The sequence below is a fragment of the Stenella coeruleoalba genome (genome assembly GCF_951394435.1).
Source record: "Stenella coeruleoalba genome assembly, chromosome: 11".
NCBI lineage: Eukaryota > Metazoa > Chordata > Mammalia > Artiodactyla > Delphinidae > Stenella > Stenella coeruleoalba.
Window position 1 is genome coordinate 59,747,356 of NC_137157.1, and position 68,238 is coordinate 59,815,593.

General features: G+C 54.4%; 6 protein-coding genes across 9 annotated transcripts in view; all 6 read right to left on the reverse strand.

The window, feature by feature from the left end:
- Positions 1 to 3,463: 3,463 nt before the first annotated feature.
- Positions 3,464 to 4,823, reverse strand: HOXC4 (homeobox C4). The gene is made up of 2 exons (XM_079937475.1): positions 4,379 to 4,823; positions 3,464 to 3,886 (listed from the first exon to the last, which is right to left on the reverse strand). Exons 1-2 carry the CDS (start codon positions 4,815 to 4,817, stop codon positions 3,531 to 3,533), a joined length of 795 nt encoding a protein of 264 aa, XP_079793601.1. The 5' UTR covers positions 4,818 to 4,823; the 3' UTR covers positions 3,464 to 3,530.
- An 18,636-nt stretch (positions 4,824 to 23,459) lies between these two features.
- Positions 23,460 to 24,829, reverse strand: HOXC5 (homeobox C5; the record flags this gene model as incomplete). Its single annotated transcript, XM_079938084.1, has 2 exons — positions 23,460 to 23,674; positions 24,376 to 24,829. 2 exons carry the CDS (start codon positions 24,827 to 24,829, stop codon positions 23,460 to 23,462), a joined length of 669 nt encoding a protein of 222 aa, XP_079794210.1.
- Positions 24,830 to 28,068: 3,239 nt separating this feature from the next.
- On the reverse strand, positions 28,069 to 40,919 carry HOXC6 (homeobox C6; the record flags this gene model as incomplete). 4 transcript variants are annotated; one of them, XM_079937886.1, is made up of 4 exons in its annotated part: positions 28,069 to 28,388; positions 29,110 to 29,455; positions 40,379 to 40,773; positions 40,894 to 40,919. In XM_079937886.1, the coding sequence occupies 2 exons, from the start codon at positions 29,261 to 29,263 to the stop codon at positions 28,081 to 28,083; spliced, it is 462 nt and encodes a 153-aa protein (XP_079794012.1). In that variant the 3' UTR covers positions 28,069 to 28,080. The 4 variants fall into 4 exon arrangements, with proteins under 4 accessions (XP_079794012.1, XP_079794011.1, XP_079794010.1 ...); XM_079937885.1 differs by adding an exon at positions 35,405 to 35,478 and having other exon boundaries at positions 40,379 to 40,896; XM_079937884.1 differs by lacking the exons at positions 40,379 to 40,773; positions 40,894 to 40,919 and having other exon boundaries at positions 29,110 to 29,509.
- Positions 40,920 to 46,273: 5,354 nt separating this feature from the next.
- On the reverse strand, positions 46,274 to 48,508 carry HOXC8 (homeobox C8; the record flags this gene model as incomplete). Its single annotated transcript, XM_079936577.1, has 2 exons — positions 47,936 to 48,508; positions 46,274 to 46,566 (listed from the first exon to the last, which is right to left on the reverse strand). Exons 1-2 carry the CDS (start codon positions 48,369 to 48,371, stop codon positions 46,274 to 46,276), a joined length of 729 nt encoding a protein of 242 aa, XP_079792703.1. The 5' UTR covers positions 48,372 to 48,508.
- A 5,927-nt stretch (positions 48,509 to 54,435) lies between these two features.
- Positions 54,436 to 57,762, reverse strand: HOXC9 (homeobox C9). The gene is made up of 2 exons (XM_079937753.1): positions 57,123 to 57,762; positions 54,436 to 55,383 (listed from the first exon to the last, which is right to left on the reverse strand). Exons 1-2 carry the CDS (start codon positions 57,658 to 57,660, stop codon positions 55,139 to 55,141), a joined length of 783 nt encoding a protein of 260 aa, XP_079793879.1. The 5' UTR covers positions 57,661 to 57,762; the 3' UTR covers positions 54,436 to 55,138.
- Positions 57,763 to 67,612: 9,850 nt separating this feature from the next.
- Positions 67,613 to 68,238, reverse strand: part of HOXC10 (homeobox C10) — a gene marked incomplete at its 5' end in the record, with an annotated part of 4,968 nt that continues 4,342 nt past the window's right edge. Inside the window, one exon of the mRNA XM_079937036.1 lies at positions 67,613 to 68,238. This exon is cut by the window's right edge and continues 438 nt beyond it.

Below are 68,238 nucleotides of genomic sequence, written 5' to 3' on the forward strand. Positions count from 1 at the left end.
TTCCCAAGCAGAAGCCCTCCGCTCCTGATTGGATTTCCCGCCTTCCCTCCCCAAGACCGGGAGTTGAGATAAAAATTGAACCGCAAACAGAGATAGAGTTGAAACTGCTGTGCTCCTCACCCCCAGAGCCGATCAGTGCTAACTACTTACATGTCAAGGGGATTTTTGACCTGTGGGGAATCTCCTGGTGCTTGGAGAGAAGGACCTTGGAAGACTGGTGTCGCCGTTTTCACCCCATCTTCTTTTTACTTAGCCATTGGAGAGACACACAATACGCTAGCAGGCATTCATGCGTCTTGCCTCTCCCATTACTCGGGGCAAGAAATCCCCAGCCCTACAAAAGCAGTGGCATCCTATCTGGAGACCAGGGGCTGAGCAAGGGCTGGCTTGGGAGGGTCGGAGATGGGGGTGGGGGAGAGGTCAGAGGCGCTGCCGAATATAAAGGCAATGGGAGAGAAAATGCTGTGTCCTCCCCGTGAACCTGGGCTGCGTCCTCCCCGCTCCCCCCCCACCCCCCTCCCGCCCCCGCCCCCCCAGCCTTTTCCCACTGCTCAACCCAACTTCAATAAAAGCTCTGGCCCTCAGCTTCCCAGTGAGGCTGTAGCAGCATCCAGTGGACCAAGACAGCTGGAGCTAGGAGCCCCGGCCCAGGTCGGTCCCCACATCTGACATCCTACTCCTCCCAGCCAGCCTGATCCCATTCTAGGTGGCCAGGTCCAAGGCAAAGGAGAGTTTTAGGGAAAGAGGAGAGAATGGAGCTCACTGGAGGGAAGGCCAGAGGCCAAAATTTTCCAAAAATCAAATGTAAGAGGGTTTAGTTTTGTTTTATTTGTTACAAACTAGGGATGTCTGATGTTTCCCCTTTTCAGACAGAGAAGGACAGAGAGAGGAAGGACAGAGTGACCATGTGTGTATATGTGAGAAGAGGAATTAAAAACAGAAGCCCCTAAAGAAGGAAAAATAAAAGAACTGTCCCAATCCTTTTATGCTGCTTTTCCGGAGCTAGAGCATGTCCCTTCAGCAAGTTCAGGAAAAAGCATAAGACATAAAAGAGAGTGAATTTTCCCCTCCTTGCTTTCACCTCTTCCACTTTAGGGAGGACAGGGAATAAATTCCCCTGAAACCAAATGAGCAAAGTTAGGAAAGGACTGTGGATCTCAATTTCCATTTTCCCCTCTCTTTCCATCTTAGCTTCCTTCCAGGATGGGAAAGACACCCAGGTCCACCCCTCAGACCTTCCTTTCCTTCCCCCAAGCACAACTAGACCCCCTTTTCCTGCCCCAGAATCAACTGCCTCAAGATGATGGGAGCCACAGTCAGATTTGGCCCCTAATTCACTTGATTACATAAAATCACTCCAGATAATTGTTGGCCCTGCTTCCTCACACTGTAGGCAGCTTGTTTTGCTGTCCCCAGGGCACCATTGAGGGAGGAGAAAGTAGACCTACAGGACTGATTCCCCCCAACACACACACACACACACACACACACACACACACACACACACACACACACACGCTAAGTACCAGCAAGCAAGTCCTTCAAGAGGAAATAAATCAGATTTTCATAACTTGGTTCTTCTGTTGCCTTTCACTCCAGAATCTGGGGAGAGAGGACAGCGGTATCCATGGCTCCCCTACTTACCCCAGATATCTTCTCCCTCTCTCTTCTACCTCTGATAGCCCTCCATCCTGAAATTTGGTTAAACTGCCTGAGAAGCTCACCAACTACCTCCTCACCTTCTCCCAACAAACAAGCGAACATTTGAGCAGGCCTTGCTCAGAGCCTGGGCCCCAGGACCAGAATTCGCTGGAGGCTTTGGCCTAAATTAGTCCTTCAGGTAATCCAGCTCAGTTTTTGTTGTTGTTTGTTTGTTTGTTTTAGCCCCCAAGGAAACAATTAAAAAATTTTTTTTTACAACCAGGCAGCCTTGTTCTGCCTATCCCAAGCCCTGCGGGGACCTGGGAAGTTGTAGGAAGAGGGGTGGTCCCTACCTCTCCCTGTGTCTTTTCTCAACACCTGGCAGGTCCATGATAAAAGTTAGGGGGAAAAAATAAAAGTGCTTCATTATCTCTAGGAATCAGGCTTTGAGGCCTACCCATGCAAGGGGGCCTCCCAGGCCTCTGGCCTCCACTTCACCCTTCTTTCCAAGTCTAAACAAACAGAGAAGCCATCCTGACAGGTCACTTTGCTGCTTCAGAGTCACCAGCTCAAAATGTTTCTTCTTTTAAGGAGAACAGGCATGCTGAGTGGGCATCTTCCTTAATCCCTTATTCCCAAAGAGCTTCCCAAAGATGAAAACTCTTCTTCCTCCCAACTCCCTAAACTTGCCTTCTAGTCTGCAAATTAGGCAGGCCTACTCATCAGAGAGAAAGGAGAAGAGAGGAGAAGGAAATAGACAAAAGAAGGCACTGTGCTTAACTCTAGAAAAGTGAGACACCCCCCCGCCCCAGCTCCACTCTAAGTACCCCCAGGAGAGTCTGGCCTCTGCAGACTCAGAGAAATTGGCCCTAATCTTCCACATCCCCTCCCCTGAGATCCTCTGCCCCAAACCTTTTGCTGGTTCTTCTAAGGACCTTGGGAAACTGGAGTTGAGAGTTAAGATTTGTGTGTTTGCTTAGAGTAAACTTCGGCAACTATATAGAGAAGGTGGGATGTTATACCAGGTCAGAAGGAGGAGGGGGATAAAAAGAAACCATCAGACATTGACGTAAAACTAATTCACATCCACTGGTTTATTATTGATCACGGGGCATTTCACATCGACACTAAAATTCTTTATTGCAAGTTTTACAATAATCAAGTAAATTCAGTCCAAAAACACAATAACCACGATGGGGGGGTGAGGGGTATTCTACCTATAGACTGCCTCTCTGAACTGAAAGTTCATTTTTATTTTCTTTTGGCTCCTCAAACTGAACAGCTCTGAGAGGCTCTCCAGATGCATTTAGCTTTGTCTGCTGTCTTCCCCCCCTCTCCTCCCAGCTCCCCCCAACAATAATACAAAAGAACTTCATAGCTTTGTTCTCCTTAAAATGACTTCCCCCTCACTAACCTCCCCTGGTGCATTTTCAATGCAAAAGGCCTAAGGAAAGAGCGGGGAAGGAGGAGGAGGAGAAAGAAGAAGGAGGAGAATTGGCTTAAAAATCTCTTTCCTTTTTTCTTTTCCTCATTTCCCCTGAAACGCACCTAAACCAGACCATCGTACCTTGCAATATATAATTTTTGCAGCTTTTTTTCCTTAAAAAATAAATAACCCCCCAAAATGGCCTTAAAAAAAAACCCCAGCAGGTACCATGCTAAGACAACATCACATGCTTAAAAGGGTCCTTAACAGTGGAAAGGAGAGAAGGGCAGGGGGCTTGTTTGTTTATCTGTTTTGTCTGTTTGGAAATGACAAGGGATAAGGTGGGAGGAAGAGAGAAAAGAACCAAAAAATATATATATATATTAAATTCTATAAATAAGAGTCAATTTGTGTGTGAGGGGAGGATGGGGGCCTGGGGTGGGGGCAGGGTGTGAGTTATGTTTTATAACCTGGTAATGTCCTCTGCCCGTTGCTGCTCCGGTGGCGTGGCGCTCTGGGAGTGGTCTTCAGAAGTGCCCTGGGTGGCTGCCGAGAGGGTGCTGGGTGCAGCGCCGGCCGGGGGCGCTGACCTGACTTTGGTGTTGGGGAGTCGGTGGTCCTTCTTCCATTTCATGCGACGGTTTTGGAACCAGATTTTGATCTGCCTCTCAGAGAGGCACAGCGAGTGGGCGATCTCGATCCTTCTCCTTCGGGTCAGGTAGCGATTGTAATGAAACTCTTTCTCTAATTCCAGGACTTGCTGCCGGGTGTAGGCTGTCCTCGAGCGCTTGGGTTCCCCTCCGTTATAATTGGGGTTCACTGGGGGAGGGGGAGGGGAAAAGCAAATAGTGGGGTTCAAAGGCAGCAGGCTCCCCGCCCCCACCCTCACCCCATCCTCAGCTCTGTTGTAACAGGAGGAGGGGGTGGTGGAAATAAAGTCATCAAGCTAAACGGGTTATAAAGAAGTTGAAGGGAGCTGGAGACTTTGTAGTGTAATAAGAGGGGAATCCTCATTGCAACGACACTGAATTATTTATGCGCCCTTAGAAAGCGAGCATAGTTTTCACACATACAGAACAGATCGTAGCACATGGCTCGGACTGCCCAGAGTAGCTAAGCCATAAAATTTATGGGGGATGTAATTACCCATTCTCGCTCGTAAATCCAGTTCAATTGTGCTAACCCAGAGTCGCTCCTGGAGAGAGAGGGGGAAGGAGAGAAAGGAGGACGGGGGCCGGAGGGGGCCGAGGAGGGTGGGGAGCGCTGGGGAAGAGGGGAGGGAGGGGGAGAGCAAAAAGCAAAGTTGCCTACCCGTGCTAACGTGGATTTTTTTCATCCATGGGTAGACTATGGGTTGCTTGCTGGCGGCGCTGGAGGGATGGTCAGGGGCTGGCTGGCTGCAGGCTGGCGGGGCTGGGGACGGGGAGGCGGAGGCGCCTGAGAGAGGCGCCGGCTCGCAGAGCGGCTGTGATTTCTCGGGGTGGTGGTGGCCCGCCTGGGCCGGGCCGTGGCCTCGTGAATTGCCCGGCCCCTGGAGACTGGTGCAGCTATACTGGCGCTCAGGGTAGCTAGGGCGCGGAGGCGGTGGTGGGTACAGCTCCTGGTGGTGATGCTGGAATCCCGATTCCCTGGTCCGGCCGTAATATTCCGGACTGTGTTCAGGGATGTAGCTATTTTGCGAATATTCTTCGCATGGAGGAAATTTCGGATCGATGTAGTTAGAGTCCATCAAATACGAGCTCATGATCATTAATTTCTGGAGTGGAAAATAATTTTTCTCGCTTTGTCGTTTTTCTGCTCCATAAAGCCCTCCTACTAGCTAGCGACCCTGTAAAGTTACTTTCACCATGTGACTCCGCCGGCCAATCACACGGAGCAACCCAGTCCCCGGATAAGGAACCGAATCGCTTTATTCAAAATGTATCCAATTTTTTTTGTGTGTGTGGTGGTGGTGGTGCTGGGGGGGTGGTGGCGGTGATGCGGGGTTAGCTGGCAGGGGCCGCGGTGCCCCCAGTGCACACCCCGCCGACTGACAACCCTCCCCTGCAAAAGGAGATGGGAAGCCCCAGCTCCCTTCTAAAGCCTGGGCACTGGGGGGCTGTCGGGAGGCTGTGATTCAGCCCCCTCCCAGGGTCTCCCCTTGGGCCTCCGGTGGGCCCCTCGGGCTTCGGCTCCCGAGCTTTTCCAGAGGTCTCCATTCATGGCGGTCCTGTCTCAGTCTGTGTAGGGCACCGTGGCAGCGCCCCTCTTTCGCAGGAAGAGGAAGTTGAATGAGGACTGGAGTGGAGGTTGGATGGGGAGAGGCCCAGGCTGAGCCCAGGAAGCCGGTGAGCCTGGGATGCCCCCCATCCAAGGAGACCAGAGTCCAGCCCCCTTCCCCATGCACACTCACCCAACCCTCTGGCCATGGGGCCGGCGAGGCAGGGTCCCAGCTGGACCGGGCAGGTAGAGGCAGCGGGATGCAAATGATTCTGACGTCATTTCTGGAGGTCTGGGGGTTGAGCCCCCGCTGAAGAGAGACAGGAAGTGGTTGGCAAAAGCAGAGTTCAGAAGCCTTGCCCTCCCCGAGTACCCACTAACCCTCTCTTCCCAGCCCAGAGCAGAGGATCTCTCCTGCTGGCCGCTGTTTCCACTCTCCATTCCGTCTGGCCTGCTGCTTTCTGACAACCGCCTCCAAGGCTGGTTCCCGAGGACCTGGAGCAGGGAGGAGAGCACTCTGCCAGGGGCCAGTGCCCTGGGATGGTGCCCAGCCAAGGCCCAGGGAGCTCTTCTTTCTCCATCCCCACAGAAGGCAGACCTAGCTAAGGCGGAGGCCTTCGTCTGTAGAGCCTGCTTCCGGCCAGGGATTGTATCCATGTAACACATGTGTTTACATGTAAACACGCATCCCCAAGGGCCAGCTCCAGGCCGCCTTCCAAAAGCTGAAGGGTGAGCTCACGAAGCTGGGGATGCCGGGCGGGCCTTGGGGGTCTCCAGCCCGTTCCTGCACCCTCCCCTCTCTCTGCTACCCACCCACAGGCATACCCTGATGGTGGGGTGGCAGGGCCATGGAGGAGGGAGGGGGCAAGGAAGAGCTGCTTTCTGACACACTCCCCCTCAGCCAGGGGTGGCCACGTCTTGCACCAATTCCAATTAACTGATCCCATAACTCAGAGTTGAGGGGGGTGGCAGAAGGGAGAGCCCAGGGAGGGAGCCGGGTCCCCTTGTTGCACTTGATAACAATTATAGTTTAAAATCATAGCTTGCCGGGGCTCGGCTATATTTTACTTGATAACAATAAAAGTGACACATAAAGTTAACTGTTTATGTTTTATTTATTAGACTAAATCTGCCAGCGGTGGTAGAAGCGCTTGCCTCGTCGCTACAGCTTTTATAGGGCTGTAAAACGTCATAAATCAGTCTCGTGGAATCGCCCGCACTCTTTGTGTCGGCGGCAGCGCAGGGCTGGCGGCCGCTGGCTGCCTGCTCCCTCCTTTCCACGAAAAGTCGTAATGTGATTTTTTTCCCTCTGATTTTATTATTATGATCGCCGCTGTGATTAGTCAATCTACCTTTAATTCGCCGCCCTACGCTGCCTCCTCCCTGCCCAGCCTGGTTGACACTTGAATAAGTACCTTTTAAAACGGCATAACAACTATTTGAGGGTTTAATTAGAACATCTGCAATTAAGGGAATGAGGAGGGGAAAGGGAAAAAAATAAAACCCTTGTGAGAGGGAGGCTGAAGGCGGGAGATTTCCAATCTGTCTCTCACCACCTTTGGGATGTCAGAGAGGGTCCCCACTTCCAAATGAGGGCTCACCCTGAGGGCTGGAACGAGAGCTGGGCCACAGCCGATGCCCAAAGGGACTGATTCACCCTGCCTGGGCCCCTGGCTGCCTTCCCTTCTGCAATGCTTAAGCCCCCCACACTCACCCCAGGCTCACCAAGAGCCAGTGCTTGGGGGTCCCTGGATACCCTCTCCCCAAGAGGTCAGTGCCCGACCCCTACCACCAGATGGGTGAGAGAACCGGAATTCCCTGGAGGTTGACCATCTCTTAGAAGAGGTTCTCAGATTTCCAAAGTTGGTTGAGAACTCCTGCCCACTCCTGTCCGGGACCCTCTGCGTGTGAGGACTGGCTGGTTTGGTTGGAAGAGGAACTTGAGACTGAGAAGGGGAAGGCTGCTGCTTGGTTGACAGTGATTTGGAGTGCGTGAGGGTTTGATTATTGGTGGGAGGGGGATAGGTTAATTCTAAGTTGTTGGAAGTGGCGAGGGAAACCAATGCTGACTGCCGATCCACATAACAATTCTGAACCCAGCCCCAGACTGCTGCCTGGGGAGAGGCAAGGTCCCTGAGAGCTCAGGTAGGGTGGGCGGAAGGCTGCTGAGGGAGAAAGCCTTCCAGCCCCACCCCATCCTCCCTTCTAGGCCTGCACCTGGATCAGGTAGCCCCACTGCATCCAGGTAGGGAATAATCTCTGCTCCACCTGGCTCCCCTCCTCGCAGTCCTCACATTCACCTTCTAGCAGCCCTGCCCCCGCCTCAGCTCGCTTTTCTTCCATCTCTTCACCCTCTTGGTCTTAATTAGGGAGTCCTTCCCAAGGCATTGCACATCTCACACCACCACTCCCTAGGATTCAGAGCTCCTGCAGGTGGGTCGAGGGAACAGGAGCCCGAAACCCACTTCAGGCCAGTACGTGTAAGTAGATCCAGAGAGTTCAGATGCCTCCAACCACGTGTCCAATCCGTCTTTGGTTATTACTGCTAACAAATATATTTGCATTCATACTATTAACATTTATTAATGTATTAAATGCCTCCTTATGCAGCCATAAATCTGTGGAGTTTTCGTTCCAGGTTTTCACAGCTAATTCGATATGCACATCCAGAAAGTGAAATCTGGGAGATTCCCTCAAGTATGCCCACACTTATCTACATCACTTACCAAAACCCTCTCTTTGGGCTCCTATAATAGCAAGAAAGTTGCCTATGCGGAAAATAACAAGCCAGACTCTACCACACACACACACAAGAACATTTTCATCAGGATATTATTGCAAGCACAGAAATAAGATCCCTTCGGAGGGCTTCTGTACTTAGCACTGGCTTAACGGGTTGGGGTGGGGGGCAATAAAGCGGTTCTTGCCCGTGATGAATCCTTGTATCTCCTTTTGTGCTTCGCCCTCCTGCCTCCTCAGCCCAGGGATCTCCAACCCCTGCTCTGCCCTCCACCTCTCTCTGCCCCAATTTTATTTTTTATTTTTTCTGAGCACCTTTTGCCAGCCTCTAAGCCATCACTGTCTGAATGCCCCCCTCACCCCATATCCTTTCTAAGTCTTGATCTGGTTTCTCTTTCGGAAACACGTTTCAGTACAAAGCGCTTCCCTTCTGACACCGCTGAAGAAAAATATGTGTCCATTGTGTGTGAGGCCTTATTGTGCCCGGATTACCATACTGACCGTTGGATAACCCATATTCCTCCCCTCCCCGGTAACAAGCTGCCGGCTGAGAGACCTCAGCGGCTCCACTGATTCTGCGATGCCTTAAAATCTCACCTCTCAGAATCCCTGGATTTTCCTAGGGAGAAAAATAAGTGGGAGAACCAACTCAGGACTTGGAGGGCAAAGAGAAGGAAAATGAGGGTCAATCCATTTCCCACTCTCAGAAGTGCAGGGTGTGGGTGTGTGCGGGCACGCGCGCCCGTGTGTGTAGGTGGTTTTTGTTGTTGTTTTAGAGATTAAAAATTGCAACATGTCTCTTTCTTCTTCCTCAAGTAAATTGACTTTTAGATGGTATACAATCAAGTAATTCATTTCATTTTTATTTTTTCTCCGAGCAACTTGAAAACCCCAAACTAAAGCAAGGCTCCCATTTTTCCCCCTGTGTGTGTATATGTATATATGTATGTGTTTTGTCCCTTTCTAAAGCCAGCAGGCAGGGCTAATGTATGCAAAAGAATATGCAAATGCTTAATTGATTTTTTCTTAAATCTCTTGTCAGTAAAAGTAATGAATTGGTCTAAAATGATTTTAATAACCCAGAAGTGTCACCAGAAAATACTCAACCTTTTTTTTTCTCCTAGAATCGCTTATAGTCTCAAAAAAAAAAAAAAAAAGCAATCATGGAATGTTAATTTTCCCCCCTTTAAATATTAAAGATGAATCTCTCTTGTTTATTCGGAGACCATAGGCAAGGTCCTCTCATGGATTTCCCCCTCCTTGCTTTGCCTTTCTTGGAATTCAATTTTCCTCAAATCTCGTTTAAAGTGGCTTTTTAAAAAGTGGCTGCATTTTAATATTGGTTAGACAGAGTGACCTGCATTTCACCTCGGGTGTTTGACTTGTTCCAATAGGTCACTGCCATGGGGTTATTGATGGGGAAACTCCATTGAAATTTGTCTCTTCGCAAATGGCCTTTAGATCTTCCAACGAGTTCAATAACTAGTTATAATGTGGAAGGGGAAAAATGAAGGCCCTGGGCTAACGAATTTGATGTTTCATTTTTATGCTGGAGAAATTGTTAGTTAGAGGTTGGGTTCCCCACCCCCTTCCTTGCCCATCGTGGCCTCACTGACTCTTGTCAAGTGAGGCCCCCACTCTTGTCCAAGGCTGCTGGATTGCATCCCCTTTAAAATTGGGGCTGGGGTGTCCTCTTCTCCCTTTGATGCAAGCTTTAACTCCTCTTTTTTGTTGTTGTTGAAAATTCTGACTTATGGCTGCAGGAAGCTTGCGCTGCTGAAGATTTGTAACCTGAACTTTCCTGTTAGAGGGGGAAGGACTTTTACTTTTAAAGCTCTCTAAATGTGGTTTTGAAAGATCTAGGAATTAGGCTGGCTTAGGGGAGCTTACAAAGAGCTCCCTGACCTAATGCTCCCAGAATTAAGAAGCCGATAGGAAGGTGGGATCCCTTTGGGGAGCTGATGAGGGCATCTCAACATGCTCTTGGCCTCTGAGCTGCCAGAGACCCATGGGATTAGACACCCAGGACCAAGGAAGGTAGAGACTGGGAAAGGCTAAGGATAGAGGGAGAATTCCAATAGAGCAGGCAAGAGAATCCTGGGTCTCCTCCAGGGTCAGAAACAGAATTCATGGGGACTTGGTCCAGTAACTGCCTGCTGAACTTCCTAAGAAGGGCGCCCGGCAAAAGCCCAGTGCCCGAAGATGATGCATTTTACTGAACTGGAGAGAGCAGAGGAAAATGATGGGGGGGAGTTGAAGATTTTATAAGGTTTCCCCTTTTTTTCTGGAGTTCTTAAGGAACGGGAGAGGAAAGGGCAGGGAAAGGGAGGAAAGGTCTTCATTTTATTCGCCCCAATCACACCCAAGTTGGGGAGCTGGTGACTTCTCCAGAGAAGCCTCTGTGAGAAAGGGCTGTGAGAGCTTGTTCTCTCCAGGCTGACCCAGCCATACCTGATCATTACCATCATTAACCTCAGTAATAACAAGAACACCATTCCCTCACAAACAGAGCTCCCTGCGTGCCTTATTTTTTTCCTCCAGGAACTGTTCCTTCTCGTTCCCTGCCCAAAGGGGTCCAGTTAGCTCAGGCCCAAGTCTCCCCTTAATAAGCCCACTCACCTCCCTTCCAAACCTGGATGCCTAGATGAGAGTCATTCCAAAGGCAAGCCTTGATTCCTGGGGTGGGGGAATCCAGTCCAAAGGCAACATGTAAGTGTCTGAAACTAGGGTGCCACTTCCCTCTACCCCCTTAAACCCAGAGGCAACGTCTTGGTGCCACTTGCGCTCTCAGACAAACCTGCCTGGACAGATCGGGGCACCCCAGGGATCACCACACGCCACGACCCCATGAAAATGGGGGAGCCCGGGAAGGGCCCATCGGGCGGCTTCAGGGTCCGGCCTAGAAGAGGACACACAGCCTGCTCTTTCCAGCCAAGCGGGAATCAATAGCGATCTGTTACAAACTTCTCCGCAGCCCCTCCGCGCTCCGGCCGCGACGGGAGAGCCCCACCCTCAGGCCGCTCGCCCACCTCGGCCCGCACCTTGGCTGCCTCCTCCGAACCCCGGACCCCCAAGCTCGGGCCTCGCCCTCTCCCCGTTTTAATTACGTGATTGATTTTCGCTTTGGCCGCGTCGGGACGCCTCCGCCTCCGACTGTTTAAATCTTTCGGCTCCCTGTTTTGCATTTCCGAGTCCTCCTGATGGGCTGTAATTTAGAGACTGGCCCTCGGGCGGCTGGGTCCGGGTCCGGGCTGCGGCCTCGCCCTACACTCCAACGAAATGGTCCTCCCGGGCTGTGCGGCGCGGTCCGCTCTGCAGCCGCTTCACCGCGCGGGGATCTCACACCGTGCTCCTGCCCATCCGCCTTGCTGAATTATTTTGTGCTCCGTTATTCTCTGATAGAAATTGTTCCGCGTTGGAGTTAGCACTCCATGCCTGGGCTCGGAGCCGGGCCGCTCAGCGTTTTTGTTTTCTCTTCACCCGAATGAGGGGTATATGTCTGGGAAGGTCTGGATCGAGACCCCGGGAAGCGCGACGCCCGGCTCCAGGCTCGGCGGGGAGCTCCAGCCGCTTCCCCCAAAGACCCGGCCCCGCCGGCGGCCCAGAAGCGCCGGGAGAAGCGAATTCGGCCGCAACTTTCCACCACTTCGGCGCGAGTGGGACCGCAGGGCCGGCGGCCCGCAGCCCGCAGTTGGCCGTTGGGTCTCATTTTGCTCCCCAGCCCCAGATAGAGGCCCCATCACCCGAGCAGCCCCAGCGGGCATCGGAGCAGCCTCTGGGAAGTGGCCGCGGTCCCACACCGGAGGGACCGAAGGTGAGGCGAAGTAAGGGAAGGACGGGAGGCATTTCCACGGACGGGAAGACTAGATGCGGGGTGCGGAGAGGACAGGGAAGACGTGAAATTTTAAAAAGGAGCCCCTTCTCCCACCGTGGCTGACCTCCCCTTTCTCTCCTCCGGAAGAAAAAAAAATATCCCTCTTTTTCCTCCCTAAACCGCTGGTCTCCTGCTTAATCTCTCATCTATTTACAACTAATAAACACTTCTCTGATTATTTCCCCATGTCCTGTTCGTTCTTTGATCCTTTTCAATGAGGCGAGCTCTGAGTTACTATTAGCACTATTTTATGATCCTGCTTTTCCCTCAGGGAGAGGAGGGAGTTGGGAATGTCTTTCTCACTGGGGAAGAAGTTCAGTGAAACGTGAGTTGGTCACAACCTTCTCCCTGCCCCCCCCCCCCACGCAACAGCCGAGCCCCAGCTCCCTCAGCCCCTCTCCCCCCACCCCTTCCCGCAGAAATGTTGCCGGGTAAATAAGAGTCCGCCTGTCTGGCTATTAGGATTCTGGAGACGTTGGCATCTGTAGCAATCATTAGTCAAAGCCGCGCAAGCCAAAGGAGCCGAGGAGTTGGACAGAAAAAATCTTGGAAATGATATACAGGAGCCGCGGAGGCATCAATCCCGGCCGATAAGAGCTCGGCTGCCGGGAGTGAGGCGGCCGCTTAATTGGGCCCTGGGCACCAAGAACAATTGGGGAGGAGGCATCTATGGGTCGGGCAGTGACTCTGGCACCATTTGGGCACCCTACAAAAATAGTGGGGGACTTGAACGCTCTTTTCCCCAAATTTCAAAGGCCCAGTTGGCGTGGGGGGACAACGCCTCCGTCGGCCTCTCCACCCTGGGAGCCAAGAGGAGCGGAGCTAGAGGACTCTTCCCTTCTCTCTCCCGTCTTAGTGACTGTCTTGGGAGGTACTGCAGGTTGGGGAGCCTGGGCTGGGATTTCAGGTCACAGGGACAGCCTGGAGAGGACTGTGGTCCCTAGAGCAGGTTTTCAGGGGCAAATAACTCATTTGGACTCAGCCTTGGAGATAGCAACAGAATCACTCCCTTTAATAAGCAAGACAGCCCAGAGATATTTGTTCCCTATCCCCACTCACCTGATGTCTTTATTGACACAGAGATAGAGAGACAGAGAGATGCAGTAAGTGTCAGTCCTTCTGGAGGGAGATCTATGTCCCTACATATAGATACATGCATTATGGAACCATCTCTAAACATACTGTCAAATATTTAAGTTTGCAGCAAAATTGCAAAGACTATAAAGATCTCCAAATATGTAGCTATTTTATGAGTTGGGACTTCTGCATAAATCTAGATAAAATTTTCAAAATAGAGATTGAGCAACGCACGCAGAGTTCTTTCCAACCGAGGGAAAAAACTCACCAATTATTCATCCAGATATTTAGGGAGAGACATCCCAGCTTATACATCCAACACTATAGAGAGATTGGTAATGTGTACACAGGAGTTTAACAGAGGACTGTTACGTTCACTGTGTATCTATAAATCTAAATATCTATAAATCTGCATTTAAATGTGGAGTAGAGAGGGATGTAAAACACATCCTGTTATACACAGAGCAATCTATTAATACATTTTCACGTATACAACTATGGGATTGCTCAGCTCTCTGTAAAGACACGTGTATTTGCATCGAATCTTAGGAATGAGGGAGATTCTCTGATGCTTGTGGGTTTGGGATGCCCCAGCCCAGACTTCCCTGGGAAATAAATGAGAGTAAACTGAAGCCTGTGCAAGTAAGTGCTAAGAGGGCCCAGGGACTCATATAATCTATGGCCTTATTTCCAGCATATGGGGCATCCCTCTGGCGATGGATAGGAGCCCTGACAACTGGGCCTGAAAGCATCCTGACTTGATGTAGCCCGAACTGAGACAGAGGTAGAGGACTCTTTCCTTCTTTTCCCTTTAGCTCCCTAACCCAAAGCTGGGGGACGGATCCATGGGAAGCTGGGGTGTCTTTAGGAGGGGAAGGCTCATTAACATTACAAAATGGAGCCATTTAGGTAAAATTTGCTTTTGGCAACAGCTCGGTTAGAGGGAGATGTGAGAAGACTGTGGGCTTTCACACACTACCCTGCACCCATCTTAATTACATAAAACCCAGTCACTGACTGCAGAGAGTTTCCTCCATTCATACAATGCTAGATGGGGTCATCTATATGCCCCCCTCCCATCCCCTCTCTTCACGAGCTCTCTCTTACAGACCTGAATTCCCACCCTGTCAAGAAGGGGTTTGGGGCTCAAGAAAGACATCACAGGGAGACAGCGGCCCCAGAAGAGAGTAGAGCCCCCAGGAGTCATGGTATCTACCACCAGGCTCAGAAGCTGATTGCTTTCCACGTTAGCTCCTTTTTAACTAAGGGGTTGGGGGAAGCAAGGTCTGTACGGGCAAAAGAAAATAAAAGATGGCATGATTTTTAAATCTGGAGTTTTGAGGGGGAAAAATCACCAATGAGCCCTTTTCTTATTGGAGGCAGAGGATTTGGGGAGCCCTGGACTTCCTTTGATTTTTCTGCTTTGGTTTACTGGGGAAAGGGAGGTAAGGAGGGCCCCAGGTGGGCTTGGAGAAGTGCAATCCAATCTAGTTGGCCAGCTTGGGGGAGAGTGATTTACAAAGCAAAAGCTCAAACGCTACTTCCTGAGAAGTCACCAGATCAAAACAGCCTCCTCTAGGCTTTATGACCCCATGTCTACTCCCAACAGGAAAAGCACCTTCAATAAAACCTCAGCCCACGCCCCCATCCTCCACCCAGAGGAGGGGGAGAGACACAGTGTAAAATGAGGGACCTGACCCTTACTCGCTTCATACACACACACACACACAAACACACACACACACTCACACACACACTGGGTTTTCCAGCCAGAACGTTGACTTTTTAAAGAAGTATTTACTAGACAAGAATTTTCTCTACTATCTGAGCAGAGAAGCAGCCCTAAGGTATTTGGAATTAAGCCTGAAGAGCAGATTTGATCAGATAAGGATCTGGCCTCCTAGTCCTACATTGCCTTCCAGCCCCCTACAACTCAACAGGCCAACAGGCCACTAAAGGTCACCAAGAGCCTGGCTGCCCCCATCTGTAGGGGCTGCTCCAGGGGGTTGGTTTTCCAGGGAGGCAGAAGGGAAGAAACTTAACAGATGCCTAGGGCTCGAGGGCATGAGTGGGGAGGGGAGGACAAATGGTCTTCAGGCTGGGCTGATGGGAAGAATCATGGGCTACTGGGAAGTTAGTTTAAGGCTGGTTTGCTGTGTCCAGCCTGGCCTTCAGACCTCTTTCATACACACTTGGACACATACATATACTTTGTCTGTTCAGGTGTGGTGATCTGGGCTGGGGGGCTGAGAGAACTGGGGATCTTTCAAGGGCAGAACCCAGCCTCCTCTACCTCTCTGAGAGCTGTGTCACATGCAGACCTGAAGGGATCCCAGGGAACTGAGCCCACACATTCCACACCCCCCAATATGGGGCTGCAGATCATGGCACTTGTGTCAAGTGTAGAGAAGTAGCCTCTGTCCTGCAAAGGCTCCCTAGCATGCCCAGAGCCTTCTGGTCAACCTCTCATTCTAGCTTCTAAGGCCTGGTCATCAGAGGCTGAACAAGGTCCTGGATAACCTAGCCCAACTTCCCTAAGTCCCAAATTTCATCTCCCTCCCACCCCCACCCACACACAGTGAATCTTCCCAGGAGTGGGAGAAGAAAATGGATCCCAGGGTTCTTCTGTAGGACTCAAGGACAAAGAGATCTCTATCATCTCAGTTCCTCAGTCCAGACTCCTTGGGCTCCTGGGGCCCCATCAAAGCAGTGAAGGGAGGTATCACTACAGACACACCATTCTGGGTTACAAAGACCCGACAAAACGGACGTGGTTTTCTTGGCCCTCTAACAGCTAGCCTCTTCTTGAAATCGAATTTCAAAAAGCCAGAAAGCCCTAGCTTGGGGTCCTGAATCCAGATTCTGTCCCTTCTCCACCTCTAAGGGCTCCAGGGTCTCCAGTCCCACTGAGGAGGAAGCTCAGAGCAGTGCCTGTCTCTCCAGGAAAGGAAAGCACAGAATTAAAGCCCAGGACAATGATGTTTCAGCTCAGGAACTCAGCCCAAAGCAATTACACAAAGAGAGGGAGAGTCAAAGACACAGATAAAGTTGACCTGGATATTAAGAGGGGCTGAGGCAATAAAGTCTCTCTTCCCAGTGCCTGCTTAGAATGAGCCAACACTCCTGCCCTTTCTTTCCTTACTTTCCTGGAGTCTGGAAACTCCAGCATGAGATATCCACACAGAGGTGAGGATTGGTCTCGGACAAGACTACCACACCATCTACCAGAGAAAAATAAGTTTGTGTGCTCTAATTCTAATTCATGATAGAGGTTAGTGGAGTGGTGGGAGTGAAGGTGACTTGGCAAGTGGGGGCTCAGCGGTTTCTGAGAAGAGCTGCCCTCCCTCTGGCTTCTCATTCTAATCCTTCCCACCTGACCTGTGGCATTGGCCCCAAGTCAGCCCCACCCAGACAAAGCCCAGCTCCATCTGGGCTATCCCTTGATGCCCCCAGAGGAGGGCTTAGCGGTCTGGGTGGCACAGCCCATCTTGCTTCTCCGTCAGTTCAAGGAGGGCAGGAGTTCAGGAGGAGGAGAAGGGGAGGGGAGGGAGGGGAACTCAACCAGAAAATTAACCCTGGAACAAAGCCTTGGAGACTGGGGGATGGGGGTGGGGGGGAGAAATGCCTGGGTCTGGGCCTGAAAGTCAAGTGTTCAGGAGACATGAGGACAAGTACTCCTGCCACACATGCACATTCTCTGTGCCATCAGATGGACTTGCTCAGAAATAGTTTATCAGCCATTGCTTGTTCTGACCTAACCCATGTGTAAACACAAACGCAAAATCCACACCTTCAGTGGCTGTGTCCTTTGATAACCATTGGCCAGGACAAAGGGTCATCATCAACATCATCATATCTTGTTAAAAGAATGGAAAGGAAGGGAACTTAAATCCATCACCTGTTTCGTATGGGGGAAGGGAGGGGGAAGGGTCCTGGTTTTCCGTGCTGATTTCCTTTTCCAGAATGCTTCTTTCAACTGACTTGAAGTTATTCAACAAACTAGGTACCAAATACAACTTTCAAAAAGTCTCCACTTTTGCTCCCTTCCCCAACCATGCCAGAGACACTTCGATAAAGCTAATGGCTTCTGGAGCATTTCCAGAAAGATAAATCAAAAGAGGTCTCTTCTAATCACTCCACCTGTCCCCAAGAGGATAAGAGAATGAAAACGAAAAGGTGTGCAAGGTAAGTGTATAGGGAATAATCATAGTCAGAATTTGAATTCAGGGCTGGAGTTCGTATCCACATCCACTGTACAGCCTAATCTAGAGTGTATTATCTATAAAGTCCAGGGAATTGGGTAAGATCACACAGGAGAACATGAGAATAATGCAGAGGTTGCCCCACAACCTCAGATCCCAGTGCAGTTGAGACTGATCTCGAAGTATAACTTTGTTAGAACTGGAGGACAAAAGCCAAAGACTCCCCAGAGCTGGGTTAGGGACAGAGGAAGAGGGCTAGAATATTCTCAGCATCACTTATCCCCTTCATTTCAGAGACATGGAGGACCCAAGAACTAAAGAGGGTGGTGGGGAGGGAAGAAGAGGAGTCCGGGGAAGGCCGAGACTGAGACCCCAGTACTTTTTGGCTGATTGGTTGCTAAAGGCCATGTGACCCTGCTTAGCTCATTTCTGATTGGTTGCTTGACCTCTTCTAGGGTTAAAGACCTAGGAACAAAATTAAAAGCTTTCCGGGTTAGGTGGGGCACCTTGACACCTGATGGACCGCCCATCCCCCTATACTCCAGAGAAACCGCAAATTCCAGAATGGGGGAGGGGTGGGAAAGCCAAGAATGTCAAGGCCCGTTTGTGTTTGTACTACTTCCATTTGTATTAGTCCTACAAAACAGCAAAATAAATAAATACATGTAAAGAAAACCCCACCACAACAAAAAAACAAACAACAACGCCCTGGCAAATTATCTGAGAGGAAAGACAATCTGCAATTACTGGGGTGGGAAGAAGGGGGTGATATTTACATGGAACTTTTGAGCCTAAGAAACAGGAAAAGGGGGCGAGGGAGTCATAGAAACCCTCCAAGAGACGCTGTGTAAGTCTGTAAAACAGAAACACACTCACTCACCCTGCTACACAGAGCTGAAGGGATGGGGACTGAGATCTGGCCAGGAGCTGGGGAAGGCAGCGAGTCTTGCCTGGGTGTGGGACTTGGGCCCTGATTAAATTCTTGATTGAAGACCATTAGATTCGCTCCCCAAGACCCAAGGGAGGCTGGAGGGAGGGGGGGCGTCAAGTTATAGACCAAGGGAAACTCCCATCTCCCTGCTGCTTGGATGGAAAGTTTCCAAAAATCCTCAGAATCAGACTGGGAGGGAGGGGTAGAGTCGGGGAGGGCCCCTAATGAGAAAGGGAGAACAGGAGAGTTAATTCTCCAATGGGTTACTGGGAAGAGTCCGCTGGGGTCCTAACGGCCTCTCCAGAAAATAAAGGAGTGGGAGGCTGGAGGGGGAGGCCGGTGTTGAGGGACTGAGGCCCGGGAGGGAAGGCTTTGGAGAGTTCTCCACCTGGGCGCCCCGGCTCTTCAGCTCCTCTAGCATGCGACAGTCCCCTAGAGCAAGGGACGGGGCTCCAGCTCTGACGGCCGGTGTCCTTGGGTCTCTGTTCCCCATCACCCTGCCAGAGTCTGTCTGGGCCCCCTGCCTCTGCCTGATTCCTGTTTCTTTCTCAGTCTTTTGGGCGACAGGGGCACGGTAACAGCGTCCTCCTCCTGTCCCCAACTGCACCTCTCCATCCAGTGGCGCCCAGAGCCCCTCGCCCCCAAAACATTCCCTCCCCCTCTGCTCTGCCTCACCCCCTCGCTCCCCTCCCCCTTTCCCCTGGCCTAGATGCCTTGCCCTCTAAGGACCCGCTTTCCACCCTGCTTTGGAATCCCTGGCCTCTTCAGAGAACCTGCGTTCCTACGTTGTCATTTTCTTGGTTTAGCCCCCAGTGAAGCACGGGGAGGTGAACACTACGCATCCTCCACACGCAGGTGTGGAGGACACGTCCTGCCTCCGTGTCCAACGCCTCTGCTCTTCTTTCCTAGAAACCTGAAGGGAGTCTCAGCCTGAGATTGGCCCCAGGGCACTATGCCCATTGGGTCCTGAGGGCTCCATCGCCCAGAGGCCACTCTCTCCTCGGGGCCAGGGGACTTTCCTGGCCAGCCTAGTAAAGACATTGCCTCCACTCCCATGCCCATTTATACTCCATTCACAGCAGGGGCCTCTAGGCCTCCTCAGGCCAACGCTAGGGATGCCAGGAAAGACCCCGACAGTTAGAGGGAGGGGGAGGCATGAAACCACACTGGCCCCAGACAGACTAAGACCCCAGACTGTGGAGACCCGGAGACCCGGACAGCTGCCCACCCAGGCCTGGTGATGAAGAGAGAGAATGTTTCGGGACTCCCTGGGCTCCACCCGCCAACTTTAAGATGCTTCTGCCATTTCAGTTCACAGCCTGTGGGCTCAATAGTCCCAAAGGCCTCCTTCCCTGTCTCCCTCCCCAGCTGCCTGCCCTGCCTGGACTCTGGGCCACTGGCCAAGGGCTGAACTGGCCCCTCCCCAGAACAAGGGCCCCAGAGGCCCTTTGCACTTGCGCCTACAGTTTACACACTCCTAACAAACACCAAACATCCCTGTGTCTGCCGCTGTCTTTCTTCTCAACTGAGAAGGGAGAGGGGGTCAGGGGGACCTGGCAAAGCTCTAAAGGACCCAGGTCTCTCTTTACCCCAGTCGACTTGCAGCTGGAGGGACTGAGGGGCTGGGGGTGGGGAGGGCTGGTCTGGGGAGACAAGCTCCCCCATCCTCCTACCTCCCAGCGGCTTCTCTTCTTCTCCCACCCCGGCCTGGGGAGGCCTGGGGAGGCCTTCTTCCCCTCCCTTCGTGAGTGGGAACTGCCTCCTCTTTGGCGGGGTTGGGGGGGATTAGGTAAATGGGAGAAAGGGTCAGAGAGAGAGAAAATTAACTTACAGCGTTCGTCTGGGATTCATTTGCGAAGATGTAACCTCTCTCACCATCATCCCCAGCGCCGTAATCCCCTCTAACTGCCAGGCCCTCTGTCCTAGCATTAAACCTCACCAGCAGCTGCGTGGCTGGACAGTTAAGATTATATATGATGTAAATATATTGTGGGTTTGTCAGCTCTCCCTACACCATAAAACTTGGTTTAATGACATCACGTGGTCCCCCAAGAGCCACTCATGGGCTTGCCTTCGGGCCATTCACATAAATAACCTCCAAAAGTTTCAAACTCCTAAATTCACATAGAAGCAGTGCGTGTTTCTCTAATGCTCAGTTACACTAAAAAGCCCTCGTGCTGCTCCCTGGCCTCACCTCATACCCCCCTTGCAGGGTGGGGAGAGGGCAGAGGATGGATCTTTATTTATTTACTTACTTACTTCCATAAGGACCTGTCGCCTTGAGGTCGTGTTGATATTTTTTTTTCCTCCTATTTTTTTTCTCCTCTCTCCTCTAATTGCTCAGAGTGGGCCGTGTCCCCCTCTTCCCACTCCCCCGGGAAGGTAAGTCATGCTTCTTCCCCTTCTTCCTCACTGCCAGAGGGGGTGGGTTCCAGGGCAAAGTGGAGAAGCAGGCTCCATGGTCTCTGTTTGGGACCCAGAAGCCCCTCCACTAACTCCCCAAGAGCAATGCCAAACCCTGGTACTTGAAGATTGTTCCAGGAGGCCGGCTGGTGAAGCAGAAGCCTCTGTTCAGGGAGAAAGCAAGAGTCTGGGCCGCACCCACTCGCAGTGCAAGGGAGCGTGTCCGAGGCCTCTGTCTAGGTTGTGGGCGCTGATGCCGCCGAAGCAGAGGCTGGGCCCTGAGCACAGGTCTGCGGACCATGACACAGGATGGAAAACTGGCAGGCACGGCTGTGTCTACCCAAGTCTGGCCGACCGGAGTCACTACTCCAGCTCCTCCAGGGAAAGAGGAGACCCAAACCCTGCGGGGAGGAGGCGTCAGTGCACAGTGGGGCTGGTGTAACCTGCCCAGCGGGTCTGAGCCACACTGTCCCCACCCCTGGCCAGGGGCGATGCATCCCCTCACCCCACCCCACTTCAACCCCGGGGAAGAAGCGCAGGGCCTCGGCAGTCAGGGAGGCTGGGGTGGGTGATGGTGGGCACCACGACCTCTTTCTTAGTTAACTGTGACCCACTGGAGACACCAGTGCTTCTCCACGCTTCACTGCTCGCCCAATAGTTTTACTCAGCATGGAGAAAACATTAAAATAACTCCCTGAAGAAAATTACACATTTTATTTGAGAGAAAGGAGACAGATGAGCTGGTGCAGGGCTGGGCTGACTGCTGAGCGCTAGTGGAAGAGAGACATTACAGGCTCCCTCACCTGGCCTGAGTGTAGTGAGAAGGGGAAGGGTGGAGCCATGGGTGCAGTTCAAGAAACATGTGTGGAGACCTCCTACGTGCTAAGCATGGGGTGAGGCAAGGCTCTTGGGTCTTTCAGAAAAAAAAAATGACAGACTGGCAGCTTAGGCAGTGGGATGCAGAGGAGTCAGTCCTTACAATAAATCCAAGGAACATCAACGTTAATAATCATAAATATTCTCCTTGCCCCTCCCCAAAGCCGCTCTGCTCCCTTTCCCTCTTGGCTGCTGGAATAGACTTCTAGCCCAGAGCCTGAACTGGCCCCCACCCCCAGTGTGGGGGGCCTAGGCTTGGCTCCAGGAAATCACCCCGTCGTGGGAGGCGGGAGAGGAAATGCAGTAAAGTTTTATGAACCCTTCCCGCATTTGTTTCTCCTATAAAGTACTTCCTCCCCCATCCCATCCCAGGAGCCTGGGGCGGAGCAGATCTTTGGCCTAGGCCAGCCTCAGGCACCACCTGAATTATCTCCTTTTCCCCTTCCCTTTAGCTCCCCCTCCCCCTCCACACAAAATCCCAGAGACTGAGATAAATGATGGCAAACAGACCCAACTCAGGCACTGGTCTATGCAGCTCCTTACCCAGCTAATTGCCCTGCATAGCCCTAGGCCCTAGGAGGTGGGGAAGACAGTCTGAACATTTCCTGCCTGGGAGGTACAAACTGCAGGTTGCCCCACTGCTTCCCCACTACCTTAGAAGCGTCACACACCTCCTCCCACGGCGCCCCTCTACTGAGCAGTACCAACTCTTTCTGAGCATCCTTTTGGGACCAAATAGGCCCCTAGGCTGAGGGCTCAGCCCTTCCTCTATGTCCAGCGAGGCCCGGGGACCACCATGTAGCCCTGAGAGAGCTCTGCACAGGCCCAGAAGGGCCTGAGTCTGAGCACCGTGGAGCCATGGGTCCCTGGTCCCTGCAGATTAGCTCTGGCATGCTGTGGGGCCGCTGCCAGTCTAGAGGCCTCATATCCACCCAGCCAAAGTGGGAGTGGGTGCGGAGGCCTGAATGCCTGGGGCAGCCACAGCATGGGAAAAGCCGGTACAGACGGCTTGGGTGCCCTCCCCTTCCCCGAGAGGTCCTTCTTGGAGCCAAGGATTGGGAAAAAGGCTCAGTTTGACCTTCCTCTTCTCAATACTCCTAGAGGCTCCTAAAAATTCTTTTAAAGGAGAGGCTTAAAGGCTGTGGGCCTCCCCCAACACCCCATAGCCCATTTAGACAATTTTCCCCAATACATGCCCCCCAAACAGAGAGGAGCCACTGCATCTTTAGTCCTGTTCTCTCTTTGTCTTTATTTGATATGAGAAAATATAGTTTCAGGAAAGACCTGGAGTCAATAAATAGTTGGACCACAGCGATGAGAAGAAGGACACCGAACGTCGTGGCAGGGACTACTGGGGCAGCCAGGAGCCTCTAGGACCTTTGCTGGGGTCCAGTAGCAGGGAACCCCAATAGCTGAGCTAGCTAGCGGTCTGAGGCTGGGGGCCTGAGAGGGCATGCAGAGAGCGCAGGCTGGACAAGTTCCCGGGCTTTGGGGTGGGGGGCGCAGGTTGGGAAAGCATAGGGCAACCAAGGGCGCCCTAAGCAGACAGTCAGTCATCTTCCCCCTTTCATATGCAAATCATTTAAAAAATGAACATCGAGTTTAGTGGCTACAAGGAAGCACCCCGAGTCTGGTGCCGGACTCCGCCAGGCACAACCATCCTCTTACCGAGCCCGCAGCCGGGAACAAAGGAGAGGGCGAGGCCGGAGGGTCCCGGCGCGGGGCCTGAGGCGCCCGCAGGGCCCACCTGAACCCCGGCGGCCACGCTGGGGCAGGAATCCTGAGAGGCAGCCCGGGCCGGGTTCGCTCAGCACCGGCCCCTATGCCACAGCCCTCTGGGGATCCTGCGGAGAGCCTGCCCTGGGACCTCGGTGCTGAGCAGAACCGAGGGGAGTCCGGGCAGCGCGGGCAGCCACGCGGGAACCTGGGGTCGCTGGGGATGCAGAATGCCAAGGGAAAGAGCTTTTGTCTGTGAGGCCGGGGAGCCGATGCTCCCAGCCCCCGCCCTATACCGAGAAAGGAAAACCGAAAAGAAAAGGCGCAGGGACCGAAGCGGGCTCGGGGTGCTCCCGGCGGGCCTCTCCGCTGCCTCTAGAGAGCCTCTTTGCTTTTCATTTTGGAATCTTTCTTCCACTTCATCCTGCGGTTCTGGAACCAGATCTTGATCTGTCTCTCGTTGAGACACAAGTTGTTGGCGATCTCTATGCGCCTGCGGCGAGTGAGGTAGCGGTTAAAGTGGAATTCTTTTTCCAGTTCCAGAGTCTGGTAGCGCGTGTAACTGGTTCGGGACCGCTTGCCGTCAGTCTCTGGAATATAAACCCCCCAAGCCAGGAAGGGGTGAATAGCGTGCAGCGCCCCAGCTTCCCCATCCCAGCCCCAGGCCCCCACCAGCGGCCGGAGGGAGAAGACGCGAGCGGGGCAGGACAGGCCCGGCGGGCCGCAGGCGGGCCCGGCCCAGCCCAGCCTGGCCCCGGGAGAGGCGCCTCCGCCCGGGCAGGAAACTTTCAGCCGTAGCCTTCACTTAGCAGCCAGAGGGGCTGAGGGGGTGGGGGGGAGAGGGAGACCCAGGCTCGGACCGAACAATAAGCACCCTCGAGATCCGAGCACCGGGGACCCCCCTCCCGCCCCTCCCAAGTCGCTGGAATCTTCCGGAGCGGCAAGCGGCGGCCGAGCCGGCTCCGCAGGGGAGGGAGGAGGGACCGCGGGGGGATCCCCGCTCTTGGAGCCCCGCGCTCCTCACCCTTCAGATCCCTCTATTTTTTTAACTCCCTCCCTCTCCCCCCAAAATTGAATATTGCCTTTTATACACGTTTTGTTCCTATGATCCAATTATGTCGTCGTAAATTTGGGCGCACACAGCCTCTAAGCCTTTTAGTGGACAGTTTTACGAGCCATTGATGCCTGGATCGTAAAATTTATGGCCGCAGGTTTTTTTTCTTTATTTGCCCCGCATGGCCTATAAAACCCAGGCGGACCCGAGCGCGCAAAATGAAGTCCTAAAGTTTACCGTGGCTCATGTGCAGTTTGGTCATCCACGGGTAAATCTGTGGCGGGGCCGGTGGCTGGCTCAGTCCGGCGGGCTGCCCTGTCTGCGCCTGCTCCTCTTTGATCTCCCCACTGCTCTTAGCTCGCTCCTCCAGCGCTGGGCGAGCCGCCTTCTGACTGTACATCCCGGGGTTCAGAGGAGCCGCTTCATCTCTGCCCAGAGCGTGTCCCGGAGCGGCCGCGGCGCTGCAGGCGGGGCGGTCGGGGTGAGCCCGGGGGTTGGCAGCCATGTCTACCCCGTGGAGAGAGTTGGAAGGCGCAGGCGGTGGGAAAGTGATGCTTAAGTCCAATCCGCCGTAGCAGTACCTGGATGCCTGCACCTCTGAGGCCGATCCATAGTTCCCACAAGTTTGCATGTTATAGGCAGGGATATTGGGGCTCTGCTTATAGAATGAATTGGCTACGTAGGAGCTCATGGCGGGGAGGGCCCAAAAAAAATTTCTGCACCCTTTTTGATTAAGGGTGATTTGTGACTCTTTGAAGTTGAGGGGTTTTTTGTTCTCCAAAGTGCACAATTTATAGGTGGAGATATCTCTTTCTTTATCCTATGCGCTCTTCCCAAATAAGGGAGCCTTAAATAGAGTCACGTGACTCGAGCGGCCACTCATAAATTTGGCTTGATGACCTCCGGGAGGTTAGTGATGGAAGCCGGCGAAACGCATCTTGATATGTTGGCAAAGCCCAACCAAGGGGGAGAGGGAGTGAGGGAGAGAGAGAAAGAGAGAGAAGGGGGAGAAAAAAAAAAAAGGTTCTTGGAATTGGGGGGTAGGCGGGACAACGAGCCCACAGCGACACCTGGTGCCTCCTTGGAGGAATTGCAGCCTGGCTCGCTGGCTGGCCTTCAGGACTCTGGATTTTCCACGCTGTAGAGGAGAAGCTGGGTGTTGCTGCAACAAACCACTGAAATGGCCTTTTAAATTGTATTTCATTTTAAGGGGAGATGAGGCTTCACTAGGATGCACAGAGGGTTTGTTCTGTTTTTTGGTTTTTTGTTTTCTGTTTTTTCGGGGTTTTCTTGGGTAACGGATGGCCCCATCCTCCCCAACCCCGGGGCCTTTCAATGTTCAAAAATGGCTGAGGGAAGGGGATTGAGGTAGGAGAGCCCCTACCCAGGCCGGAGGGGGCTTATCTCAGTTTCTCTAAACCAAGGGTCGAGGTCCCTTTCCTTTGAGGCCCCAGAGCCCTGATACTGCTGAGGAGGTGCCTGTCAGCCTGAGAAAGTGAACCCAGCCTCTGCAGAGGTAGGCAGGATGCCCAGGAGTAGGGGTCCCGAGTGGGCAGAACTAGATAGGGGGCTCATGGGACTGAGAGTGCTGGGGACTCTGGGATGAGCCTGGAGGTGAGGAGCCAGGGGAAGATGAGTAGGCCTCCTCACCATGCCAGGGACCCCAGAGTAGCAACAAGGCAATTTTCAATTGTGTGACTGGGTGGATGGCTAGCTGGGTGGGTAAAGAACCAGACACAATGAACTGGAGGACTGCTCTGCATCCCTGGGTATGACCCTGGTGTGGTACCCATGCCAGGTATTTGGGATGGAAAATAGATGTTAATTGAGGGCATGGAGAAGCAAGATTCAAGCTTCCACAAATATTATATGAGCAGGGCAGAGGAAAAGGCCTGTTTTGTGCCCTTTGGAGGAAAGGCCTCTGGACCAGGCTTTCCAGGGACCTGGGTTCAGAAGGTCCACAGGAGAGCAATTTCTGAGCTATCTGGAGGTGTCCAAAAGGATCTAGCTGGGGGTGGGGGGATGGGGGTAGGCAGGGCAGGCGCCTGGGCCACCTTCACAGCCTGTGACCAGGGGCTCCGCAGCCATTCGGCCCCTTTACATCCCCCCCCTCCCCTAGCCCCAAGTCTTATTCTTTCCTGCCTGTCTCTCCCCGGGAAATATCCGCCCCGGCCAGGAGAAGCCCCCCTCCCGCCCCCGCTGGCAGAGGCGCTGGAAGGGGCGCTGGCGGGGGATCTGGAAGGTCTGGAAAACTGGCGGACTTTTTCCCTCTGGGAGACCCCCTCACTACCTCACCCCCTAGGTCCACTCAGGTTTCTCTGGCTGGGCTTAGGAGAGAAGGCCTGAGCTGGGGAAGGGCTAGGGTCTGGCTGCGCTCCTCACCGGCCTAGTTTGAGGGGAGAAGAAAGAGTAAGGAACCAGACTGGGGCTGGCGCTGTAAGGAGGAAGGAATTTGGTCCCGGCCACGTCAGGAGTCCCAGAGCAGGGGAGAGCTCAGTTTCCAGGCTTTCTTTTCCGAAATGTCCTTGAATCGCTCAATCTCTGCCGAAGGGCTCGGGTCCCGCGGTCTCCTCTTTCCCTCGGTTCTCCGCCTCCGCCACGTTTCGCAAGAGTCGGCCAGGCGCGGGCCGGGGGCTGCCCTGCTGGCTTCCGGCGGCGCCTCCCTCCTCGCTCCGGGGAGTGGGCGGGGGTGACCTGGGGCCTGGATAATGCGTCCTTTCTGGCCTTTGGGGCCCGGGGTTCAGAAGCCGAGGACCCCAGACTACCAAAGGCAGGAAGAAAGGCCTGTGTGGGGCCGGAGACCACTCCGACCAACCCGGGCTCCCACTCTACCCCCAGTGAAACCCCGTGCGGCCCTTTTTGCGGGGCGAGGGCGTTGCTCTATGTGGGGAACCCGGAGAGGCCTCCCAGCCACCAGCGCGATCCCCGGGAGAACCGGGAGGCAGGGCTGAGCGCCGGGCCGGGCGAGGCGCGTGCAGGGGGCCGGGGGCTCGCAGGCGGCGGGCGGACGCGAGAGCGCACGGAGCCTGCTCCAAGTTTCACCCCGAGGCCGGAGGGCGAGCGAAGTAACAGAAATCCCGATATAAACTTTTAAAAATAATATCAGTTTTATTAAATATTCGAGAACGGATCCAGAGGTCGGATTTATACAGGAGGGTAACACGACGGGATTTTTAAAATTTATTATTTTTCTCCTACCGGCTAAACAAACGTCATTCACTATTTTTTCTCTCTTTTTGTACTTTTCCCTCTTTTTTTTTTCCTTTTTAAGATGGGATTGGAACACGGACGGTGCTAAACATAAATATAAATACAGAGACCACAAATACAGCTAAAAATATTCACACAGAAATGGTCACAGTTTGTAATATGCCATAATGATCCCCAGGCTTCTTTAAATACAATTCGCCTGGGCTGGGCATTTGCTGGGGCAGAGGGGCCGGGCGGGGGCTGCGGGCAGGCCCTGGGGGTTGCTGTGGGATCACCACGCGCCCTACTTGGGCCTCCCGCCCTCCCCGGCTGCCACGCCGGGCCCTGAGGCCTGGGAGCGGAGGCCCCCGGGCCCGGGAGCCGGCTCTCTGCGCGGGGGCGGGGGTGGGGGGCGCCGAGAGGGTGGGAGGCTAAGTCCTCGTTTGGAGGGAGATCTGTGGAGTCTGAAGCGAGGTTCAGGCACGAGCCCCAAGGCCTGGGCGAGGGAAGGGGCCTGCAGACGAGCCGAGAACGAGCTAGCGAGGGAGCAGGAGAGGAGGAGGCGCCTTGTGAGTCTGTGCGGTGAGGGAGGGGGTCCAGAGCTGACTTTTCAGGTCCATATTTGACTCCCTAATTTTGTCTCAGGAAGTCCAAACATCAATTGTGCCAGTGATAAATACGGAGTGTGTGATTAGGAGGGAGTTGCGGGGAGCGAGGGAGCAGGAGAGAGAGGGGCGGCAGGGACAGTCCTGGTCACTCTTTCTGCTTCTCCTCTTCTGTCTCTTCCCGCTTTTCCTCTTTTCCGCCCAGGCTGTCGACCGCGGCCCCTCCGCCGCCCCCTGAGAGCGTGGACGTGAGATTAGACTCTTTTTTCCACTTCATCCGGCGGTTCTGGAACCAGATTTTGATCTGTCGCTCGGTCAGGCAGAGCGCGTTGGCGATCTCGATGCGCCGGCGCCGCGTTAGGTAGCGGTTGAAGTGAAATTCCTTCTCCAGTTCCAGGGTCTGGTACCGCGAGTAGATCTGGCGACCGCGCCTCCGGTCCGCTCCATAGCCGACCCCTAGAGATCCGGGCACAAAACACACTAAAAACAATCAGCAAGGCATCCTCCGCAGACGATTTAGCCTAGCACAGCCCTGACCCTCCCAACTTGGCCAGCAACTCACGGGCCCCCTCCAGCCTTCTCCTCTCGGCCCTGTCTCCACCCCCACTGGGGGTACTACAGCCAGGATCCCAACTTCATTCAGTCCCCCCCCCGCCAGGTTGGTAGGTGGGTCCCAAAGAAAGGTGGGGGTAGGGTGGGGGACAGAACCAGGCAGAAAGCTGCAAGTCTAAAAGCTGATTTTTGAAAAATCCCAAACATGGGGGATGGGGCCCCATTTCTGAACGACTGGGTTCCCCCATCTCCCCAAGCGCCCTAGCTCCTTGGAAACTTCTCCCCACTTCTCTGTCCCCTCCTCTCCCCCTCCCTTCTCCTCAGCCTGACTCGACTTTGGGGGGCTCCCCCACCCCCTCCCCTCATCCCCTGCCCTGTTCCTGCCCCCTCAGCTCGCCTTGGAGCCCTCCAATCCGTCAGGGGCCGAGGGGGCCAGGCCCCTGCGAGCAAGCGGGAGGCGAGCAGAGGGGGCAGAAGAGGGGGCCCTGTCTCGGCGTCGGCGAGGAGACGAGCGTGATTGTTTTTATGGGGCCATAAAAAACTCTCTCCGCCCGTTCTTCTAGGGAAGCCGGTCATAAAGCCAGTTCAGTTTATTTAATTTATATCTCGGAGCTGTAAAACTCACCACTGTGCGAATTCATTCGCTGCATCCAGGGGTAAATCTGGATACTGGCTTTCTGGTCCTGGGGCGCAGTCCTGCCCTGCTCAGAACTAAAATCCTGAGCGATTGAGGTCTGTGTGTTATGTCCTAAGGTGTTTTGTCTGCAGTTTGAGAGCATGTCTTTCTCCTGGTAAAAGGAATTAGATCCATAGTCATACGGCCCTCGGCTGGAACTGAACACGACATTCTCCTGTGGCGAATAAAAGGGAGTCGAGTAGATCCGGTTCTGGGCAACGGCCGCTCCATAGGTCGAGAAATGCCTCACTGGATCATAGGCGGTGGAATTGAGGGCGACGTTGGGGAGGACGTCCTGGCCCCCGGCGAGGTGGCAGGATAAGGAAGGGTTAGTGAAGTAGGAATTCATCCCTTTGCCTTTACCTGGTCGGGCTATGATTTCTTTAATATTTATTTCTGTCTCCAGTTTGTACTCGGAACTAGATGGTTATAGGGACGGCTCCAATCCAGGACAGACAAAATGACAAAGTCAGCTGACCCCCTCCCAGCCAATCGCAAGCCAGATGTCAAGAAGGGGGAAAAAAATCGCTTCTGCTTCTGTTGATTCCCTAGTTGAGACTAAGTGTGTGCTTTGAAAGTAAGACTTGGATTTCTTTTAAAAATATATACGTAAGGGAACTGATTTGAGGGTGAAGGAAGGGTGAATGTCCCCGAGCAGGGCCTTGGGGCCCAGAAAAGGAGAGCTGCACTCCCAGGAAATCTCTCAGCTCCAGCTAACTTTGCTGTGCTGTAGCCACAGCCAGGGCTGGAGAAATCCCTGTATTTTCAATCTGATTTCATCTTTTATATCTGCCCCCTTCTAAAATTACATCTTGATTTCTCCATGGGAGGAACTCCCTCCCAGCTCAGGGAGATCCCCAGAAATCCTACAGGAAATCCTGGCTTGATACTCCATGGAGCGAGTCTACATCATTAAACCAGTATACTTTTCCGAGTAATTTTTTTAAAAAAATCAAAAGTGGAAAGAAATTGCATAAAACGTGGTGCTCAGAGGGAGGAGAGTCTGGGGTGGAGGGAGCATGTGGGGAGCCCCTAAGTCTAAAGAGGGAAGAGTGAGACATCAGGGTGCAGTGGCAGAGCTGAGGTGTGCAAAGCAGCCATGCATCTGCTTCCTCTTCCTCCTAGCCCCCCCCGACCCCCGTCTACCTCCTCCTCAGGACCCCTTTTGGGGGAAACTCATAAAGCATTTTTGCCTAAAAGGGAAGATTTATTTTAAAAATAAATAGGAAAGGAAGAGAAAACGTAAAAGGTGGGAGAGAGAGAAAAAAAGGAAGAAGAAAGAACTCTGAGAGTCTTTTTAGACACATCAACTCCTGTTTATGTTGGTGAGAATTTATGATTTAGAGCCAGCCAGGGCCGTTGGGGTAATTCACATAGGATCCAGCCAGAGAGAGAAGGCCGGCGGGGTTCTGATGGATACTGAGTGTCTTGCAGGCTCAAAGCCCCTGCCCAGGTCAGAAGCCCCTGCCCCCTCGGACTCTCTGTCCTGCCAAGGGAGGTGCCCCTGGACCTGAGCTCTGGGGCTTGGAGATTCTAGCCAAGGTTTCCCGGGGTGCTCTCACCCAAGGGCCGGCCACACCTAGTGGGGCCGGGCCTCTCAGCAGCCCCCTACCTCCATTTTCTTCCCACCTGGGGGCAGAGAATAAGGAAGAGAAGGTTAGGAAAAGGCGGCTGTGTCCGAGGCTTCTGAGGGAGCCGCAGTGGGCAAACAGAAACAGCGGAAGGTGTGCAGATGTTCTTTTTTTTTTCCCCCCTGATTAATCCAAACTTATGTTGATAGCGTAACATAGGCTGAAAATGCTTTGAGTTGAGAAAGAGGGGGTCAGTGGGGCAAGCGAGGGGAGCAGTGGAAGCTCATATTTTCGCCTCACCATTTTTTGGTGGTGGTGGGGGAAACTGGCTATAACAAGAACCCGGATGTCTCCGGATTTTATGATCTTTTCCTTCTGTGTAACAAAGCGGAGTAATCAATGGGTAGCAATAAAGCCATAAACGGGACTACGCTGGGAAAAAAACTCGTTTATTCATCTGCTGTAACGTTAAGGTTTCCCTGGAGTGTCGCTAGGGGGGAAAAATAAAGTTTCGAACCCAAAAGCAGACTGTGTAGGAGCTGATGGAGACAACATGTTAGTTAATACGTGAACCTTGTTACGGGATGGAAGAGTCTTCCTGCGAGACAATTTGTGTTGGCTTTTAAAAATACAGCCCCAGTCCTTCAGAAAGGAGGGAAATGTGTTGGTATTTAGAAGGGCAGGGGGAAGGCCCCTATAGTTATTAAGGTTCCCCCTCTTGGACCATACTTTCCTCTCCCCAAGGAGATGAAGGTGAAGCGTAGAGGAGGATTCTTAAATTAAGGAAGAAATTTTTAGATGAGTTGTCTCATTTTGGGGTGCCATGGCAGGTACACAAACAGACACCAGCGTGAGCTGCTTTTCGCTCTAGAATCCAGCTGTCCTCGAATTGAATTCGTGGCATGCCTGGGCAGTGGTTTCCAACAGCTGGCTGGGGCTCCAGGCCCCCTGGAGGGCAAGAGAGAGAGGGAGAGAGAACTAGGGAAGGGGTGGAAGACCGAGGGGGCTGAACTAAGGAGCAAGTCAGTGCACCCCTGGATACAAGTAGCCGCTCTCAGAGTTCCCATCCTCAATTCTGCCCTAAGGGTAGCAGTGTAACACGTAAAAGAGGCCGGAAGAGAGAGTAAATTCCCTCCCCACCCCCACCTCCTTTTCAGAGAGAGATTGCTAGAGGGATAAATCATGTCAGTGATATTTCCTTCAAGATATTAAATTGTTGCAATGTACAACAAATTGAATGATGGAAGATAGGATGTCTTAATGAGGTTTCGCTTTCAATGAGTGTTGATTTTCTACGTATTTTAAAATCTCTTTCATGGGTGGGTGGGGGAAGGAAGGACCTTGAAAGAAAGAAGGGGCTTCTGGGGAAATGTGCTGCAGCTCCCCAGCAAGGATGCCTGGGTTTCCTTGAGCCCCTCCTAAACAAAGTCTGGAGGGGAAAGGGGCCCCAAAGTTGGGGAGAGTCTCCTTTAGGGCCTAAAAGCGGTGGGCGCGGGGGTGGGCGACCTGAGGAACAGAATGTAAGTCTCAGCCCTGGAAAGTTAAGTGTTTTATTACGTCCCTAAACAGAGGGCAGAGACTGAAAGGTCTCACCGATTTATAATGAACAGGAACCAGCTGCTGGGGGAAAGAGGCAGAAATGCTGGACGGCGGGGAGAAGGGGAAGCAGAAATACAAATAAGATCCCCTACTGCTTAAAGACTTTCGGCAAAATTAATTTCCAACACACTCTTCCCCCATCACCTTTCATTCCTGAGGAATGAAGCCTTTTTCTTTCAGTTGGATCTTTAATTATGCAGCTGAAATTTGCTGGAAGGATTCGCTCCAAGGGGGGAGAGCAGGTCAGATGAGCCGGGTCTTCCCTCCATTGGATTATATTTTCCTTTTTTCATTTCATGATAATTTTAATTTTTTGGCGAAAGAACAACTGTCTATGGGGGGAAAGCTGGGACTTGGGTTTTTCTAAATATATTTATATTTTCCTGTTAAATTTGTCTGAAAACAATTATGGAAACTCATCAGCAGAAGCAAGAACAGATGTTTTATTAAAACTGCAGTTGAGCTCTGTAAATATGCACAAGTCCTGGGAAGGAGGGGCGAGAACTTGTTCTTTGTTTCTATAAAACAAGCCTAGAGAAATCAGAGAACACCCCCCATCAGGCCCATAGGTCTCCGACTTGGTCTGTCCCCTTCGGCCTCCGGAATCAGGCATCGGAGGGGGTTTGGCAGAAAGAGCGGTTCGCTTTCAGAGTTGGAATTAGTGGATTCAAAAACAGAATTCCAAAAACACAGAAAAGGAATAAAGGCGGAAAGTTGCCCGCTCCCTGTTTCAGCCACCCCCCCCCCATCCAAAACACATGCTTTTCATGAGTGCTAGTTATAGGAGAGAACTTACAGTAGGTGCCCTGGGCCTGAGTGGGGGGCAGTCATTGGTCTGGAGTCCCCAAAGTTGCATTGGAGGCTGGGCACTTGAGGGTTTCCCAGGGCAAGTACAGGGCTCCTACTCCAGCCCTACCCTGCTCCAGGCTGGGGGCTGCGGGCCTGTGTAGCTCTGAACTGGGGAGAGGGTGGCTGGGACTGGACGCTGGCCCTGGAGGGGTTCATGGGCAGGCCTCATCTTGCCTGCCTTTGCTTTCCACTCTGCTCTGGGAAATATATTAATTTCTTGGGTAAGGGTATCTGAAGTGAGAGGGATGAGATCTGGAATTTTTATTGGGGGACAATCTTCTCCAGAGGTCCTGCTTAGTTCGTATTCTGCCAGTCTTCTCTCTCTCCCCAGATCCCCCAACTCTGCACCGATGTCTGTGACTCACCCAGCCTCGCACACAGATACACACACTCCATTCCTGGCTGCCGGCGCCACCAACTACAGCTCGGCGCCTCTGGAGGCTGCTAAGGGACGTGGGCACTGGAGCCGCAGGACTCAGCACTCGGCCTGAGCGCCTGTCTGCCTGGAAACCACTATAGCTGCCGACCCACCCCTTCAATCCTCGACTTCCAGGGCGGGAGAGGAGCCGTTGCCCCACTGGTCCCTTTTGTGCCACTGGGCGAAGGCTGAAATCCCTCTTGCCGAGAAAGCCGAGGTTCAAATTGTTCAGCTCACCTCACAATAGCACTGTTTGGTTAAGGCTTTGCTGTTCTAGAGTGACTGCTCAGTTGGCCCGACTGACTTATGATTGGATTTTTTTTTAATTTAAAAATTAAAGAAAATAAATCCTACTCCAAATGCCTAGTGTTTTGTGTACGAGCTCCTTTGATCTCCACAGAATCCGGAGTAAAAGGATTGCAGAGAGAGTTTCCTAGTCTGCCAGATAGCCTGAACACGGGGAACTGTGTCTGCTTGGGGAGACCAAAACAGAGCTGACGCAAGGAGCCCCCAGCTTCTCAAAGATCCAGTGGGGAAATCGTCTGAGCTCATACCTCCCCATACACACATTGCATTGCAAAAAAGAATGCTCTTTCGTCTTGCAAAGTTCAGGCATGGAAACACTTGGAGAAAAGTGAAATTTGACACACCCAACCCGGAAATGGATCCCATTTGGGGGTGCTGATATTCTGGGGACAGGGCCCAGGCTGGCTAGTTGAATGGAGTTGGGGGTCAGCAGGGAGGGGGGAAGGAGGAAAAGGCCAGATGGGGGCATGTCAAGTGCCTGAGAACTGCCCCAAACACCTCAGAGGCCTGGGCTTTTGAGCTGAGCCGTTGAAAGGCTGCCCAAGCTGCTTTTGCTTTATTTACAATTAAACAGAGGAGAAAGGTACCTGGAGGGCCGCCGCTAACTCACGTCATATTTTCTCTTTTCCCTCTCTCTGTCCAGATTTCTGCCTGACCTTTCCTTATCACCACTCCACTCAATGCTGCTACCATTAGCAGACACAAACTCCCACACCGGCATTTGTTCGGCTTCTCAATTCACTTCTCTGGCTGAAGGTTCAAAAGTAAAATACGTCCTCAGCATCTCTGTCCCATAACACTCAGCCCTGAGCCCCTTTCGGCTCCCTCTGGAAGAAATCCTTTTTGGCTTTGGGCGCCTGGCCGCCAAGCCTCCCACCTCTATCCCAAGCAGCTGAGCATCAGCTGAGGCGGGGGCATACAGAGAGACTTCGGACATAGTATCTCATCCCCACTGGGAATGGGGAGGGAACTCTGAGTGACATTTCAGGGAGGGAAAGCAAGTAGCCGTCCTTGGCCCAGGAGGGAAAAGGAAAATCCAGAATATTTTTGGCCCCCAGAATAAGGGCAAAGGATCCCCAACTTCCTGGCTTCTCTTATACCCCTCCACACCGAGCACTGTTTGGACCCCTTTTGGAGGTTTATGAAAATTGTAAAGTTCAAGAACAAGGCATTTATGACGTCACAGCGAGTTGTCACGAGGAAATTGTAAATGTCATAAAAGTTATGTACGGCTAGGTGCTGTGTGTGGTTCCCCGCCTCCCCTCACTTTGTCTCTCGCTTTCCCCTTCTTCCCCTGGTCTAAGTTTTCCCACTTGAAAATAAAATGTTATTATGTTCTAGAACAATAAGCCAGCAATGAAACATCATCCTCATTTCCCTATAAATAATTTTATCCTTTATTGTTTGCAGACCTAAAAGAACCATTTAATCTGCGCTGGCGAAAAGAGGGAGAGAGATGGGGAGGGGGGAGATTGATTTCAGAAACTAGAATATTACTTACTTCAGTGAGACTCTTTCAGATTTGATAGCCAGGAGCAAAATTAGAGGCGAACAGCGGCCTCTCCGACTCTACACCTGGTGGGATTGGAGATTTATAGGATCTTTAGTGAAGGGGCAATTTAATTTTGTAGGATTTGCTTAAATTCACTGCTATTTTGGGGGGCTGAGGAGAAGGGAGGGTGAGGGGAGAGCGACATGCTTTATCTAGCTTTATGAATCCGCCAACGTTACCCTGATTTAAAAACCCAACAACCTATGTCTCAGGGAAAACTCCTGCAGAAAGGAGTGAGGTGAGGGGGACTCAGCTTTCTCCATGAGTGTGGCCCCCTTAACCAAGCAGTTGCCAGGGGGAAGGAAGAAAAGCTGGAGGCTGTTCTGTCTCTCCACCACCGGGACACCCGGAGGTTTATGGTGTCCCCATAATTCCCCCCACCCTATAAACAGCTGCCCTATTTTAGGATGATTTCTGCTTCCTCCCCTCGGAAAGGGAGAGTGAGGGAGGTGGTAATGGCGGGAGCGGGGTGCCGGAAAGGGGAGGGAGTTCAGGATAGCGCTGTACTTTGTTCTCCGGGGTGAGTTTGCTGGTTTGGCGGGTTTCTGACGCAGGGTGGCAGCAGACAAAACAAGTAAACACCTCACAGACACAATAAACAGGGGCGGCTGCGGCGCCTGGCAGAGGCCGGGCGAGGAGCACACTTTGGGGGTAATGTCACCCTGGCACCCGGGGGCCGCCCAGGCCTAAAAGCTCAAGGCCGCCCTTGGTGCTGGTGGAGAGAAGGTGGGAGAGAGCTGCACGCCTCGGGACCCGCAGTAAGTCTGGACAGGAGATTCTGGGGAGAAACCTGATCACCTAGGGAGTGGAGGTGATCTCCCGTCCTTACTTTCTTTCCTGGGCATTTTAATGGACATTTATACTCCCCCCCACCCCACTCTGTCTTTCCCTGGGCCCAGAAGAGAGAAAGAAGGCTGGTTAATTCCCAGCCCTGGCCCACACTCAGTGCTTTAAGCCTGCAGGCGGTCAGACCCAGCTTCTTCTGCCCCATCAGCCATCTCCCCGGTTTAGGTAGCAGAGAGGATTAAAATAAAGTCCCACCGGTAACCAGATCTGGGTATTTGGGGAACTTAGAGAGCCCCTAATCTGCCCCACAGATGACACAGGCAAAGCTGGGGCCCCGTGAGCGGCCAGGGCGAGCAGGGGCGGGGGAGAGATGCTCACCACACCCTTACCCGTCTGGCTGGCTTTCCCCGCGGCCTCTCCAGGCACCCTAGCTGGCAGCCGCCCCAGACCACCGCCCAGAGGCCACCTTATTAAGCACTCCAATCCCCTCTGCCACCTCAGCAAGGCTTCAAGCACCAGGGCCCAGCGACCGCTCAGAACTGCTCACAGGCCTACCTCACCCATGAAAGTTTCCCACCGAACTCACTTTCAACACAACCGGGTTCCCCTGCTAAAACGGTCCTGAGCTGGGGAAGACTGCAGGGAGGTGTGGAGAGAAAGCAGAAGGGAGTCAGTCTTTCCCCAGCCCAGCTACTTGGACAGCGAAGGCAATAAGGTCTGAGAAAGCCTTTGTGGCATCCCTCGGTTACTGACACCCACATACTCCGATTCCAGCACGAACACATTTTCAGCAGAGCACGCACAGAGGGCACCCAGTGCCTCCTTGAGCCCATGCCCACCTAGTGAGGGCTAACAAAATTTCGCAGGCACATAAAACGGTGTTTGAGTGAATACAGGTATGGCTATACACGATTAACCATTGAGGAAGTATGAGTCTGTACATATTCATGTGTAAGTCTGCGCCTGTACATTTCAGCCTCTACCTAATAAATGTATAAAGCTACCAAGTCTGGTTTCGGAACACAACAGCCAACCCAACAAGGCCGCCTCCTCCAAACAAGGTCTCATTCTTCGTGGGGATCACAACTGTCAGACCAGGGAGAGAAAGGGTTTGCTTTGCCCATTTCTCCTTAGCTAGGAGCTGGTGCATGAAATACAGCCCGTGGCAGGACTGACAAAGCCCCGTAAGGGGCAGGCCTGAAGTGCCCAAAAGAGTGGGCTCAGAGGAGACTGCTGGGGGCCCTGGGCTCCAGGGAGCGTCACCAGACCCTGACCCACAGACTCAGGGCTTCTGTCCAGCCTTAGTTCTGGGTGTGCAGAGTCCTTGAGCCTGATGCTATTCTCAGCTGCCCGGGCTATTATTAGACAATCACAGCAGTGCTCTCCCTCTCTAAGGACCTTGTCTGCAGGGAATCTGGCCTGCAAGGAGGCTGAGGGCTGCCAAGGGTGGCCCCTCTTGTGTTTCAGTTTGAGCACCATCGAGGGAAAGAGAGAAGGGAAAGAAAATCGAAAGTAAGGAGGGAAGGAAGGGGCTGGCATCTGGGGCTGGGTTTTTTCCCTGGCCAGACTAGAACACAGAAAACCAGGGCCAGTCACTGTTGCTATGCTGTCTCTGCATCTCTCTGTGTCCTGAGGAGGAGTCTAGGGGTGAAGGGAGTGAGGGCCTGCGGGACCCTAGCCAGGAAGGGACAGAAAATCAACTGAAAAAAATATTATATAAGGACATTTCAGGACGGTGCTGTTAACCCGACAACCACGAACCCTAGCACGCTGAAGTCTCACCAGCCACGTTCGGTTAGATCCCTGTAGGCCGAAGGGAATACCCCAGCCTTGCCCAGGCCCACCCCTCCAAAGGAAGGGGGGCCCTCTAGTATTCCAGGTGAACCCCTACTGGCCTGAGAGGCCTTCTCCAGAAACTGTTGTCCTCAGGGGTGAACAAAGGAGACTTGTCCGTACTCCCCCCCCCACCGTCCCCCAGCAAATCAGTGCGGCCATCTGCAGGGGTGGGGGCAGACAAAATACAGCGAAAGAGAAATAGAGGCCTCACCGATCGGCGGTTCCCACAGTACGCCAGGAGAAAGGCTCCCATTTTCAGGCTTCCGGGGCCCCTCCACTGGCCCACTGTACTCCCCTTGCCCTTTGCAGGTCGCACGGACTCGGGGCCTCGGCGGCCGCAGCCTGGCTCTCCGGGGCGTCAGCCGCTGGGCCGCGCCGAGCGGCGGGAGAGCGCGCGGCCGCCGGAGCAGGCGGCGGGCTGGGCCCATTTGGGAAGAGCCAAAGCGCTTTTCTCGATCGTAAACAAGCAACGCGAAATTAGCCCCTCGGCAGACGCCTCTGCCGACACACACAAGTCCTACTGGGGGTGGGGGGTGGAAGGGGGAGAGAAAATGCCATTTCTTCCCCCGGGAGAATACCTCCTAGGCCTTTATGTCGGCTGCGAAAGGGGAATTTTGGGGGGGCAGGAGAGGAAGGGAAGGGGATTGTGGGGGTAGGGGAGGGAAGATTCACCGTCAACTCGGGCCCAAGGGGTTTGATTTGAATGCAGTCGAATTATATTTTTAAGAATTTGATAAAAACAGGTTATCCACCCCCTCCCCCCCCACCAGGCGACCGGTCGGGGTTTAAACAGGAAATCGAGGAGTGATCCCCTCCCCCACTCGGGCTTGGCGGAGAAGCCCAGTCGCGCGGTTGGAAGAGGATGGGGGTGGGTGCTCTTGGCTCGGACTGGAGGGGACTCTGGCCCCCAGACTCTCGGATCTCTCCAGGAATATGCACCCCCCTCCCCCAGCTCTGGGGTGTGTCTGCCTGGGTGTGTAAGCGATTGTGTGTGCATCACCGCCCTTTATAAACAGAAGCTCACACATATAGGTGCCGCCTCGGACCCAGGCCAGGGAGCAGGGCGGGGTCATGTATCAAGCTGCAACACATTCAGGGCTACGTACATTTGGAAGAAATTAAGCCACTGTGTTATGAAACCATGTGTGTTGGGTTAGGACTATACAACACGCCATTAGCACCAATTATTAAGCAGCTCCCGAGCGCCCGGGACCCTCCAGGCCGCCCAATTCTGACGTCCCTATCCCATGAGCCAGCCGTGCCTTGAGTCCGCACTGTCTCCGCTCACCCAGGAGGCCCCGCCAGCGAGGCCTGGTCCTGTGCCCACCCATCCTTGGGCCTCCCCAATTCCCACCTACGCCCCAGACAGGGCAGATTCCAGCCCAGAGCAGCCAGGCGACGCGGATGAAGCAGCCCAGTGGATATCCTGGGTGGGGTGGCGGCGGCTGGGGGTGGGGGACTCCGGGCCGCAGGGAGAGAAGGCAGATTGGCCCCCTTTCTCCAAGCAGAAGATGGCTTTTGAGTACCGAGTACCGAGTCCCCCAGCCCCACCCCCACCCGTCCACCCGCAGTGCAGAGCACCTCCCATCTTTCCATCCGTTCGAGTGGGGGTGGGAGCAGGGGTGGGAGCAGGGGTGGGCAGACGCTCTCCCCTCCGCCGACGCGCACCAGCCACCAGCCTCCCCCCTAATTGCCAATTAACAGGCCCAGCCGCCCGCCTAGCTGCGCTCTCTTCCTGCTCATCTGCCCGGCCCTGGGCCCGCACTGCGCATGTGTGAGCTCTAGCGGTCGCGCTCTCCCGGAGACAGGGAGGAGGCTGCGGAGCAGGGAGGGGGCGCTGGAAAGTTTGTTTGGGGGTTGGGGGGCAGACTCTGCTCAGGGAGCAATGGTTACAGCCTACAGGTTCTCTCTCCTGCCCTGAAGTTTGAGCTCCGGACCCCCTCTGTCCCAGTCCCATTAGCCAAGAGGCCGCAGATCTATAAAACGTAGGGACATGGTCCGCGCACTAGACCCAGGCCTTGAGCCCCACCGGTGCAGTCCTGTGCCCCCCCCCGACCCCCAATTTCAGCGTACAGTGACATAAGGACAACACACCTCCCCCACGACCATATTCCAATTTAACCCAATTTCTTCCCCTCCCTCCCCTTCCCCCCCCATAATTGCCCACGCGCCCACCCTCTAACCCTCTCGCCAGCCCCCTCGCCTCTCTAACCAAGACAAGCCGCTGCTGTCCTTATCTTGAAACCGCCACCCAGTTACGGACCATTAGTTACATATTTGAACCAATAAGGAAACACTTACCGGGCGCTGCTGTCACTCTCCCTCTCCCTCTCTCTCTCTCTGCCTCTCTCTCCCACTCTCTCTCTTTCTCGTCTTCCCTCATTCTGTGCCGCTGCCGAGACTGCTTCAGCTCCACATACATATATGTACTTTATATAAATTTAAAAATAAAAAAGAGTAGTCCCAATAATCAAAAAGCCAAATAAATTTGAAGCAGAGTTGCGAGAAGGAGGCAGGAGTGAGAGCCTGGGAGAGGGGAGGGGCGGAGGCAGCTGCAGCTCCCTATCTCAACTGCTCCCGCATTCCTCCTGCCCCTTGGGGGGCTAGAGGGTCGGGAAGGGAGAGAGGGGTGTCCTCTACTCCTGCCTCTCCCCCCACCCCCCTCCCCAGGTGCTTCCAGCTTCCAGCAACTCCATCTGGGAGGAAAGAAATTAAATGAGGGGAGAAAATAATTATTAATCAGATTAATTAAAAAAAATACTGGTAATGAAGGGAGCGCCCAGCGCAGGTTTCCCTGGCAATGGTTAGGCTCTTACAGGGAGGACTGTTCTGTGGAGCGCTCCGAACGGACAAACCACAATAAAAAGTTCACGTTCATGGATGGAATCCACATGACTTCTTGTGGCCAATCCAACTTGTGAGTCGATCGTAAACTTTTATTACTCAGCTGTAAATTTTCTGCAAACAACCGGGAATGCGATGCATTTGTGTAGCGTGTGCAAATGGGCGCCACGGTCGCCATGTTTACCCAATTCTCTCTCAGAGGGAGCATCCCCAGACCCCCACCCCACCCCCACCCACCGTCCACTCCCCACGGGCCGGGCTGCTCCTGGCTAGCGCGGAAAGGGCAACGGGGGAACTTGACAGGAGAGAAGGAAGGATTCTGGCCGCTGAGTCGGCTGCCTCCCTTTGCCATACCGAATTTTACATATTTTCCTTAATAAATGGGGTATTAAGGCTGGCTCTGGCAGAACCAAAGCTTTGCAAAGGTTTGTGGCATTGGGGCAGTGCCGGCGGCGGCGTGAAGGGACTGAGAAGGGATTCACTCCCTACCCCTGCTCCCTCCCCACCCCTGTTTTTTCTAGGAAGAGAACAACATCCTTCCCAATGGGGCGTCCGGGAAGCCCCCCCCCCACTCCACCCCAGCTGGGAACGGGAGGGGCAGGCGGCTGGAGGCCTCATACCCAAGCCTGACCTGGCCACGGTCTGAAGAGCAGAGAGGGTTGAGACCGGTCCTGGGCAGTCCTGCGGAGGCAGCAGGAGGGATGGGAAGCGGGGGCAGCCTCTAGAACCCCCAAAGCGCCCGTCATCCCCAGGTTCCTTTCTCAGAGAAAACGAATGACATTTTTTCCCCAAGACCATCCCTAGTGTCAGGTCTCCTCAGTTCCTAGGTTCAGACGGCAGCTTCCTCCTAATCTTTCTAGAATTAAAAATAAAATAAAGGCCCACGATCTTGGCTCCCACTTCTTTTTCCTTTGGGCGCATGGTCATGTGAAGCCTTTTCTGTCTTATCAGGTGGCCCACACCCACCTGCCTTTTTCAGAAAAATTCTGGTGTCTGGGCAGCTGGGACACACCTTGGAGGCTCTGAAAAAGAACCAATTCTTCTCTAAATTCCACCTTCCATGCTAAACACCGAGCACCCGAGACTCCAGACCCCTGATTTTGGCGATGACTCCAGCGTGGGGGAGCCCAGAATAAATTCCCCCACAGAGACTATTTGCCAACCATTCGCAGCCCAGCCCCTTTCCCCACCAGCTGGAGATCTGAAGGCGTAAAGTTCTTCCCTTGGTCCCAAATTAAGCTGGCATGGGAACTTCCGTGGCTGGGTGCCCCCACCCCAACCAACAGGGGGTCCCTCATCCCCTCCCCAAACTTCCTCCACAGTAAGAGAAGCATTTCCCTCAGCCGGATGCAGAGACCTCGTTCCTTTTACAAACCCACCCATAAATTTTATAACAGGTAGTTAAAAATTACGACAAGGAAGCGCTGGCCCAGCTTCTCACAATGGGCCGAGGGGAGAATGGGGCAGCACTGCGGGCAGTTCACCGGAAATTTTACTTCTAGTCTGTGGCATAACCTGTCCTGAGTTCGCTTTAACTGGGGCGGGGTGACTCTCTCTAGCCAACACGCGGCCAGTGGGCCATCTCATTTAGGGAAGCGGAGGCTGGGGAGGGCAATCCGCTCTCCCATCTCTCCCAAAGAACCCTTTAGGGCACTCACTACCTCCCTCACCCCCCAGATCCCCTGCGGGCCCGCTACTCCCTTGGCCTCTGCAGTGAAGTGGGGAGGGAGAAAAAATGCCGAGAATTTTCAAAAATGCCAGAGAAACGAATTTGCCCCCCAACTTAATAGCTGCATTATCCCTTCTCTACGGTTGGGGTTAGAATAATAAATGTAGGGCGAAATGAGCGAGCTGCTTCAACTCAGCAGTTTGAAAGATACTATTTTTCACAAATCACAAATAGCTTTCGGAAGCCACTTTGATTGGCTAATAAACAAGTAAAGAATGGGAGAATGTCCTATCTGCTGCAGCCGAATGGTCCTCATTCCGGTAATGGGACGGCGGGAGCATTTGGGAGGACGCGTTTCCAAAGAGAGTGCAACCCGCTCGCAATTAAGTCCCCCCATAAAATGGGTTTTGCCTCCTTTTCTCTCCAAACGAGAAAACAGAGGCGGTGGGCACCAGGGGTGGGGAGTCGGGTGCTGCAAGAGGGGGCGGCTGGAGCTCTCTTGGTCTGGCCCACCCGATGCTTCGCATGTCAAGCGATGCCGGGTGCCAGACGCACCCAGCCCTCCGACGCCGGGCTTGGGGCCACCAGCACTACACGGCCGGGGTTGAATGGGACATTGGGTGTGGCGAAAATTCGGCGAGGTTCTTCGAAGCCACTTAGTGTAGGGTCAACCCACTCGGCTACCGGGCCAGCGATTTGTATTAATAGCAATCAGAAGTCCACATTTAAAAATGAAACGGCCCTCGCCGGCCCTCGGAGTGTGGACGCCTGTGGGAAGGCCTGAGGTCGGAGCGAAATGCTCTCTTTTCAGACCTCCCCGGCGGGTTGCCGGTGTTTCCCGCAGCAGACGGGGTTACCTGGATGCCCCGCGGCTGGCAGCAGGGACCCCAGGTTCCGAAACATTTCCCCCAGAGCTGCTCAAAGCTGTTCCCGGCTGCCTGCAGCCTGCGCTTCCAATCGGCAGCCTCGCTGGGGCCGCAGGAGTCCCCCGTTAATGACGCCTGATCCAATCCTGTGTTCAGAACCACTTTGAGCGGGAGCCAGGCACCCAGATGCGGGTGAAATTACACAAAACTAGAGTCGACCTGGGCCTAAGTCTGGGAAAATCATTGACCAGGGAACAGAGACAGAGAGAGACAGAGAGAGGGATCTGGCCTCAAAAATATTTCAGTCTTTGGGGGTCTGGTTTTTAAGACCAGAAGATCCCTTCCCCTCCCCTCTCCCCCTCTCATGACTGAATCAGATGACTTGTATCTCTGGAATTTGGTATTATTTGACCAGGATCTTACTGGCATAAACAGATTTCTCTGTCTAGGACCCTCCAGGGAGGAGCGAGAGCCACCTTGCCCCCCCGAGCCCCTTAGCCTTCGACCCTTTATTTTGGGGAATGAGGAGTCCAACGAAGACTGTCCTTCCCCCGCTGTGGCTGGGGTGGGGGACTGTACACTCAGCAGCAGCCCCCAACCCAGGCCAACTGAGCCACATTATAAGGGCAGGGCGGGCTGCCCCACTGCCAAGGTGAAGCCAGGAGCGGGCTTGAAACAGCCAGAACAGAGGCTGGCGTAAGTGCAAGCGGGCTAGGTGACAGCGACGGCTCTGTGCTGGCCACATCCGCAGTTCAGACTGTGGGCCCGTGCTGTTGGCATGCCAGTCCACTCCCCTTCTCCTTCCCTCCTCTCCCCTGGCCGTAAGCTTCCTAGCCCCCCAACACTCAGGCTTCTTCCAGCCAAGCCCTCCAGACTGCCTTGAGCCTCACACATCCTTCCCACCCTGTTCATGGTCTAGTGCTGGGTGCTGAGTACCAAGGGTTGGCCATGAGGGGCATGTGGAGATGAGAAAGCACACCATTGCCTCATCCTCATCCTGAGCCCCAGCCCCTGGAAGAAAAAGGCCTAGTTGCCGGAGGGGCACAGGGGCAGAGTTTGGGTCTGGGCCCAGCCCAGGACGAGGAGGAAGAAGAGGGATAAGTGGGGAGAAGACGCCTTCTTCCCATTGGGATCCTGGCAACCAGAAACCCACTTTGTTTGGAGCCAAGGTTCTCCCAAGAGCATCTTCCTCCCCCTCCCCCTCCCCCTCTTCTTCACCTCCCCCCTTTCACCTGCCCTCCCAGTCCAGCCTGCTCCTCTCCACGTGAGTGCCCCCAACCCCAAGTCAAATCAGTGGAGGAAACCTTTACCAGAGTGTTGAAAAAGAAGCAAAAGGAGGGGAGGGGGGTAGAGAATGGGGGGGTGTGCTGGGGAAAAAACAACTCAGTCATTGCAGCTTCAACTATTTTTCTCCTCTTTTTTTTAATTATGACTCACGTATACAATACAAAGTACTTGGACCAGAAACAGGGCTGCTGGGACACAAAATCTACATTCATAGCTGGACATAAAGACAAATGACAAAAAATTATTATTATAGATATATTTTAACGTTTTTTTCCTTTCGAGCACATTGCATAAACAGAGAATTCAAGACAGAGTTTACTATACATTCAGTGCAATTTAGTTCTACTCTACTGGGGTTAGAAGCACAATAAAAGCTCACAGGACCGGCGGGCTAGGCAGTCTCAGTTGTTGGGTTTTTCTTATTGAAAGAAGCAGCAACAAACGACAGCAAAACCGCATTACAAATACTCTCAAAGCGGGATTTCTTCCTATAGGTAGTGATAAAATACGTTGGAGGTTTCTTTCTTTTTTTTTATTTTAAATTTTTTCTCTTTTTTTCTCCCATATTAGGATGTTTTTAAATTTCTCTTTTTTATTTTTTTCAAGATTATTGCAGGTTCCCTTTAGGTAGTATGTTAAAGACTCATTATTATTATCAGTATTATCAGTATTATTATTATTTTCATGATTATGGTGATGTCTGAGTGCTCACTAATGCAGCTCAGAGGAAGCTGCGCCCAACAACAGAAATTAGACAGGAAAGGGGAGGGAGGCATGGGCCCGAGTGACCATGGGATGGCTAGGTAGGATCTTAGTGGGTGACTGCAGGCTCCTATCTACGCCTTGGCAAGGGAGGGGGGAGGGGGAGACCCCATCTGCTTCAGGTTTCCATCAGGTTCCTAGAGAAAGTCAAGGGAGTCTTTCTAAGCGGGGAGCCCCAGGGAGGGAGAGGGGATATTCCTCGCTATCATTTAAAAAATGTCTTTGAACATCTTCCCTTTCTTTTCCTTCCTTCCTTCAATTTTCTGTCCTTTGGGAAAAAAAAAAAAGTCAATCTAATACACTAATCCTAGCTTGAAAACAAAGCCGCCACGAGTCTTCTTCTGCAGTTTGAGGGGGTTCCCCTCTAAAATAAATACCAGAGAAGCAGGGAGGTGGCAGGGTGGCAAGAAGGGGCCGGGAGAAGGGGCAAAGACGCCAGGTCTCAGACCTTAAAATCCAGGCAGGACTAAGAAGGGTGGGGGGACGGACAAGTGTGTGTGTTGGGGCAATGACTGAGGCAGAGACTCGGAACTTTTCGCTGTGTCTCGGTCTCCCCCCTCCAGTCCCCAAACAAATAAAGATCCGGGGAAGTCCAAAGGTAATAAAACCCGAGCTGCAAGTATCTGACAGGTAGTTGGGGTTTTGAGTGTCATTCTATTCTCTATAAAAGCAAATGACAGTCGTAAACTTCTCAATTTATCCGCTACCATAAAACGAAACTTCAAGGGAGTTGCTAAAGGCGGGGGGGGGGGGTCCTCTCTTTTTTGCTCAGTCCTTGTTTTCTTCCTTTTCCTCCTCTTCTTTCTCCTCTTCCTCATTTCCTTCTTCCTCCACCTTCTCCTCGTCTCGGGCTCCCGGCAGTTTATCCTTGTTGTTCTCCTTTTTCCACTTCATCCTTCGGTTCTGGAACCAGATCTTCACTTGTCTCTCAGTCAGTCCCAGGGCGTGAGAGACTTCAATCCGGCGCTTTCGTGTCAAATAAGGATTAAAGAGAAACTCCTTTTCTAGTTCCAAGGTCTGATACCGGCTGTAAGTTTGCCTTCCGCTGCGCCGCCCCGGAGCTGGACAGAACAGAAGCCCAGTCTGGTTATGTTTGGGTGGGGGCCTGGCTTTCCCCTGTCACTCTTCCTCCCCTGAAGTCCCCCCTGTGGTCTGCCCAGTTCCCCTCCCTCCTGCAGAAAAGGCAAGAGTGGAAATCAGGCAAGGGCAGGAAAGTTTGGGGGTTTGTTTTGGCTTGGCTCCACCTTGGGAGGTGGGGGGGCAGGGACTGGGGTCTGTCTGGAAAGGAGGGGCTGGCAGAGGCCAGGGGGGCACTATAGAGTCTCCCCAGGCCTGCAGTCCCAGAAAACTGGCCCTTGCAGCTTTGTTCACAAGTGCAGAGGGGCATTGGGTGAGCAAGGCTGGGGACAGAGTCTGTTTCCAAAAGGAAGGCATAAGGGCTGGGGGTGAAGAAGTGGGGCTCTGTTCACTGCCCTTCCTCGGATCTCTCTGCCTAATGCTTTTCCAGAAGAAAAATAATTGATCTCCTGGAATGTATCACTGCTTGGCCTGACTGCTAACTGGAGACCAGCAAATAAATCACGGGCCATCCCCACTGGAACTTGTCGCCTTCTCGCGTCCCCTTTTACTTCGAAACTGGGCTCTGAGGGGCCACCCTTGGAGGGGCTCATGACCTGACCTGCCCTGAGGGTCTCAGGGAAACCCCGCAAGCCTTTGACTGGGGACAGCTTGGCGAGGGTCCCCCAGACCACAGAGCTCTCTAATCTGCATGGCCTCCATCCTTTCTGGGACTCTTTTTTCTTCTCCTTGACTCTCTCTCTCTTCTCTCCAACTGAGGGAAGTAAAGCAAAGTTGGGGTAGTGGTCCTAAGGCTAGCTCTCTGAGAGAAGGTGGTGGGTGCCCCAGACAGGCAGAGCACCTGTCCTTGGGGTCCCGCCACCCTCTGACCCAGCTAGGGGAGGGAAGCAGGGGTCTCCCTTCACCCCAAGACAGCCTGGCCACTGTCCTGGACTGAGGCTGTCTGCCTTATGGAGAAACTGGCTTGCTCCAAAGGCTGATAACCTCAGGGTCCCCGGCCCCTTCCCAGCCACCTCCCCAACTTTGACTAAAGATGATGAGAGGGAGAGAAAGAGGGGTGGAGGGGAGAGAGAGAGAGACAGACAGACTGACAGAAGTGGAGAAAACGTTTTTTTTAACCCTTTGCACCCAGACACCACCTTTTCCCCCACCTTCACCCCAATCCCCCAGGCGAACTCCGTGCCCCACCCCCAGCTGAACCTCCCAACCTCCAGAAACCCACTCACGCCCGGGGGTGGGGTCCGAGAGAGCCCCAAGCCAGGAGGTAAAGCGAGGGCAGACAAAAAGGAGGCAAGGGCGGGGGGAGACCCCGGAGCGCGGGAGACCAAGGGGGAAAGAGAAAAGGCTTCTCACCGTGGGGTCTCATCCATGGAAACATGAGGCTGGGAGACGAGTTTTGATTTAAGTGGCCTTGTCCTTCGCTACTGTTAGTGTTGGCGGAGGATTTACAGTCGGAATATTGCACCACGCTCGCCTCTTGCTGAGCCCCATAAAGGGACTGTCTGGGGAGCGCCTCGTAGCCATAGAATTTGGAGGCGTCTCCGTGGCAGCTCAGCGAGCACGGGTTCTGCTGGTAGCCCGAGTTGGAGATGCCCGAGGTGCCGTGGTGGAAGAAGTCTTGGACGTGGTGCGAGGCGTGCTGGAAGCCGGGCGCCGAGCCGCCGGGCCCGTACACCAGCGCATGGCTCCGGCCCACGCTCTGCGGGAAGCGGCAGTCGTAATAGGCCGGCTCCAGGGACTCGCCGCCTTTGTACTTGGAGAACAGGGGGTTGACGAAGTAGGAGCTCATGCTGGGCACATGAAAACCCGCCGCCCTCTCCCCTCTGGCTCCCGACTCCCCCGCCCGGGACCCCGAAACTGCCCTCCCCCCGGGGGCGATCCCTAGGCCGGCCGGCTCCCCGGGGCGGCGGGCCGGGCTGGGCAGGTGGGGGGCGCCTGGGTGCCGGCGGGGCGGCGCAGCTCCCGGGCTGGGCGCGGGCGGCGGCGGCGGCGGCGGCGGCGGCGGCAGCGGCAGCAGCGGCGGCGGCTCTCTTCACTGTCGGTAGGTAGAGCTCGCGCTCTCGCACTTAGCTCTTTCCTTTAACAGCCCGGGCGAATTCCTCAATTCCTCAGACTCCCGGCGGTGGCGGCGCTTACACGCGATTCGCGTTCATCAATCCACGACATGAAGACAGGCGAGAGGGAGAGAGGGAGAGAGGAAGAGAGGGAGAGAGGGAGAGAGGGAGAGAGGGAGAGAGGGAGAGAGAGTGAGAGAGAGAGGGAGAGGGAGAGGGAGAGGGAGAGAGAGAGAGAGAGAGAGAAGAAAGGGAGGGATGGCGGGCGGGTGGTAGAGGGGTTCAGGGCTGGGGGGACCTGGAAGAAGGGCAGGGGAGGAAGGGGGAGGGATGGGGGTGTGGTATGTCGGGGGGTGGTGAGCCAGCTCTAGCTAATGACTAGGGCCAGCTTTTCCAAGGTGCGCATTCAGATTTGAAGGTGCCTCTCCCCCCTTCTCTTTTCCTTCCTCTCAGAGAGAGACAGAGAGAGATACCTGAGCCAGCAGGTCAACTCAGGTTACCTCAACAGGTATAAGACCCCCCCCGAGGGGTTGAATGCCAACAAGAAAGTTGCTCCCCTAACCCCCAAAGATGGGCTCCCCAGGGGTGTCCTTAAGTCTGGGGACTCTGAGGAAGAACAAGCACATCATATCCCCAAACACTTCAGGCATCAGAACCCTCCATGACTCTTGCCCCTCTCCAGGGTGGGAAGCTGCCCTGTCTTCCCTAGATCCTTTTCTCTTGCCTGCCTGCTTGCTGTGGGTAGTGGAGAGGGCCAGAGGCCGGGGGCACTCCATATACCCAGTCAGGGCTGCACTGACCCTTCAGACACCAGCTCCTGCCTGGGCTTGCCACGAGCTTGCTGGAGAGCAAAGCTGCTGGTGGGGACAGAGAAGGAGAGGGCAGCTGGTGGGTCCCTGGCTTCTGGCTGGGCTGATCCAGGAGGTTTCTTTCTTGGGAGACCCCTTGTATCTGGTTTGGAGGAGACTAGAGCAGGCCTCTTAGCTGTCCCCACATACCCTAACCCCATAGGAAATGCCAGTTCAGCTAGGAGGGGCCCCCTGGCTTCACCACACACACACCCCTACACTTCCCCAGGCAGGCTGCCCAGGCCAGGATGTGGATGGGAACTGTCAACAGACACTCTTTAAATATTTACCCACACTTTCTCTGGGGGGCTTCCCCCATCCCCAAGACTGGGTAAATTCAAGTTAATTCTAATGGATAAAGGAACCTTATTCCATCAGCACCCTTTCCTGGCCATAAGCATGTACAATTATGTGGACTTCACCCAGACAGAGAGAAAAGGAGAAAGTCTGAGAGCTGTGGATATGTGCGCTGTGTGCAGGTGAATGAAGAAGAGCAATAAGAATGATTTTTCCGGTCCTCCCCCCTCCACAGTGTGTGAGGTTCTCATACACAGGGCAACGTGGGGCCATACTCGGGATCCACACGTACTATATGTGCTACCTTCCATTCTGAAAAACATCAAATGCATGCTCACTCAGCTATCACGCATGCCAGGAAGCACCCCTGTCACCTCACAGACACTGTGCACACACACGCACATCCGGGCACATATGAAAATAAGACCTGATCAACACACATGCAGCTTTAGCCCTTTGCATCATGAAAAAAAATTGCTACCTATTTTCCTTCCACATCCTGGGGTTTCAGGGCTGGATGAGGTAGGAGGCGGTTAGAAAACCAGATCTTTTTCTTCCCCATCCAGAGCCCAGCTCTGGGGATGGAGGAAGAAATGAAAGTGCAGGGGAGGATGGTGTAGAGAGAATGAGCTTCCCCCTTTTGTATCTAAATAATTGCTGAGGAAATGGCCACTCTCAGCCAAATTCCCAAAGGACAGTCACTGGTGGCCCAGCAAGAGACGCTTCCAGGATCCCCTGAATTTGGAAGAACCTACCCCCGTCTGACTTAGGGACCGCCCAAACTCTGTGACACCCAGAACTCTGGCCCTGGAGCAGCAGGAGGGGAGGGTCAGCGGAGGGCCGTGCCGGGGCTGCAGGCCTCCCCAGGGTCCAGGGCAGTAGAGGGCATGACAGAGGTCTCCTCCACTACCAGAGCACGCCGCAGCCTTGGTTCTGGCCCTGCCTTTTCTGAGCCTGTTCTGTGGCTACTGAGCTGAACGAGACAGACTCTGGGCTCCCAGCTTCTAGGTCACTGGGGACTGTCATAAATACTTTCTCCTCCCCTCCTGGAAAGAGGAGGCTGGGCAGGCCAGATCCGCTCTGGGGCCTGCGCCTTATCTTTTAGGGGCTGGGAGGATATCTCGACACTTTATGGTCCAGCGAAAACCCTGCCACAGAGCTAGTCTTCCGGGCCTTTGTGTCCTGGAATGCGACTGTCCCGAGCGTGCTGCCAGCACCGTCTGCTCCGAGAGCCCACCAGTCCCGAAATCCCTGGTTGGACTTGGTTTCCCCTTTCGGGATGGAGCGGGGGGCGTCCCTCGCCTTTTCTTTCTTTCGTTCATTTGATTGTTTTTTTTCTTTTACACGTATCTGGTTGATTTCGCTCCGGGAGCCTGGAAATAAAGGAACCGCAAGCAGCCATCCTTGCTGGGGCGTCTCTGTCCCTCGACCCCCATCCTTGCTGGGGCGTCTCTGTCCCTCGCCCCGAGGCCTGCACCGCCCTGCTAGGTACCACGGATTTATGTTCGTTTGTCCGGGTCATTCTGCCTTTTCGTGTTAATTACGCGCTGCCTGCTTCGTGCTTATCTCCTCCGCAAAGCGATTATTTTCGGCGCCCGCCCTCCTGAGATTCCCGAGTCTGCTGCCAGAGCGAGGGCCCACCTCCCGCCGCCACTCTCGATTTATTTACACCTCACAGGTGAGAGGATTGATTTGCTCAGAGCCAGAGAGGCCGGGCTGGGCCGGGGCGCCGGGCCTTCTCGTCGCTGCTCCTCGGGGCCGGGCCTCAAACGTCAGTGCGGCCAGGCCGGCCGGGGGCACCGCCGCCGCCTCTAACATTGAGCAACAGCGCCACCTCGCGTCCACTTACTCCAATGCAGTCCAGCCGGGAAAAAGCCAACAGCTTAGAGCAAGCAGGTCCTCAGGCTTGACCCAAAGGTGGGAGGTGGGAGGTTGGAGGAAGGAGTTTCCAAATGGGTGCGCGTGAGAGGGGTCCCCGGAAGGGATTTCCCTCCGGACCGCTGCTCTTTTGTTTTCTAAATTCTCGAAATAAACCTTGTCAAAGGTTTCACACTATTTTCTCTTTCTGTCACCCTCCCTTCTCGCATTAAGAGACACTGTGCAAAGGAACTGCCGCGATTTCCCTCGCGTTCAGGCGCATTTCTGGCCTCGGAACACCTCCGCGCACGCAGATGCACGCCCCGAAGCTCCCGCGACCGCCCGCCCGCGGCGCGCACCCTAAACTCCTCGCTCCTCTTACCCTGCCGCTGGCTCCGCACCGCCTATTCCGCTGCCGCCTGCAGGACTTTGGGGTGGGATTCTGACTTCTCCTGGCTCTTTGCCCCCTGGTTTGTAGCCCATCCCTCTCTCTCACGCGCGCGCTCTCTCCACCTCTCCCTCCCAGCCAGTGAGGTCCTGTTCTCCGTGGACCATAGACAAAACATTCCTATAATCCGATTTCAAAGGAAAGAGTGTCCACCTTATTTAAACCATAAAACAATTAAGCCCAGACGTCTAGCCAGCTCCGCGCTGCTGTTTTGTTCGGCCCCATTCAGAATCCAGCGCAGGGAGACAAACAGCGCCATAAAAGAGGCATTTCGGGGCCGCGGAAATGTACCTATCCTCTGCCTTCCCAAGTGGAACAACATTTAGGGTTTTGTGATTCTGACAAAGGAGCAGAGGAGAGGTGGGAGGAGAAGATTAGGGCAGGGGGGCGTTTGCAAGCCCCTCTTTCCTCCCCAGCTTTCGTTTCTTTCCCCAGATGTGTGTTGTGTTGTTGTGGTTTGAGTTCACAAATGACAATAAATAAAACTAGAATCCAATCCTGACCTGCAGGCTGGAGGCCGAGCTGGTACTGAACAGTGGGCTGGACCGGGTGGGCCTGCTCTGGATCCCACGCTCTGCTCAGGGCCCTCCTTCCTGCCCGGAGCAAGGCCGGCTCAGGCGGGCCGCAGGAAGCAGGCCGCGCTGGCGGACGGACGAGGGGAGGCGACAGGGCCTTGGAGCAGGGGCCGGGTGGAGGCCCGGAAACGCCGCCGAGCTCGGGCCGGAGAAAAGCCTGAGTCCCGGCGGTCAGGACCGAGGGAGACGGGTGCCTTGTCCTCTGCCCGGTGCGGAACTGCGGCCAGGGTCCCAGAACAGTAAAATGGCCCAGAGGAGGAGCGAGGAAGCGAGAAAAGAGAGAAAACTACAGGCAAAGCACCTTCCAAAAGGACCGAGAAAACAATCGCTTCTGGAATTGGGGAGGTCTCTTCTTAAGCGGGGAAAACGAGAGGAAATATTATCAAAACAAAATGTTCACCTCTTCCCACCTTCCTCCAGCCCCCGAAATTGGAGTATTTAGTAGAAGGAGGGGGTAGGAGATTCAAATGATGGGGAAGGGGCTGGTCCCTACAAGTGCCTCACCAGTCCTGTAAGGTGATGCCATGGAGGGAGCTGCACAGGGACTGGGGTCCCCAATTATTTTCTTCTACGGTGGTATTCCCCAAGTATTCAGAGCAACACTCTGCACCCTCGCCAGAATGGGCAGCCCGAGATATTAAAGGGCTATATTTCAAGCAGTCTGAGTTTAATAGTTTCCAGATTGGGGGATTTCCGAGAATGGGGGCGCCGGGCCGAGTCATACCCGGCAGCTTGAGTCTGCTTCTGATTAGCAGATGAAAACTGCCGGTTCTGGGGAAGGCGCTCTGGGGTGCTACGCAGCCAACCAGCCCCATTGGGCTGTTACACACACATCCCCACATCCTTGCCCCTTGGGTCCCACAGCCACCAGAGAACACCCCACTCCTGGCTAATCCCTGACCAGCTTCTTTGGGCCCTAGCTGCGCCATCTCCCAGAAATGCTGCAGCCGCTCAGCATAACCCCGTCACCCCCAGATCAACATTCAAACTAAGCACCAGAGAGAGAGATTGATTAGAAAAGAGAGAACCAGGAGGTGGAGAGAGAGAGAGACGAGCTGAGAATACATTGAGAAGTAGAAACTAAATCTAATTCTGATTCTGGTTTTGCCATCTTTCTCCTTCCTCCCTGTCTCTCTTCCTTCCTTTTCTTTCTTTCCCTCTTTTTCTTTCTCTTTCCTCCCTCCCTTGCCTCTCTTCCTTCTTTCCTTCCTTCCTCCTTTTCTTCCCTCCCTACTCTCTCTCTGCATCTTCCTTCTTTCACTCTCAATGCCCAGTGCCTGTCCGGCTCCCTGAGGCCTGCTGGGCCTTCTTCCTCCTCACCATTCACCACACACCCTCCCTAGCACTGCTCCCCCCCTCCCCACAAGCCATCCCTCGAAGCACCGATGCAGCCGGGCAAGAATCCAGCCCGGGCCCTCACCCAGCACCCAACTTTCATCTTTACCTATCTCTTCTCTCCGATCTCATGTACTCATAAATTATTACAATTAATTACAGCCAGGGAAAACCATTCATGCTGTGCCCCCCACCCCCAGGGACTCCATCGAGCTACCAGGAGACTCACAGGCAGCCAGCCTGGGCAGGCACAACTGGACCCGGGCCTCGGCAGCCTCCGCTGCACCCTGGGAGCCCTCAGCCCCATCACACCCTGCCTGGAGAAGCGGCTGGGGACTTGCCCTTCCGAAGCAGAGGGAGCCCCTTGCCTGGCTCCCGCCTCCCCGAAAGGATCTAAGCACTTGCTTCCTCCACGCCAGAAAGCCTGAGAGCCACAGGGAGGAGAAATAACGAGAACTGGATACGGTTGGGTTTCTGGTTTTTTAAGTGACTTCGATATATTAACACAGAGCTGTTCTACCACAACAAACAGAAGCACGTTACAGGACGGACTCTGGGGATGAGTTGACACTGCTATGTACACGCCAGAGGCGCTGGCCTGAGCCGCCGGACCCAGCCTGCGGCATGGTCCCCGGCCCTCGCCCCTCAGCTCCTGGGCTGGGAAGCGTTCTTGTGTATATGTGTGTGTCTTTTTTTTTTTTTTTTTTTGTACAAAATCTGCACTCAGAGCACCCCAGGCCTGGGGAAGGATGGCCCGGACCAAATACAACACAGGAGAAAAAAAAATAGAAATATAGCGATTCAAGTACTGGCTTCTCTGAAGAAAGGAGGAAAAAAATCACATTTGTGTGTGTCATTTATTTCAGTTGCGCTGGGAGAAGAGAACGCGGTTTCTCTCCCGGCCTCCTCCTCCTTGCTGGGCAGAACTAACTAAAACACCAATTTCTCAACACTGAACCCTCCCAAATCTCGCAAGAGTTTTCCTTCTCCCTTTCCCTCTTTTTCCTTTTTAAGCCGATTGGCTTTTCTCTATCTTGCTCATTCCTTTTCTTTTTCGTGCTGTCTCCCGCCTGCGTCGGGGTATTTTTGTGGGTTTTTTGTTTTTCCCTTGGCTGTGCCGAGGCAGCAGGCTGCGGCAGGGTTTAGGATTGCTCCTTGTCGGTTTTTTCTTTATTCATCTTTTTCATCTTCATTCTCCGGTTCTGAAACCAGATTTTGACCTGCCGCTCGGTGAGGTTGAGAACCCGGGCCACCTCGTACCGACGGTCCCTGGTTAAATACATATTGAAGAGAAACTCCTTCTCCAGTTCCAGCGTCTGATACTTGGTGTAGGGGCAGCGCTTCTTCCTTGTGGAGCGGGCGTGAATCCAGTTGGCCACGGGGTTGCCTGGAGGGCCAAACACAGGCAGGGGTCAGTGGAGCCCCTTTCCAGTCCAGGACGCCTGGCACCACCCCCCCAGCCTCAGCCAGGCTCCCCAAACCCAATAATTGAACCTGAATTTGGGCACATTTTACTTGAGGAATTTCCCCCCTTACTCCTTTTGCGTTCTCCCCCCTCCTCATCTTCCCCCTCCTCGGTTTCCAGCACCTAAAACGATAGGAAATCGAAGCTATCAAAGCCTCTACAGTCTGGTCCTCAGCTTCAAGAGTAGTAATTCGAGAATATCCCCATAAAAAGTCCAAATTCCCAACCGTTTCATAGGCCCATAAACGCTTCTCTCTCTTGTTTTTTATTTTTATAGCGAGGTCTCTCTCCTCCCCACTTCCCTCCTCCTCTGCCCCCTCCCATCCTCCCAGCCCACGACCAAGTCCTGAAATTTCAGCAGTTCTGCTTCCTGACCCTGAGAGTCCCCAAGCCCCTCACTACCCTCTCCAGCGCCCCATCTCCGCTCTCTCAGAATTCAACCCTGCTGAGGCGAATTCTCAGAGTGATGCTGGGATGGGAAAAGCCTTTCTCCTCTCCCCAGGGAGCTGCTGGCCTTGGGGACAGGCTCCCCTATATCTTAGCTTCCCTGTTTGGCTTCCAGTGCCCCCTCCTCCTGCCAGCCCCAGGACAGGCTCTGCAGGAGCCAAGCCTCCAATTTCAGGTTTATGGGAGTAGCTGAGGGCAAGGAGGGAAGCCTTCAGAGGGGTATAATTAGGCCCTGGCCCCTTATGGGGCTGCAGGAAAGGATTTCCTGCAACCCCCTCCTGGGACTCCCCCAGACACTTCCTCACACCCAGGGGCTGCACCCCTTCCCCTGCTGTTTCCCCTTCTTTCCTCTTTCTCTGGACCTGCAGCTCTCACCTGTCCCCCCACCTCACCTCACCTCCCCCTGCCTTTCTTTGCAATACTCAGAAGGCTCCTGTTTCCCTGATTGGCGTGCGTGTGTGTGTGTGTGTGTGTGTGTGTTGTGTGCGTGTACAATTCTCTAATCGGGGGAGATACCGCTTCCCGCTCCCCACTCCTCCTCCCTGACCCCCATTCCCACCCCTCTCTCCTGCAGACACTCAGAAGAGGGCTCTCAAGTTTAAGGAGACTGGGACCCCACTTCTCTCCCCCAACTCTGGAAGTCCTGATCTCTCCAAGTTCCTAGGCTGGGAAAGCCCCCAGACCCCTCACCCAGGCTTCCTGGGGGAGAAGCCCATGGACCCTCTGTTTTATGCATCTCTAGTGGAGTGAGGACCCCTACACTGCCTGGGAGGTAAGGGGTGGCTTTTCTCCTTGGGGTTATTTCCTCTCTGCCCCCAGTGTCCTCCCCATCTCTCCCCCATCCCACTCCAAACCATAAAATGAACCTTGCCCCCACCCCATCCCCTGGCCCTGTCTGCATTTCTTCGAAAGTTGCGACTGAGCCAAAAAGCCTGGGCCGGGGGGTGTGTGGGCGGGGGTCTCATCAAAGCCAGCTCCTGGGAGAGGAGCCCCCTTCAGCCTTCTCCCAACCTGGCTCCCTGGGCGCCCTTCTCAGACCTTCCTGCCCCTGAAAGCTCCCCAAGGTAATTCGCTTTTATTGAGTCCTCACCCCCTCGCCTTCGCCCCTCTCCCGCGCTCCCTGCGCCGCTCGGAGGGGCTGTAATCCGGCTCCCCCCGCCCGGCCTCCCCTCCCCTCCCGCGCGGGTTGTAAAGGAAAATTGCTCCCAACTTACTGGGGTCCAGGTCGGCCTTCTCCTCTTTGTGCTTGCTGCCGGCGAGGGCGTCCGCCTCGGGCGAGGGCAGGGTCTGCGGGGCGCGGTCGCGCAGTTCCCCGGGCGAGCCGTACATGTAGTCCGGGTAGCTGCGGCCGTCGCCCGGGCCGCAGTCGGCGCGGCGCCCGGGGTAGGCGTCCGGCTTGAGGGCGTAGTGACGACCCCCGGCCGGGAAGCTGGGGAAGGAGACGGCGCCGGACAGCGGCTCGAGCCAAGTCCGCATGTAGCGCGTGTCGGCGCCGAGGTGGGGCTGGGGGCCGTACGGGTGGTAGACCACGGACGACTGCGAGGGCACGGGCGCCCACGACGTGCTGAACACGGCCGGCTTGGGCGCGAAGCTACAGGACGGAAAATCGCTACAGTCCGGCACCAAACCGCTGGGTCTGGCGGCGGCGGGGTGAGCCCCCGTGGCCGGAAACCTGGACGCTAGGAGGTCTTCATTGTCGTGAGAGATGAGCGAGTCCACGTAATAGTTACTGATGGGCCCCGTCGCCGACATCGTAACAGGGTTTTACATACATAAGATTATTGTATGAACTGTATATGTACTTTTTATCTGCTCACAGAACAATCAAGGCAGGTAATTATTTTTCCAGCCTTTTCCCCGCAGCTCATTGGCTCCCCGGCCCCCACGTGATCGTATTTACCCAAAAATACGGCGCGGATCAATGCGCAGGGGCTTTTTTTCCTGGCTTTTTTTTTTTTTTTTTTTAACCTTCTCCCACCCTCTTCTCTCTGCTGATCCCCGCGACCTGCGTTTTCCTGGGGGTTCGCAACTCTGGACCCAAGGACCCGGCCACTCCCTCAGGACAACTCGCATGTCAGCAGAGAAGCCCCTGGCTCGTGTCCACCCCTAAGCAGATGGCCTCCGCCCCCACCCCCGGGAAGATTTCTTGATGGGGTGCAAGTGCCACTCCCCGAAGCCAGGGTTTCCGGACCCCCGGGGCCGAGCTGGGTGCGGGAGCCCCGCAGGGGCGGAGAGGCCGGCCGAGGTAGGTGGAGGAACTATTTCTTGACGTAATCCGTCTCTGTCGGCCCCGACGCTCCCGCAGTCTCTGCGCAAGCCGAGATCAGCGATTGTCAGTTCCGAACGTGGCTTTTAAAAATACGTTTTTAAACAGTGTGTATGTATGTATTTCTTTCAGGAGCAGCAGCAGCGAGGGAGGGAGAGTGGGAGGGGACTGGGGAAGCTGGGGTGGAGGGAGGGAAGGAGGGGAAGAGGAGCGTCCTTCTGCCACTGGCCAACTCAGCCCCCCAAATTTGGGGCAGAGGAAGCTTGGGCAAGGTGGTCCGCGGGTGGGAGGGGTAGGACCTCGGGACCTCGTACACCTTTGTCACCAGAAGTCCTCGCTTGGCTTTGGCACAGATATGCAAACGCCTTTATTTTAAATTTATTGTCTGTATCTATTTATCTTTCTTTGCCAGCCTGAAGAAGTGGAGGAGAGACCTACACAACTTCAGTGGGGTATCCCCATCCCGTCTTCCTGCTCGCCCTCCTTTGCCCCCAACCCCACCTCTGAGACATCCTGCCCTCCCCCGCCCCCCAAAAAGAAGTCACTCCAGGGCTCTGTCTGCAGAGAGCCAGGGTGAGAGCGGGCAAGGCGAGAGAGCGACCTCGGTCGTGGGCAAGTAGCTTGTTTTTACGTCCTTCAATAAAAATTTTATGAGGATCATTTGATTGTTCATAAATGTGTCTTTCATTAAATAAAATTGTAGGCTGTTTTTGGAACGGGAAAAAAGCTACAGAGGAATGGGAGAAAGCAATTTCTTTGGAGTCAGACACAGGAATTCTGGAGGGGTAGTGTGATTGTAGGGAAGATCACACAACTTGGATTCCTCCCCCCAATAAGTTGGTCGCTACCCTCCTCCTTGAATCTGGGGTTCATTGCCCAGCCCTCTGCGTTCCATCACACTGTCCCATGGTGGTTTAGCAAAAGTGGGCTTTAGGCAAGCAGGAAATTCTCAGTGTGGGTGCAAGAGAGGGGGCAGGGAAGTTGGCTGGGGGCGGGGGAGAAGAGCAGGTGATGTCCCCAGAGACAGATGTACCCTAGGCGGGGCAGAGTGAGTTTGAAGGAGGGGTACAATTTCAGGGTCAGCAGGGAAGAGTCCAGTTTGCGCTAGGGGAAACAGGCAGGAGCTGAGGCTAAGACACAGGCTCTGAGGCAGCAGGGAAGGATGAGTTTTCCCAGATCCGAGACGCCTGCCCTTCTTTCCCCTCTTGTCCCCAGGAAGGGACCAAATGCCAGGGGTGGGGGGCAGAGGCTGCTTCCCCCCCACCGCACATCTCTGTCGACCTGTCTCCTCTGGGGAGGAGAAGGGCTAGAGAGAGGTGTCCCAGAGAGTGTAATATGTGTGTTTGGGGTGGGGGGAAGTTGAGGGGGAAGGATAGATCTGCAGCTCGAAGCACTGACCCCAGCCTGCCAGGCCCCCTCCCCAGTCCCTACTTACCCCCCCACCACCACCCCGGTTATGTCCTTTTCGGTCTAGCAGGGCTGGGATTTCGACGCATGGGGGGCGTGTGACGTGAGAAATACCCGGCTGGGGAGAGATGACCCAGGACCTCAGCCACTTTACCCTCGGCTCTGATTATGCTCTCCTGCCCCGGCCTGGACTGGTCTGGGAAATCCAAATTACACCAAGAAACAGCATACCTCTTTGGCCTTGATGGAGTCGGGTTAGCTGTCAATCAAAAATTCTCCCTCACTAGTTCAAGGAACAGACAGGAGATTCCCGTTCCCCTGCCGAGGCTTCCTCCAGATCCCCAGCGCCATCAGCACCTCCCCCAGCCCAGGCGGCTGGGGACCCTGCCTGGCTCTGGGGTGACTGCTGGCAATGCTGAGCAGAGCTGTGTAGCCGTCAGAGGGCCTGGGGCCAGACTGCGACCAAGGGGACATCAGAGGACAGAGCCCGAGACAGCCTGAGACAACAAGATTGAAGCCCGGCGCCAGGCCCATAGAGAGGAAGGGAGGAAGGAAGGAGGGAAGGAAAAAAGAAAACGGATTAGGATAAAAGAAAGAAAGAGGGGAGAATTACAGAAAAGAGGGGAGGCAGGATGAAAAGAGGGGGAGAGCAGGGAAAGGAAGGCGTGCAGAGAGCGAGCCGGAGGAAGGGCGGTGACAGGAAGGCAGGACGGGGTAGGGCGCGGGCTGGCCGAGCAGCCGTGGCATTGTGCAGCCCGCTGGCTGGCCGGGCCTTTGCCGCGGGACCCGCTCCGGGCGCGGCGGCCACTTCTGCCTGGACACAAAGGAGGAAGAGGCCTTCTCTCCTGCCTCTCCCGGGCGACCTGCTGAGGTGGGTACACCAGGCCTCTGGGATATAGAACCCTATCTCGGCCCAGGCAGCCGCCCGGGCAGCTGGGAGCTGAGCCACGGACTCGTCAAGGAGCAAAGAAGACATGAGGAAGGAGAAGGTTTCACACCCGCTCCTTCTCTGCGTCTTCGCCAGGGAACAGAGCCCATCTGTCCCAACCTCAGTCTTCTTAGAAGAAAGATGCCCCTACAGCCCCTCTCCTGTGGGCCTCTACTGTTTGGGAGAGCCCCCAGACATACTGGCTGTAAACAGATGCCCCTTTCTCTGCTACCCACTTCGGTCACCGCCTTCTTTTCAACTCCTGAGCAGCCTGCCCACCCAGCAGAGGCAGCAGCGGTGGGGCAGCCTGGATCAGCAGGCCCACGTACTCTGCTGCCGTCAAATTCCCTGTCAAACTGAGGGGAGATTGTCGCCTTCATTTCGGAGAGTGAACTCAGACCCTCCTCCCTCAGGCACAGACACAGCTGTGGATCAGGAAGCAGGCCTCGCCCACAGCCCCCTCCCCACCAATGCCCCATTTTGCCTAGGCCTTGCTGAGAGAGGCAGCCAGGAGGAGGGGGGCTGGAAGAGGCTGGGAGTCCCTGAGTTCACCAGGCCACCAGGCCGAGGTCCCTCGGGTTCCACAACTGCATGTGGGTAGTGCCCCCCTTCTCTGCATTTGGAGATGGGGTGGCAGGTCAGGGCTCCGAAGCAGAACTCCAGGCTCCCCCCAAACCCACGCTTGGAGGTGTCGGGGCACAAAGGATGTGGGATCACCGAGCAGGAGGGGTTTGTCTTCCCAGGTTCAGTTACGCCTGCTGAATCTCCTGCCGGTTCCCAGCCTCCCTCTCACCCACACCACTCCCTTCAATTTTCCTCATCACCGATGGGGAACCCAAGGGACCGGAGGCCACTGGAAGTCCCTGTTGGGGATGGGCGGGGGGACCCCAGCTTTAGCTAGCAGTTGTGCATCCACTCTAGTTCTTAGAGCTCTCTTCTGACCCCAGAAGACGGCACTGGGCACAGGAGAGGCCCCTCAGGGGGCGGAGCACCCTTACTGCATCACCTCAGACCTGGACAGCTGGGACCACAATCAAGCTAGCACCACCGTGGGAAGGACAGACAGACAGAAAGACAGGCAGGTTAGCCTCATCCCCTCCCCTTGCCCTGCACCTCCCTTTTAGTGATTTAAATTCCCTCTGGTTCAATCCACACTGCCAAGTTCGGATTAAATTTAAAACAGGCTTTTCCCGGTCCCCCAGCTGGTCATCCCCGAGCCCGAACGCAGGGCGCCCGCTCCCGGCTCGTCAGCGCGGAGGAGGCCGTGTGTACTCCATTTGCTTTCATTTTCCTTCTCCCCCTGAAATGGGCTCAGTTCACCTCTCCGCTGCCCTCTCCTCCTCCCCGCCCCCTCCTTGGTTCCCCTCTACTTTCCCCCCTTTTCTCTCCTGATCCCTCTTTGTTGGGAAAAACACACCCACACACACAACTCCTCCTAGCTCAGGCCTGCGCTGGAAGCAGAAACTGAATTCTCCTGGCCTGCGGCGAGGAGACCAGCGTCCTGCACCCACCCCAGGTGGGTACCCGGGATCCCTACACACTAGGAGTCCAGCCGCTAAACCCAGCAGGAGTGAAACCCCCAGGGGCTGTGAACGTGGCCCTCTCAACGCCACGGCCTACATTCCCACCGGCCCCCTGCCCAGCCGCCCCACAGCAAACGGGGCTATTTCCAGCTCCCCCAGCCTGGTCCAGTTTCCCCGCCTGGGGAGTGGCTGGAGGGGGAGCGGCCCCAGAGCTAGGGGTGCTCTGCGCTTGGAGCCCCCGTGGCCTTGGGCGCCTGGTTACCCGATCTTTGTGGGACGTGTGTGTCGCAAGGAAATTTGCAGTGACTTTGGAGCCCAGACTGAGGAAGCCGAGGTGGCGAAAGGAGAGACAATAAGGGTCCGAAGTACAATTAAGGGGCCAGAGCCGCTAGTCTCTCCCCCGCCTTCCCTGCCAGGCTAGGAGCTGTCTGGCCTCAAACCTCAGGGCAAGCCGCGAACCTGGAGCCGGAAACTCAGCCCACGGTGGAGGGAACCAGAGGATCCGGCAGCCAGAAAGCAGGAGGAACGCTCCCTCCAACTTGGGCGCGCACCAAGCAGCTCCGCTGAGTTGCAGAGAATCCAGTGAATGAAAGTGTACATTCCGACGAATTTGCCCGATTTTTTCCAGCCTTTGGAAGGACAGCCTAGGGTTTGGGACGTCTCAGACGGACGGACAGACAGGCAGCCAGGCAAACCGCATCTCCGGAGGCAGACAGACTCACAACATGAGTGTGAGCCTGAAATCAAATACAGGTTCAACATTTCCCAGGCCTCTGTGCCAGGCCGGGTGAGCGCCGATCTCCCTACCTTCTCTCCCCTCCAGGGCGTTGGGCAGAGACCCGGAAGCCTCGGTCCCTCTGGCTTGGTCCAATCCCGCCTCGGGAAGCGCCTTCGTTACCTGCTCCTCGGCTCCCCACGGCCACAGATGCAGGGAAGCCGCCTCCGCCCGGGGAGGGAAGCCCCGGCCACCGCAGCCGCCGCTGCCCGCCCTTCTTCCCTCCCTCCCTCTTCCTCGCCCTCCCTCCCTCTCTCCCTCCCTCGTGCTCTGCCGCTCGCGGGGCCCTCCCGCGGGCAACCTGTTCTGGACCAAATCCAGGTAGCTCCGAAAGAGACAAAAAAAAAAAGGACCTCTTACGTGGAAAAGAAAGAAAGAAAGACCTTTAACTGCATTTATTTTTCACGCTCTGACCCTTGGTGGGCCTCAGTTCAGACGTCCTGGGCCCGGCCCTGCAGCTGCAGAGGTGTGCGGGGCCTGCCGCCTCGCCCACGCTGGCCGCCGCGTCCCGCGCGCTGTGCGCTGCACACTCTGGGCCGCCGCCCCCGCAGCCCAAACACCAAACAGACCTCAAGGTCCTTACTACAGACTCAACCTCCGGTTGCCCGCCTCGCCGCTGGCCTCTGCCCAGGAGCCCGCTCCGCTCCGTCTGCGGCCAAAGTTCACACACAATCCACCTTGTTCGTGCTCTCGCGCCCGGCCGGACACCCTTCCTAGCCAAGGCGCCCACTGGCCACCCTCGGGCCGCGGCCTTGCCCGGGGCTGCAAACCTCCTCCCCTGCACGGGACCCACACAAAGCCCAGTGTCCTGACGCTCCCACCTGCAGCCCCCTGTCCCTGGCCCCGCTGCCCTTCACCTGTTCCCGAGAAGGGCTGCATCTCCGAGCGAGCCGAGGCAGGCCGGTGGGCCCGGGCGGAGGGTGCTGGGGAGCCGAGGTCCCAGGGAGGCCACAGAGGCTCGGCCGGCTAAGCCGGAGCCCCCGCAGGCAGGCAAGAGATCTCAGAGACCAAGGCTCTCCTTGGCGAGCTCTTGCCTTTTCCTCCTTCTCCTGCAAGTCTTAAACACTCCGAGAGTTCAGCTCTATAAATCCTGCTCCTCTTTCCCATATCATAATTAAAAAAAAACAGTAGGGGAGGTTTTAACTTTTATTGCGATTTCTGGAGTTGGGCTGCGGAGCATATATTAAGTTTACGCTTATGCACTCTCGGCGGGGAGGGTCCTTTAAGAAATAAAAATCCATCTTAATATCCACAGACGAGAGATAATTTTTTCCCTCCTCTTCACGCTGTTTCTTTTGAAGACTCCCTTCCAGCGAAGAGAATAAATAACCACCATTGCCTTAGCCACGATCCACGGCCCCAGGGCCCCTTGGTGGACTCTGGCCACCAGACTGGCCCTCACCTTGGCCCTGTGACAATGTACCCCATTCCCCAGGATATGGGGGGCCACCCACCCCATAAGCCCACCAGCTCTGAAACAGATATGGGGGCAGAGAGACCCAAAGCACAGAAGTCGTTCATTGGTGAATTTCGGCCCATCAGGGATGCCGTCTCCAAGCCAGGCCCTCCTGAGCACCCAGCCCCTGCCTGGGACTCCCTTCACTCCAGCTGGCCCCGGGCTTCTGACAGCCTGAAAACTCAGAGACTGCTAGGGGCTCCCAAACTGGGGAAGCCCTTGCCTGCCTTGTACCAGGTGGCCTTCCTCTCTGAAAACCTCCCCATTTCCCCGGGAGCCATAGGGCGATTTGAGCACTTCCTTCCAAGGGAAGAGATTTTTTTCCCCTACCAAGGGCTGGGGGACAGACAGAAAGACAGACTGACAATTTCAGCTGGGGAGAAGGAAGGCCCTATTCCCATTTTCTCCTCTAGTCTCCATTGGGTCTCTTCGTACACGAGAGAGAGAAAGATACACGAGTGTGCACAAAAATATATACAGGGGATCTGAGAGAGCCTGGAGGAGACAGAGATACAGAAACAGAGACCCACACTCATCCAAGGTTACGTATAAGCCCTCAGCAGACAACTGTGTGAATACAGAACTCCACGTACATATTGTGTTCCGGGGACATGATTTTGTTGCCTTGTCTGAAAGTCTATAATGTTTTAATAATCATAATAATTCCAAAGTAAGAGAACCGAGAACCTGGCTTTCTCTTTCCCAGTCTCTCTGAGAACGGGGGTGTATCTCCCCATTCCCCCTGGTCCTCCCCAGTTTTCTCTGCAGGCAGCGAAACCTCGCTGGCGAGCCCTCTCTCTAGTAACCAGGACCAGAATTGAGCAACCAGAGGGGCCGAGGAGGGGAAGAAGCTTTGCAAAGTTGCACACTGCTTGGATTCTCCCTAACCCAGACCCTCCCCTCCTCCCCCTGGCATCAGCCGACAACCTCCCCAGCAATATGGTAATGGTGGGCGCTGGCAGCCTCCAGACGTTTCCACACAGCGCAAAGACGAGCAGCTGCCTGACAGCCACAGACACAACACACCAAGGCCTACGGGCAACAGACAGCTAGAAAGAGACCAGAGCCAGATTCCTGCCCTGATGCTTCCCAGTAGGGTAGGTGTGGGGGGTTCTACTTGGACTGGATGGCTTTCCTCCAGCCTACTAGCACCCTAAATGTGCCCTTCTCCTGGCGACGGAGATATAGAAGGGGAAGGCGAGGTGGCTGAGCTGCTGATCAGAGTTCCCCAACTCTTAGGACCCCAGGCACCCCATTTTTCTAAGGAGAAGCTCCAGCCCCAGCCGACTGGAGGCAGGTTTTTTTCCTTGGAGGTGGAAGGTAGGAGAAGCTAACTCTTCCAGAGACCCCTTTCTCTTTCTGTGGTCTTTTCTCTTTTAATCGTCCTGCCCCACCCTGCTACCCAACTGAGCTGGCCCGCCAGGCCACCTCTCACTCAAATTCCTGAATTTCCTTGGAATTGGTTAGACCTTCTTTGTCTGTCTCCATCAGCTGGGCCCAGGAAACAATAGCTGCAGGAAAAACTCCTCTCCCTCAATCACGGGGATGGGGACAGGCTGAGGAGTGGAAAGGATAAAGCGGGATCCTCCAGACTTGTGGTGTAGCCCCACTCACAGCTAGCCCGCCTCAGCCTGTACCCACTTTGCCTTATCTAGGAGGGGGGCTGGGGGCAGTCCCACTGGGGAGGGTAGGAGCGGGATAGGTGGGTTGGGGCCCTCGACGATAACCGACTGATGTAACTCAGGCAGTTTCTTGTTGCCGAGTTCAAAACTCAATCCCAACAACATGAAACTACCTAAGCCACAGATCAGCTGAGCGAACAGGGCGGGAGATTCAGCTCTGCATCTATCAGGAGAAGGGAAGGGGGTTGGGGAAGGAAGAAATTCAGCCCCATCCCCCTTTCCGCCCTCACGACCTCCCTAAGGACGAGAGAGTAGACTTTGGGTGGCTGGGTGGGTAGGGGATCTGACTGCCTCATCAGCTGCTAGTCTAAACAAATCGCTCAGAGAGACTCTGGTGAAATGGGACCTCCAGCTGCCAAACCCCCGCCCCGCCCCCAGCACCGCAGCGGAGCTACCCCCCTGCCTCTGGCCCTGGCCCTGGGGGAAGCTGGAGTGTCCTTCCACTCTCCAGCTGGGTCCCCTGTCTTGCCCTTCTGGCTCTCCTGTGCTCTCCTCCTAGATTCCCTCTGATCTTCTCCGTCTCTCAGCTGGACTCCGGCTTCCCTTCGTCTATGTGTGGCCGAACCACTCCAGAGCCTCTTCCGATCAGGCCACTTGCCTGGTAAAGCCCCACGGCCGGGCAGAGTGGGGGACCGAGAGCCTGGCTAAGGCTCACATCCAAACCAGCAGAAAGCAGGAAGACCTAAGCTTCAAGCTCCAACACTCTCTAGCCCATCCTCCCTCCGCTTCCCCCAGCAGACGGCCAGAATGAGAGACGTCTAGACCCATGTGTCGAACTCAAGGAGACCCTAAGTGACCGAGTAAAGAAAGAAGCCCAAAACCACCAATTTACCCCTTTGACCGCCGAACCCCACGGCAACGGGGCTGGGGACGGAGAGCTCACGGCCACTGCCCTCCACCGCGAGCCGCCACAAGGCAAGCCTGGGCTCTCAGCAAGCGCGGAAGCACGAAACACCTTCCACCCTGCTCTGCCCACTGCGCGCTGGGCACCTGGGGACGCCGCTCTTCCCCACTCCAGCGCCAAGAGAAGAACAAGAAACCGCTTCTCTTACCTTGTCGCTGCCTCGTCGTCGTCCTCCTCCTCTTGCCGCTGCCCGTGCTTCTGCTGCTGCTGTCGAAGGGGGGGGTGGCTGAGCTCCTTGCCCCCCTCCGGCGGTTAAGTTTATTCCTTTCCTCGGATAGGTGGGGGGCTCTTGGGGTTCCCCCGAGCAGCGGTGGGGTGCGCCTGGCCCAGCACCCCAGGCAATCAGATCCGTCTGCTCCTCAAGATTGCAGTTTGCTCTCTGCCTCCTTCCCTCCTCCAGTCACCTTTAAATGCATCTTTCACTGCAGCACCACATTATATTTGCAGATCATAAAATCCACCTCTCGCGCGCACCAAGACCGTCCTGACATTACTGTTTTATGACCTTGACTTATTGTGGTCACCTGGATAATATTTAAATCAACGTTATGGTCTCTCACTTACATTAAACCCGCCAAGAGACGTTCTAGAAAGGCTCTAGGAGATGAGTCAAACACAAAACACACGCATCCACACACTCAGCCTCTTTGGGGGGAGGGTGTCGCTAAAAAAAACACTAAAAACAGAAAACCACCCATTTGAGGATCATGATTCTGGAAATTTATTAGGATTTTTTTCTCCATTAAGGAAGCTACATGCAAAAGATACAACGTACAGAATATCTTTAAATAACACAACTCCCAGACAGGGACAGGGCGATATTTGGGGGAGGGGCACTCTGTCTTTGCTTCACTATGTTCTATTTTAAATTTAAAAAATTTTTTTTGCTCCTCTGGATGGAATTTCTGAGATGGCAGTGCATGGGGGATGTGGGGGTGCTGGGAGAATGGGAGAAAAGCAGAAGGCAGTACAAATACGAGACTTCAAGCAGATTCTCAGAACGATTGGGAGGTGAAGACACAGAGAGGGTTTGGTGCAGGCGCTGGACGCTACGACAAACACACAAACACTAGCCGAACTTTCCAAAAACGTCTATTATTCTAAGGAGGAAATGCAGCAAGGAAGGAGCGATTCTGACTGTGCTCTTCGAGATTACAGACCTTCTCTGGTTGATTTTTTTCCCTCTTTTTCCCCCTCTAATCGGGTGGATTCGACCTTAACTTTGCCTGGAGAACGGGATGCTATGTGTGAGTGCGTGGGTGAGTGAGGGGTTGACACACACACCAGCCACACTCCCACCCTCGTCTATGCGGGCACACCACACCCCACAACCCAGCACCCCATTTCTCATGCTTTAGGTGGACACATCTTCGCAGCAAGAACCATAGG

Bases quoted from the DNA above. Each gene is read 5' to 3' on its own strand.
- HOXC4 (XM_079937475.1), bottom strand. From the start codon at position 4,817: ATGATCATGAGCTCGTATTTGATGGACTCTAACTACATCGATCCGAAA. The intron at 3,887-4,378 runs GTAGGCAACTTT...CCCCTCCCCCAG, and splicing joins AAAAATCCACGTTAGCACGG to TGAACCCCAATTATAACGGA.
- HOXC9 (XM_079937753.1), bottom strand. From the start codon at position 57,660: ATGTCGGCGACGGGGCCCATCAGTAACTATTACGTGGACTCGCTCATC. The intron at 55,384-57,122 runs GTAAGTTGGGAG...TTGGCCCTCCAG, and splicing joins GAAGGCCGACCTGGACCCCA to GCAACCCCGTGGCCAACTGG.